General features: G+C 38.0%; 2 protein-coding genes across 4 annotated transcripts; both read right to left on the bottom strand.

The window, feature by feature from the left end:
- Positions 1-47860: 47860 nt before the first annotated feature.
- Positions 47861-51285, bottom strand: LOC148100884 (kinesin-like protein KIF1B). 3 transcript variants are annotated; one of them, XM_087846829.1, is made up of 5 exons: positions 51126-51285; positions 49545-49777; positions 49162-49318; positions 48832-48950; positions 47861-48722 (listed from the first exon to the last, which is right to left on the bottom strand). In XM_087846829.1, exons 2-5 carry the CDS (start codon positions 49634-49636, stop codon positions 48698-48700), a joined length of 393 nt encoding a protein of 130 aa, XP_087702955.1. In that variant the 5' UTR covers positions 49637-49777; positions 51126-51285; the 3' UTR covers positions 47861-48697. The 3 variants fall into 3 exon arrangements, with proteins under 3 accessions (XP_087702955.1, XP_087702954.1, XP_087702953.1); XM_087846828.1 differs by lacking the exon at positions 51126-51285 and adding an exon at positions 50415-51118; XM_087846827.1 differs by lacking the exon at positions 51126-51285 and having other exon boundaries at positions 49545-51118.
- Positions 51286-62576: 11291 nt separating this feature from the next.
- Positions 62577-67495, bottom strand: LOC148100883 (kinesin-like protein KIF1B). Its single transcript, XM_087847264.1, has 4 exons — positions 65367-67495; positions 64984-65140; positions 64654-64772; positions 62577-64544 (listed from the first exon to the last, which is right to left on the bottom strand). Exons 1-4 carry the CDS (start codon positions 65456-65458, stop codon positions 64520-64522), a joined length of 393 nt encoding a protein of 130 aa, XP_087703390.1. The 5' UTR covers positions 65459-67495; the 3' UTR covers positions 62577-64519.
- Between the last annotated feature and the right edge of the window lie 4594 nt (positions 67496-72089).

Here is a 72089-nt window from a genome sequence, read left to right as displayed (position 1 = left end):
CTTTGCTAAGCAAAATTCAATGAGGTTAGGCTGGAGCTTGAGACGTTAACATGACAGGTTCAGTTGGTGATGCCTGAAAGAAAATAATTTTCTTCTACAAATCTATTGGAGAATTCTGATTGTAAGAAATGAAAAATATTCAAAGAGTGAAACTGTTAAAAAAAGTGAAGGTTTTTTGCAGCTGGGTGTTGCAGCCCGTTTAGAGGAAAATGTCAACTTGGTTTCATGAGGTTAAAAACAAACACTGGGATGATCCAGACACATTTATTGTTTCTTTAATCACCACAATAGTTTCAGTTTGTGAAAAAAATCTTTAAAAAGCTGTTTTGAGTGATAAGTTAGGCTTTAATGTGTTAAGCTTGCATTAGATAAGACAATGTACCACTGAACACAGGAGGGATTATTGCTGAAAATGGGTCTCTGAACACCTCTTTAGATATTCTATTAAAAATCATTCATGATTTGTGATCAGTGTTAATATTAAGCATTTATATGATTATTTTTTAAAAATTGCTGTGATTCAATCTGAAACCAAATTTGAGTCTATTCTGAAAACAAGACATTTCTAATTCACCTCAGACTTTTGAGCTGTAGTCTACATTGTAATGATAGTGTACCGTTATTGATTAGAGCAGATGATATGAGACTATCAGGAGAGACTGTTAAAAATTTATGAGCTGTCTTGATGCAGAGAAAGTGGAGTTTGTCATCCTGGAGCTGCTGCCAAGATTGAATGATGCTCTGCCTCTGTGGTCAAGTTCAGACATAGGCTTTAAGCAACCATGAGCCACGGATAAGCGTGATAGATTAATAAGCATGTATAAAGTGGGCTTGTTAAACAGCTCTGATAGGAGAAAGTCAATGAGCACGCAATAAAGTGGACTTGTTAGGGACAGTTTACCATCAGCCTTGATAAAGTTTAACTTATTTTGTATTGAAAGACAGACTTTAAAGAAGATTCTTATTTGAAACTGGTGATAAAATCCAGGTCAGATACAGTTACATACAAGCATACAGTACACACTACTGCTCAAAGGTCAGAGGTCAGTTAGAAAAGTCCCTGATTTTAATAGAAAATTGTCTTTAATGTAACATCACATGAAGTTTATCAGTAATGTTTCACAGCTTTAATCAAATCCTTCATCATCCATAAGTTGTGATGGAAAAATGTCTGCAAGCGTGCAGGAGCCCATTTTTAGAGACAATCACTCCTGTGTCATAATGTTCATTGAAGTTTATCAGGTCAGACGACCAACAGATGATAAGAAATATAATCTTACTAATTATTAGAGTTGAAAAGTACTTTGCTAAGCAAAATTCAATGAGGTTAGGCTGGAGCTTGAGACGTTAACATAACAGGTTCAGTTGGTGATGCATGAAAGAAAATAATTTTCTTCTACAAATCTATTGGAGAATTCTGATTGTAAGAAATGAAAAATATTCAAAGAGTGAAACTGTTAAAAAAAAGTGAAGGTTTTGTGCAGCTGGGTGTTGCAGCCCCTTTAGAGGAAAATGTCAACTTGGTTTCATGAGGTTAAAAACAAACACTGGGATGATCCAGACACATTTATTGTTTCTTTAATCACCACAATAGTTTCAGTTTGTGCAAAAATCTCTTAAAAAGCTGTTTTGAGTGATAAGTTAGGCTTTAATGTGTTAAGCTTGCATTAGATAAGACAATGTACCACTGAAAACAGGAGGGATTATTGCTGAAAATGGGTCTCTGAACACCTCTGTAGATGTTCTATTAAAAATCATTCATGATTTGTGATCAGTGTTAATATTAAGCATTTATATGATTATTTTGATAAATTGCCGTGATTCAATCTGAAACCAAATTTGAGTCTATTCAGAAAACAAGACATTTCTAATTCACCTCAGACTTTTGAGCTGTAGTCTACATTGTAATGATAGTGTACCGTTATTGATTAGAGCAGATGATATGAGACTATCAGGAGAGACTGTTAAAAAGTTATGAGCTGTCTTGATGCAGAGAAAGTGGAGTTTGTCATCCTGGAGCTGCTGCCAAGATTGAATGATGCTCTGCCTCTGTGGTCAAGTTCAGACATAGGCTTTAAGCAACCATGAGCCACTGATAAGCGTGATAGATTAATAAGCATGTATAAAGTGGGCTTGTTAAACAGCTCTGATAGGAGAAAGTCAATGAGCACGCAATAAAGTGGACTTGTTAGGGACAGTTTACCATCAGCCTTGAGAAAGTTTAACTTCATTTGTATTGAAAGACAGACTTTAAAGAAGATTCTTATTTGAAACTGGTGATAAAATCCTGGTCAGATACAGTTACATACAAGCATACAGTAAATACTACTGCTCAAAGGTCAGAGGTCAGTTAGAAAAGTCCCTGATTTTAATAGAAAATTGGCTTTAATGTAACATCACATGAAGGTTATCAGTAATGTTTCACAGCTTTAATCAAATCCTTCATCATCCATAAGTTGTGATGGAAAAATGTCTGCAAGCGTGCAGGAGCCCATTTTTAGAGACAATCACTCCTGTGTCATAATGTTCATTGAAGTTTATCAGGTCAGACGACCAACAGATGATAAGAAATATAATCTTACTAATTATTACAGTTGAAAAGTACTTTGCTAAGCAAAATTCAATGAGGTTAGGCTGGAGCTTGAGACGTTAACATAACAGGTTCAGTTGGTGATGCCTGAAAGAAAATAATTTTCTTCTACAAATCTATTGGAGAATTCTGATTGTAAGAAATGAAAAATATTCAAAGAGTGAAACTGTTAAAAAAAAGTGAAGGTTTTGTGCAGCTGGGTGTTGCAGCCCCTTTAGAGGAAAATGGAAACTTGGTTTCATGAGGTTAAAAACAAACACTGGGATGATCCAGACACATTTATTGTTTCTTTAATCACCACAATAGTTTCAGTTTGTGCAAAAATCTCTTAAAAAGCTGTTTTGAGTGATAAGTTAGGCTTTAATGTGTTAAGCTTGCATTAGATAAGACAATGTACCACTGAACACAGGAGGGATTATTGCTGAAAATGGGTCTCTGAACACCTCTGTAGATATTCTATTAAAAATCATTCATGATTTGTGATCAGTGTTAATATTAAGCATTTATATGATTATTTTCATAAATTGCTGTGATTCAATCTGAAACCTAATTTGAGTCTATTCTGAAAACAAGACATTTCTAATTCACCTCAGACTTTTGAGCTGTAGTCTACATTGTAATGATAGTGTACCGTTATTTATTAGAGCAGATGATATGAGACTATCAGGAGAGACTGTTAAAAAGTTATGAGCTGTCTTGATGCAGAGAAAGTGGAGTTTGTCATCCTGGAGCTGCTGCCAAGATTGAATGATGCTCTGCCTCTGTGGTCAAGTTCAGACATAGGCTTTAAGCAACCATGAGCCACTGATAAGCGTGATAGATTAATAAGCATGTATAAAGTGGGCTTGTTAAACAGCTCTGATAGGAGAAAGTCAATGAGCACGCAATAAAGTGGACTTGTTAGGGACAGTTTACCATCAGCCTTGATAAAGTTTAACTTCATTTGTATTGAAAGACAGACTATAAAGAAGATTCTTATTTGAAACTGGTGATAAAATCCAGGTCAGATACAGTTACATACAAGCATACAGTACACACTACTGCTCAAAGGTCAGAGGTCATTTAGAAAAGTCCCTGATTTTAATAGAAACTTGGCTTTAATGTAACAACACATGAAGTTTATCAGTAATGTTTCACAGCTTTAATCAAATCATTCATCATAAATAAGTTGTGATGGAAAAATGTCTGCAAGCGTGCAGGAGCCCATTTTTAGAGACAATCACTCCTGTGTCATAATGTTCATTGAAGTTTATCAGGTCAGATGACCAACAGATGATAAGAAATATAATCTTACTAATTATTAGAGTTGAAAAGTACTTTGCTAAGCAAAATTCAATGAGGTTAGGCTGGAGTTTGAGACGTTAACATATCAGGTTCAGTTGGTGACGCATGAAAGAAAATAATTTTCTTCTACAAATCTATTGGAGAATTCTGATTGTAAGAAATGAAAAATATTCAAAGAGTGAAACTGTTAAAAAAAAGTGAAGGTTTTGTGCAGCTGGGTGTTGCAGCCCCTTTAGAGGAAAATGTCAACTTGGTTTCATGAGGTTAAAAACAAACACTGGGATGATCCAGACACATTTATTGTTTCTTTAATCACCACAATAGTTTCAGTTTGTGCAAAAATCTCTTAAAAAGCTGTTTTGAGTGATAAGTTAGGCTTTAATGTGTTAAGCTTGCATTAGATAAGACAATGTACCACTGAACACAGGAGGGATTATTGCTGAAAATGGGTCTCTGAACACCTCTGTAGATATTCTATTAAAAATCATTCATGATTTGTGATCAGTGTTAATATTAAGCATTTATATGATTATTTTGATAAATTGCTGTGATTCAAACTGAAACGAAATTTGAGTTTATTCTGAAAATAAGACATTTCTAATTCACCTCAGACTTTTGAGCTGTAGTCTACATTGTAATGATAGTGTACCGTTATTGATTATAGCAGATGATATGAGACTATCAGGAGAGACTGTTAAAAAGTTATGAGCTGTCTTGATGCAGAGAAAGTGGAGTTTGTCATCCTGGAGCTGCTGCCAAGATTGAATGATGCTCTGCCTCTGTGGTCAAGTTCAGACATAGGCTTTAAGCAACCATGAGCCACTGATAAGCGTGATAGATTAATAAGCATGTATAAAGTGGGCTTGTTAAACAGCTCTGATAGGAGAAAGTCAATGAGCACGCAATAAAGTGGACTTGTTAGGGACAGTTTACCATCAGCCTTGATAAAGTTTAACTTTATTTGTATTGAAAGACAGACTTTAAAGAAGATTCTTATTTGAAACTGTTGATAAAATCCAGGTCAGATACAGTTACATACAAGCATACAGTACACATTACTGCTCAAAGGTCAGAGGTCAGTTAGAAAAGTCCCCGATTTTAATAGAAAATTGGCTTTAATGTAACATCACATGCAGTTTATCAGTAATGTTTCACAGCTTTTTATCAAATCATTCATCATCAATAAGTTGTGATGGAAAAATGTCTGCAAGCGTGCAGGAGCCCATTTTTAGAGACAATCACTCCTGTGTCATAATGTTCATTGAAGTTTATCAGGTCAGACGACCAACAGATGATAAGAAATATAATCTTACTAATTATTAGAGTTGAAAAGTACTTTGCTAAGCAAAATTCAATGAGGTTAGGCTGGAGCTTGAGACGTTAACATAACAGGTTCAGTTGGTGATGCCTGAAAGAAAATAATTTTCTTCTACAAATCTATTGGAGAATTCTGATTATAAGAAATGAAAAATATTCAAAGAGTGAAACTGTTAAAAAAAAGTGAAGGTTTTGTGCAGCTGGGTGTTGCAGCCCCTTTAGAGGAAAATGGAAACTTGGTTTCATGAGGTTAAAAACAAACACTGGGATGATCCAGACACATTTATTGTTTCTTTAATCACCACAATAGTTTCAGTTTGTGCAAAAATCTTTAAAAAGCTGTTTTGAGTGATAAGTTAGGCTTTAATGTGTTAAGCTTGCATTAGATAAGACAATGTACCACTGAACACAGGAGGGATTATTGCTGAAAATGGGTCTCTGAACACCTCTGTACATATTCTATTAAAAATCATTCATGATTTGTGATCAGTGTTAATATTAAGCATTTATATGATTATTTTTTTGAAATTGCTGTGATTCAGTCTGAAAACTAATTTGAGTCTATTCTGAAAACAAGACATTTCTAATTCACCTCAGACTTTTGAGCTGTAGTCTACATTGTAATGATAGTGTACCGTTATTTATTAGAGCAGATGATATGAGACTATCAGGAGAGACTGTTAAAAAGTTATGAGCTGTCTTGATGCAGAGAAAGTGGAGTTTGTCATCCTGGAGCTGCTGCCAAGATTGAATGATGCTCTGCCTCTGTGGTCAAGTTCAGACATAGGCTTTAAGCAACCATGAGCCACTGATAAGCGTGATAGATTAATAAGCATGTATAAAGTGGGCTTGTTAAACAGCTCTGATAGGAGAAAGTCAATGAGCACGCAATAAAGTGGACTTGTTAGGGACAGTTTACCATCAGCCTTGATAAAGTTTAACTTCATTTGTATTGAAAGACAGACTTTAAAGAAGATTCTTATTTGAAACTGGTGATAAAATCCAGGTCAGATACAGTTACATACAAGCATACAGTACACACTACTGCTCAAAGGTCAGAGGTCAGTTAGAAAAGTCCCTGATTTTAATAGAAAATTGGCTTTAATGTAACATCACATGAAGTTTATCAGTAATGTTTCACAGGTTTTAATCAAATCATTCATCATCCATAAGTTGTGATGGAAAAATGTCTGCAAGCGTGCAGGAGCCCATTTTTAGAGACAATCACTCCTGTGTCATAATGTTCATTGAAGTTTATCAGGTCAGACGACCAACAGATGATAAGAAATATAATCTTACTAATTATTAGAGTTGAAAAGTACTTTGCTAAACAAAATTCAATGAGGTTAGGCTGGAGCTTGAGACGTTAACATAACAGATTCAGTTGGTGATGCATGAAAGAAAATAATTTTCTTCTACAAATCTATTGGAGAATTCTGATTGTAAGAAATGAAAAATATTCAAATACTGAAACTGTTTAAAAAAGTGAAGGTTTTGTGCAGCTGGGTGTTGCAGCCCCTTTAGAGGAAAATGGAAACTTGGTTTCATGAGGTTAAAAACAAACACTGGGATGATCCAGACACATTTATTGTTTCTTTAATCACCACAATAGTTTCAGTTTGTGCAAAAATCTTTAAAAAGCTGTTTTGAGTGATAAGTTAGGCTTTAATGTGTTAAGCTTGCATTAGATAAGACAATGTACCACTGAACACAGGAGGGATTATTGCTGAAAATGGGTCTCTGAACACCTCTGTAGATATTCTATTAAAAATCATTCATGATTTGTGATCAGTGTTAATATTAAGCATTTATATGATTATTTTCATAAATTGCTATGATTCAATCTGAAACCTAATTTGAGTCTATTCAGAAAACAAGACATTTCTAATTCACCTCAGACTTTTGAGCTGTAGTCTACATTGTAATGATAGTGTACCGTTATTGATTAGAGCAGATGATATGAGACTATCAGGAGAGACTGTTAAAAAGTTATGAGCTGTCTTGATGCAGAGAAAGTGGAGTTTGTCATCCTGGAGCTGCTGCCAAGATTGAATGATGCTCTGCCTCTGTGGTCAAGTTCAGACATAGGCTTTAAGCAACCATGAGGCACTGATAAGCGTGATAGATTAATAAGCATGTATAAAGTGGGCTTGTTAAACAGCTCTGATAGGAGAAAGTCAATGAGCACGCAATAAAGTGGACTTGTTAGGGACAGTTTACCATCAGCCTTGATAAAGTTTAACTTATTTTGTATTGAAAGACAGACTTTAAAGAAGATTCTTATTTGAAGCTGGTGATAAAATCCTGGTCAGATACAGTTACATACAAGCATACAGTACACACTACTGCTCAAAGGTCAGAGGTCAGTTAGAAAAGTCCCCGATTTTAATAGAAAATTGGCTTTAATGTAACATCACATGAAGGTTATCAGTAATGTTTCACAGCTTTTTATCAAATCCTTCATCATAAATAAGTTGTGATGGAAAAATGTCTGCAAGCGTGCAGGAGCCCATTTTTAGAGACAATCACTCCTGTGTCATAATGTTCATTGAAGTTTATCAGGTCAGACGACCAACAGATGATAAGAAATATAATCTTACTAATTATTAGAGTTGAAAAGTACTTTGCTAAGCAAAATTCAATGAGGGTAGGCTGGAGCTTGAGACGTTAACATAACAGGTTCAGTTGGTGATGCCTGAAAGAAAATAAATTTCTTCTACAAATCTATTGGAGAATTCTGATTGTAAGAAATGAAAAATATTCAAAGAGTGAAACTGTTAAAAAAAAGTGAAGGTTTTGTGCAGCTGGGTGTTGCAGCCCCTTTAGAGGAAAATGGAAACTTGGTTTCATGAGGTTAAAAACAAACACTGGGATGATCCAGACACATTTATTGTTTCTTTAATCACCACAATAGTTTCAGTTTGTGCTAAAATCTTTAAAAAGCTGTTTTGAGTGATAAGTTAGGCTTTAATGTGTTAAGCTTGCATTAGATAAGACAATGTACCACTGAACACAGGAGGGATTATTGCTGAAAATGGGTCTCTGAACACCTCTGTAGATATTCTATTAAAAATCCTTCATGATTTGTGATCAGTGTTAATATTAAGCATTTATATGATTATTTTGATAAATTGCTGTGATTCAATCTGAAACCTAATTTGAGTCGTTTCAGAAAACAAGACATTTCTAATTCACCTCAGACTTTTGAGCTGTAGTCTACATTGTAATGATAGTGTACCGTTATTGATTAGAGCAGATGATATGAGACTATCAGGAGAGACTGTTAAAAAGTTATGAGCTGTCTTGATGCAGAGAAAGTGGAGTTTGTCATCCTGGAGCTGCTGCCAAGATTGAATGATGCTCTGCCTCTGTGGTCAAGTTCAGACATAGGCTTCAAGCAACCATGAGCCACTGATAAGCGTGATAGATTAATAAGTATGTATAAAGTGGGCTTGTTAAACAGCTCTGATAGGAGAAAGTCAATGAGCACGCAATAAAGTGGACTTGTTAGGGACAGTTTACCATCAGCCTTGATAAAGTTTAACTTCATTTGTATTGAAAGACAGACTTTAAAGAAGATTCTTATTTGAAACTGGTGATAAAATCCAGGTCAGATACAGTTACATACAAGCATACAGTACACACTACTGCTCAAAGGTCAGAGGTCAGTTAGAAAAGTCCCAGATTTTAATAGAAAATTGGCTTTAATGTAACATCACATGAAGGTTATCAGTAATGTTTCACAGCTTTTTATCAAATCCTTCATCATAAATAAGTTGTGATGGAAAAATGTCTGCAAGCGTGCAGGAGCCCATTTTTAGAGACGATCACTCCTGTGTCATAATGTTCATTGACGTTTATCAGGTCAGACGACCAACAGATGATAAGAAATATAATCTTACTAATTATTAGAGTTGAAAAGTACTTTGCTAAGCAAAATTCAATGAGGTTAGGCTGGAGCTTGAGACGTTAACATGACAGGTTCAGTTGGTGATGCCTGAAAGAAAATAATTTTCTTCTACAAATCTATTGGAGAATTCTGATTGTAAGAAATGAAAAATATTCAAAGAGTGAAACTGTTAAAAAAAGTGAAGGTTTTGTGCAGCTGGGTGTTGCAGCCCCTTTAGAGGAAAATGGAAACTTGGTTTCCATCCATCCATCCATCTTCCTCCGCTTTATCCGAGGCCGGGTCGCGGGGGCAGCAGCCTAAGCAAAGAGGCCCATACCTCCCTCTCCCCAGCCACCTCCTCCAGCTTATCCGGGGGAATACCAAGGCATTCCCAGGCCAGCCGAGTGATATAATCTCTCCAGCGTGTCCTGGGTCTTCCCCGGGGCCTCCTCCCGGTGGGACATGCCTGGAACACCTCACCCAGGAGGCGCCCAGGGGGCATCCTTGTCAGATGCCCAAACCACCTCAGCTGGCTCCTTTCGATGTGGAGCAGCAGCGGCTCTACTCTGAGCCCCTCCTGGATGGCCGAACTTCTCACCCTATCTCTAAGGGAGAGGCCAGCCACCCTTCGGAGGAAGCTCATTCCCGCCGCTTTTATCCGCGATCTCGTTCTTTCGGTCACTACCCACAGCTCGTGGCCATAGGTGAGGGTAGGGACGTAGATCGACCGGTAAATTGAGAGCTTCGCTTTTACACTCAGCTCCCTCTTCACCACGACGGACCGGTGCAGCGTCCGCATTACTGCAGCTGCAGCCCCAATCTGTCTGTCGATCTCCGGCTCCCTTCTCCCATCACTCGCGAACAAGACCCCGAGATACTTGAACTCCTCCACTTGGGGCAGGAACTCATCCCCGACCCGGAGTGGGCACTCCACCCTTTTCCGGCTGAGAACCATGGCCTCAGATTTGGAGGTGCTGATCCTCATTCATGCTGCTTCACACTCGGCTGCGAACCGCTCCAGTGCGAGCTGAAGGCCCTCACCCGATGAAGCCAACAGAACCACATCATCCGCAAAAATCAGAGATGAGATTCTGAGGCCACCAAAGCGAAAGCCCTCCGCCACTTGGCTGCGCCTAGAAATCCTGTCCATAAAAATTATGAACAGAACCGGTGACAAAGGGCAGCCCTGGCGGAGCCCATCACCCACCAGGAACAAGTCCGACTTATTGCCGGCAATGCGAACCAAGCTCTTGCAACGGTTGTATAGGGATCGAATGGCCCGTAGCAATGGGCCAGACACCCCATACTCCCGCAACACCTCCCACAGGACACCCCGAGGGACACGGTCGAATGCCTTCTCCAAGTCCACAAAACACATGTAGACTGGTTGGGCAAACTCCCATGCACCCTCAAGTAACCTCGAGAGGATGAAGAGCTGGTCCAGTGTTCCGTGACCAGGACGAAAACCGCATTGTTCCTCCTGTATCCGAGGTTCGACTAGCGGACGAACTCTCCTTTCTAGCACCCTGGCATAGACTTTCCTGGGGAGGCTGAGGAGTGTGATCCCCCTGTAGTTGGAACACACCCTCCGGTCCCCCTTCTTAAAGATGGGGACCACCACCCCGGTCTGCCAGTCCAGTGGTACTGCCCCTGATCTCCACGCAACATTGCAGAGGCGTGTCAACCAAGACAGCCCTACAACGTCCAGAGCCTTCAGGAACTCGGGGCGGACCTCATCAACACCAGGGGCTCTGCCACCAAGGAGTTGTTTAACTGCCTCAGTGACCTCGCCCCCGGAAATTGGCGGGTCATTCCCCTCATCCCCAGACTCTGCTTCCTCCTCGGAAGACGCGTCAGTGGGATTAAGGAGGTCCTCGAAGTATTCCTTCCACCGCCTGACAATTTTCTCAGTCGACGTCAGCAACGCTCCGCCAGCACTATACACAGTGCAGGCAGAGCACCGCTTTCCCCTCCTGAGACGCCTGACGGTTTGCCAGAATCTCTTCGAGGCAGTCCGAAAGTCTTTTTCCATGGCCTCTCCGAACTCCTCCCACACCCGAGTTTTTGCTTCAGCCACTGCCCGAGCCGCATTCCGCTTGGCCTGTCGATACCTGTCGGCTGCCTCCGGAGTCCCACAGGCTAACCAAGCCCGATTGGACTCCTTCTTCAGCCTGGTGGCTCCCTTCACCTCTGGTGTCCACCATTTGGTTCGGGGATTACCACCACGGCAGGCACCAACCACCTTGCGGCCGCAGCTCAATGCAGCAGCTTCGGCAATGGCGACGCTGAACATGGTCCATTCGGACTCAATGTCCCCCGCCTCCCTCGGAATGCTGTTGAAGCTCTGCCGGAGGTGTGCGTTGAAGATCTCGCGGACTGGGGCCTCTGCTAGTCGTTCCCAGCACACCCTCACTACGCGTTTAGGTGCACCAGGTCTGTCCAGCGTCCTCCCCCGCCACCTGATCCAACTCACCACCAGGTGGTGATCAGTTGACAGCTCAGCCCCTCTCTTTACCCGAGTGTCCAGAACATATGGTCGCAGGTCTGGTGATACGATTACAAAATCGATCATCGACCTACGGCCTAGAGCGTCCTGGTGCCACGTGCACTTATGGACACTCTTATGTTCGAACAAGGTGTTCGTTATGGCCAAACTGTGATTAGCACAGAAGTCCAATAACAAAGCACCGCTCGGGTTCAGATCAGGGAGGCCGTTCCTCCCAATCACGCCCCTCCAGGTCTCGCTGTCGTTACCCACGTGAGCATTGAAGTCCCCCAGCAGGACAACAGAGTCTCCAGGTGGAGCACCTTCCAGCACCCCCCCCAGGGACTCTAAGAAGGCTGGGTACTCCGAACTGCCACTCGGCGCATAAGCGCAGATGACAGTCAGGACCCGTTCCCCGACCCTAAGGCGCAGGGAACAAACCCTCTCGTCCACCGGGAAAAACCCCAACGTACCGGCAGCAAGCCGAGGGGATATTAGAATACCCACCCCAGCTCTCTGCCTCTCACCAGGGGCAACTCCAGACTGAGACAGAGTCCAGCCCCTCTCCAGGAGACTGGTTCCAGAGCCCAAGCCATGCATAGAGGTGAGCCCGACTATATCTAGCCGGTACCTCTCAACCTCACGCACTAACTCAGGCTCCTTCCCCACCAGAGAGGTGACATTCCATGTCCCTATTGCCAGTCTTGGCAGCCGGGGGTCAGTCCGCCAGGGCCTCCGCTCCTGGCCGCCACCCGGCACACAATGCACCCGACCCCTATGGCGCCTCCTGCGGGTGGTGGTCCTGCGGGAGGATGGGCCCATGTCTCCTCTTCGGGCTGTGCCCGGCCAGGCCCAATGGACTAATGCACAGGATGCTCGCCCTCGGGCACCCTCCCCGGGCCTGGCTCCAGGGCGGGGCCCCGGTAACCCTATCCCGGGAAGGGTAAACTGTTCCCTCGGTGTTCTTTTCATAAGGGTCTTCTGAATCGCTCTTTGTCTGGTCCCTCACCCAGGACCAATTTGCCATGGGAGACCCTACCAGGGGGCAAAAGCCCCCAGACAACATAGCCCCTGGGATCCCTGGGACACACAAACCCCTCCACCACGATAAGGTTGCGATTCACGGAGGAGGAAACTTGGTTTCATGAGGTTAAAAACAAACACTGGGATGATCCAGACACATTTATTGTTTCTTTAATCACCACAATAGTTTCAGTTTGTGCAAAAATCTCTTAAAAAGCTGTTTTGAGTGATAAGTTAGGCTTTAATGTGTTAAGCTTGCATTAGATAAGACAATGTACCACTGAACACAAGAGGGATTATTGCTGAAAATGGGTCTCTGAACACCTCTGTAGATATTCTATTAAAAATCATTCATGATTTGTGATCAGTGTTAATATTAAGCATTTATATGATTATTTTTGATAAATTGCTGTGATTCAATCTGAAACCAAATTTGAGTCTATTCTGAAAACAAGACATTTCTAATTCACCTCAGACTTTTGAGCTGTAGTCTACATTGTAATGATAGTGTACCGTTATTTATTAGAGCAGATGATATGAGACTATCAGGAGAGACTGTTAAAAAGTTATGAGCTGTCTTGGTGCAGAGAAAGTGGAGTTTGTCATCCTGGAGCTGCTGCCAAGATTGAATGATGCTCTGCCTCTGTGGTCAAGTTCAGACATAGGCTTTAAGCAACCATGAGCCACTGATAAGCGTGATAGATTAATAAGCATGTATAAAGTGGACTTGTTAAACAGCTCTGATAGGAGAAAGTCAATGAGCACGCAATAAAGTGGACTTGTTAGGGACAGTTTACCATCAGCCTTGATAAAGTTTAACTTCATTTGTATTGAAAGACAGACTTTACAGAAGATTCTTATTTGAAACTGGTGATAAAATCCAGGTCAGATACAGTTACATACAAGCATACAGTACACACTACTGCTCAAAGGTCAGAGGTCAGTTCGAAAAGTCCCTGATTTTAATAGAAAATTGGCTTTAATGTAACATCACAGGCAATTTATCAGTAATGTTTCACAGCTTTTTATCAAATCATTCATCATCCATAAGTTGTGATGGAAAAATGTCTGCAAGCGTGCAGGAGCCCATTTTTAGAGACAATCACTCCTGTGTCATAATGTTCATTGAAGTTTATCAGGTCAGACGACCAACAGATGATAAGAAATATAATCTTACTAATTATTAGAGTTGAAAAGTACTTTGCTAAGCAAAATTCAATGAGGGTAGGCTGGAGCTTGAGACGTTAACATAACAGGTTCAGTTGGTGATGCATGAAAGAAAATAATTTTCTTCTACAAATCTATTGGAGAATTCTGATTGTAAGAAATGAAAAATATTCAAAGAGTGAAACTTTTTAAAAAAGTGAAGGTTTTGTGCAGCTGGGTGTTGCAGCCCCTTTAGAGGAAAATGGAAACTTGGTTTCATGAGGTTAAAAACAAACACTGGGATGATCCAGACACATTTATTGTTTCTTTAATCACCACAATAGTTTCAGTTTGTGCAAAAATCTCTTAAAAAGCTTTTTTGAGTGATAAGTTAGGCTTTAATGTGTTAAGCTTGCATTAGATAAGACAATGTACCACTGAACACAGGAGGGATTATTGCTGAAAATGGGTCTCTGAACACCTCTGTAGATATTCTATTAAAAATCATTCATGATTTGTGATCAGTGTTAATATTAAGCATTTATATGATTATTTTCATAAATTGCTGTGATTCAATCTGAAACCTAATTTGAGTCTATTCTGAAAACAAGGCATTTCTAATTCACCTCAGACTTTTGAGCTGTAGTCTACATTGTAATGATAGTGTATGGTTATTGATTAGGGCAGATGATATGAGACTATCCGGAGAGACTGTTAAAACGTTATGAGCTGTCTTGATGCAGAGAAAGTGGAGTTTGTCATCCTGGAGCTGCTGCCAAGATTGAATGATGCTCTGCCTCTGTGGTCAAGTTCAGACATAGGCTTTAAGCAACCATGAGCCACTGATAAGCGTGATAGATTAATAAGCATGTATAAAGTGGGCTTGTTAAACAGCTCTGATAGGAGAAAGTCAATGAGCACGCAATAAAGTGGACTTGTTAGGGACAGTTTACCATCAGCCTTGATAAAGTTTAACTTATTTTGTATTGAAAGACAGACTTTAAAGAAGATTCTTATTTGAAACTGGTGATAAAATCCAGGTCAGATACAGTTACATACAAGCATACAGTACACACTACTGCTCAAAGGTCAGAGGTCAGTTAGAAAAGTCCCTGATTTTAATAGAAAATTGGCTTTAATGTAAAATCACATGAAGTTTATCAGTAATGTTTCACAGCTTTAATCAAATCCTTCATCATCCATAAGTTGTGATGGAAAAATATCTGCAAGCGTGCAGGAGCCCATTTTTAGAGACAATCACTCCTGTGTCATAATGTTCATTGAAGTTTATCAGGTCAGACGACCAACAGATGATAAGAAATATAATCTTACTAATTATTAGAGTTGAAAAGTACTTTGCTAAGCAAAATTCAATGAGGTTAGGCTGGAGCTTGAGACATTAACATAAAAGGTTCAGTTGGTGATGCCTGAAAGAAAATAAATTTCTTCTACAAATCTATTGGAGAATTCTGATTGTAAGAAATGAAAAATATTCAAAGAGTGAAACTTTTTAAAAAAGTGAAGGTTTTGTGCAGCTGGGTGTTGCAGCCCCTTTAGAGGAAAATGGAAACTTGGTTTCATGAGGTTAAAAACAAACACTGGGATGATCCAGACACATTTATTGTTTCTTTAATCACCACAATAGTTTCAGTTTGTGCAAAAATCTCTTAAAAAGCTTTTTTGAGTGATAAGTTAGGCTTTAATGTGTTAAGCTTGCATTAGATAAGACAATGTACCACTGAACACAGGAGGGATTATTGCTGAAAATGGGTCTCTGAACACCTCTGTAGATATTCTATTAAAAATCATTCATGATTTGTGATCAGTGTTAATATTAAGCATTTATATGATTATTTTGATAAATTGCTGTGATTCAATCTGAAACCTAATTTGAGTCTATTCTGAAAACAAGGCATTTCTAATTCACCTCAGACTTTTGAGCTGTAGTCTACATTGTAATGATAGTGTACCGTTATTGATTAGAGCAGATGATATGAGACTATCAGGAGAGACTGTTAAAAAGTTTTGAGCTGTCTTGATGCAGAGAAAGTGGAGTTTGTCATCCTGGAGCTGCTGCCAAGATTGAATGATGCTCTGCCTCTGTGGTCAAGTTCAGACATAGGCTTTAAGCAACCATGAGCCACTGATAAGCGTGATAGATTAATAAGCATGTATAAAGTGGGCTTGTTAAACAGCTCTGATAGGAGAAAGTCAATGAGCACGCAATAAAGTGGACTTGTTAGGGACAGTTTACCATCAGCCTTGATAAAGTTTAACTTCATTTGTATTGAAAGACAGACTTTAAAGAAGATTCTTATTTGAAACTGGTGATAAAATCCAGGTCAGATACAGTTACATACAAGCATACAGTACACACTACTGCTCAAAGGTCAGAGGTCAGTTAGAAATGTCCTTGATTTTAATAGAAAATTGGCTTTAATGTAACATCACATGCAGTTTATCAGTAATGTTTCACAGCTTTAATCAAATCATTCATCATAAATAAGTTGTGATGGAAAAATGTTTGCAAGCGTGCAGGAGCCCATTTTTAGAGACAATCACTCCTGTGTCATAATGTTCATTGAAGTTTATCAGGTCAGACGACCAACAGATTAGTGTTTTCATTGATCTAAAAAAAGCTTTTCACACAATTAACCATGAAATATTACTTCATAAACTGGAGTACTATGGTATTAGAGGAGTGGTGCTAGAGTGGGTCAGAAGTTATTTGAGAGACAGACAACAATTTGTGAAGATTGGTGAATATCAATCAGAGTGTCTGGACATTGTTTGCGGAGTTCCACAGGGGTCAGTATTGGGACCAAAGCTGTTTATCCTCTATATCAATGATATATGTAAAACATCTGATATATTACAGTTTATTTTATTTGCAGATGATACAAAATTTTTGTGCTGGAGAGAATTCACAGCAGCTTTTGGAAATCTTCACACAAGAAATGATTAAACTAAAAACATGGTTTGACAGAAACAAGTTATCACTAAATTTGAAAAAAACTACATTTATGTTATTTGGAAATTGTAAAAAAGATGCCGGAGCAAAATTGTTAATAAACAATGTTGAAGTAGAGCAAGTTTCTGAAACAAAATTTCTGGGTGTGATAATAGATAACAAAATCTGCTGGAAACCTCACATAAAGCATATACAAGCTAAACTGTCAAGAAGCATCTCTGTACTGAGTAAAGTTAAACATTTTTTGCCTTCCAAATCACTCCGGGTACTTTACTGTTCACTTATATTGCCATATTTAGAATACTGTGTGGAAATCTGGGGAAATACATACAAAACTTCACTTCAACCACTATGTAAAACTCAGAAAAAGGCAATCAGGATTATTACTAAAGCAGGATTTAGAGACCACACTAAGATCATGTTCTTGAAATTAAAAATTCTGAAGTTTATGGATCTTATAAAATATAAAACTGCAAAAATTATGTACAAAGCCAGATACAATATGTTACCAGGAAATGTACAGAGGATGTTTTTTGACAGAGAAGGGGACTATGCATTGAGGGGAAAATTAAATCTGAAGACTCTTAAAGCACGGACACAGGTTAAAACCTTTTGGGTTACTATTTATGGGATAAAACTGTGGAACAGTTTTACTGTGGACCTACAGCAATGTTCAAGCATTATTCAGTTTATAAAGATGTTTCGAAAACTAATTTTGGAAGAATATGAAACTGATAAAGTTGATCACCCATTGTATATATAACTATGCTAAATTGTATCTAAATTATATCTATCACTGTAGCTATGTTTATACATGTTCTCCTTGTTTATTGTGTGGGGTAAGTGATGATGGGAATTAGGTGAATAGTGGGATTCAATAGAATGTTAAGCATGGGGTAGGGATTAATAAGTATGTTATACTTCTTCCTACTCCATTTCAGACCTAATAATTGTCATTTCATGTAATTGAGACTATGTTTTATTTATTTTTTTATTTTTTTTATTTTTATTTTTATTTTTATTTTTATTTTTATTTTTATTTTTATTTTTTTATTTTCTTTGTTTTATCTGAGCACATACGTGTGTATATGTACACAGAGTAAATGCAAGTATGTGGACTTGTGTATATATTGGGTTTTTTTTGTATATGTCTGAAATAAATAAAGATACAATACAGATGATAAGAAATATAATCTTACTAATTATTAGAGTTGAAAAGTACTTTGCTAAGCAAAATTCAATGAGGTTAGGCTGGAGCTTGAGACGTTAACATAACAGGTTCAGTTGGTGATGCCTGAAAGAAAATAATTTTCTTCTACAAATCTATTGGAGAATTCTGATTGTAAGAAATGAAAAATATTCAAAGAGTGAAACTGTTAAAAAAAAGTGAAGGTTTTGTGCAGCTGGGTGTTGCAGCCCCTTTAGAGGAAAATGGAAACTTGGTTTCATGAGGTTAAAAACAAACACTGGGATGATCCAGACACATTTATTGTTTCTTTAATCACCACAATAGTTTCAGTTTGTGCAAAAATCTCTTAAAAAGCTGTTTTGAGTGATAAGTTAGGCTTTAATGTGTTAAGCTTGCATTAGATAAGACAATGTACCACTGTTAATATTAAGCATTTATATGATTATTTTTTAAAAATTGCTGTGATTCAATCTGAAACCAAATTTGAGTCTATTCTGAAAACTAGACATTTCTAATTCACCTCAGACTTTTGAGCTGTAGTCTACATTGTAATGATAGTGTATGGTTATTGATTAGAGCAGATGATATGAGACTATCAGGAGAGACTGTTAAAAAGTTATGAGCTGTCTTGATGCAGAGAAAGTGGAGTTTGTCATCCTGGAGCTGCTGCCAAGATTGAATGATGCTCTGCCTCTGTGGTCAAGTTCAGACATAGGCTTTAAGCAACCATGAGCCACTGATAAGCGTGATAGATTAATAAGCATGTATAAAGTGGGCTTGTTAAACAGCTCTGATAGGAGAAAGTCAATGAGCATGCAATAAAGTGGACTTGTTAGGGACAGTTTACCATCAGCCTTGATAAAGTTTAACTTCATTTGTATTGAAAGACAGACTTTAAAGAAGATTCTTATTTGAAACTGGTGATAAAATCCAGGTCAGATACAGTTACATACAAGCATACAGTACACACTACTGCTCAAAGGTCAGAGGTCAGTTAGAAAAGTCCCTGATTTTAATAGAAAATTGGCTTTAATGTAACATCACATGAAGTTTATCAGTAATGTTTCACAGCTTTTAATCAAATCCTTCATCATCCATAAGTTGTGATGGAAAAATGTCTGCAAGCGTGCAGGAGCCCATTTTTAGAGACAATCACTCCTGTGTCATAATGTTCATTGAAGTTTATCAGGTCAGACGACCAACAGATGATAAGAAATATAATCTTACTAATTATTACAGTTGAAAAGTACTTTGCTAAGCAAAATTCAATGAGGTTAGGCTGGAGCTTGAGACGTTAACATAACAGGTTCAGTTGGTGATGCCTGAAAGAAAATAATTTTCTTCTACAAATCTATTGGAGAATTCTGATTGTAAGAAATGAAAAATATTCAAAGAGTGAAACTGTTAAAAAAAAGTGAAGGTTTTGTGCAGCTGGGTGTTGCAGCCCCTTTAGAGGAAAATGGAAACTTGGTTTCATGAGGTTAAAAACAAACACTGGGATGATCCAGACACATTTATTGTTTCTTTAATCACCACAATAGTTTCAGTTTGTGCAAAAATCTCTTAAAAAGCTGTTTTGAGTGATAAGTTAGGCTTTAATGTGTTAAGCTTGCATTAGATAAGACAATGTACCACTGAACACAGGAGGGATTATTGCTGAAAATGGGTCTCTGAACACCTCTGTAGATATTCTATTAAAAATCATTCATGATTTGTGATCAGTGTTAATATTAAGCATTTATATGATTATTTTGATAAATTGCTGTGATTCAATCTGAAACCAAATTTGAGTGTATTCAGAAAACAAGACATTTCTAATTCACCTCAGACTTTTGAGCTGTAGTCTACATTGTAATGATAGTGTACCGTTATTGATTAGAGCAGATGATATGAGACTATCAGGAGAGACTGTTAAAAAGTTATGAGCTGTCTTGATGCAGAGAAAGTGGAGTTTGTCATCCTGGAGCTGCTGCCAAGATTGAATGATGCTCTGCCTCTGTGGTCAAGTTCAGACATAGGCTTTAAGCAACCATGAGCCACTGATAAGCGTGATAGATTAATAAGCATGTATAAAGTGGGCTTGTTAAACAGCTCTGATAGGAGAAAGTCAATGAGCACGCAATAAAGTGGACTTGTTAGGGACAGTTTACCATCAGCCTTGAGAAAGTTTAACTTCATTTGTATTGAAAGACAGACTTTAAAGAAGATTCTTATTTGAAACTGGTGATAAAATCCAGGTCAGATACAGTTACATACAAGCATACAGTACACACTACTGCTCAAAGGTCAGAGGTCAGTTAGAAAAGTCCCTGATTTTAATAGAAAATTGGCTTTAATGTAACATCACATGAAGGTTATCTGTAATGTTTCACAGCTTTTTATCAAATCATTCATCATAAATAAGTTGTGATGGAAAAATATCTGCAAGCGTGCAGGAGCCCATTTTTAGAGACAATCACTCCTGTGTCATAATGTTCATTGAAGTTTATCAGGTCAGACGACCAACAGATGATAAGAAATATAATCTTACTAATTATTAGAGTTGAAAAGTACTTTGCTAAGCAAAATTCAATGAGGTTAGGCTGGAGCTTGAGACGTTAACATAACAGGTTCAGTTGGTGATGCCTGAAAGAAAATAATTTTCTTCTACAAATCTATTGGAGAATTCTGATTGTAAGAAATGAAAAATATTCAAAGAGTGAAACTGTTAAAAAAAGTGAAGGTTTTGTGCAGCTGGGTGTTGAAGCCCCTTTAGAGGAAAATGGAAACTTGGTTTCACGAGGTTAAAAACAAACACTGGGATGATCCAGACACATTTATTGTTTCTTTAATCACCACAATAGTTTCAGTTTGTGAAAAAAATCTTTAAAAAGCTGTTTTGAGTGATAAGTTAGGCTTTAATGTGTTAAGCTTGCATTAGATAAGACAATGTACCACTGAACACAGGAGGGATTATTGCTGAAAATGGGTCTCTGAACACCTCTGTAGATGTTCTATTAAAAATCATTCATGATTTGTGATCAGTGTTAATATTAAGCATTTATATGATTATTTTGATAAATTGCTGTGATTCAATCTGAAACCTAATTTGAGTCTATTCTGAAAACAAGACATTTCAAATTCACCTCAGACTTTTGAGCTGTAGTCTACATTGTAATGATAGTGTACCGTTATTGATTATAGCAGATGATATGAGACTATCAGGAGAGACTGTTAAAAAGTTATGAGCTGTCTTGATGCAGAGAAAGTGGAGTTTGTCATCCTGGAGCTGCTGCCAAGATTGAATGATGCTCTGCCTCTGTGGTCAAGTTCAGACATAGGCTTTAAGCAACCATGAGCCACTGATAAGCGTGATAGATTAATAAGCATGTATAAAGTGGGCTTGTTAAACAGCTCTGATAGGAGAAAGTCAATGAGCACGCAATAAAGTGGACTTGTTAGGGACAGTTTACCATCAGCCTTGATAAAGTTTAACTTCATTTGTATTGAAAGACAGACTTTAAAGAAGATTCTTATTTGAAACTGGTGATAAAATCCAGGTCAGATACAGTTACATACAAGCATACAGTACACACTACTGCTCAAAGGTCAGAGGTCAGTTAGAAAAGTCCCTGATTTTAATAGAAAATTGGCTTTAATGTAACATCACATGAAGTTTATCAGTGATGTTTCACAGCTTTAATCAAATCCTTCATCATCCATAAGTTGTGATGGAAAAATATCTGCAAGCGTGCAGGAGCCCATTTTTAGAGACAATCACTCCTGTGTCATAATGTTCATTGAAGTTTATCAGGTCAGACGACCAACAGATGATAAGAAATATAATCTTACTAATTATTAGAGTTGAAAAGTACTTTGCTAAGCAAAATTCAATGAGGTTAGGCTGGAGCTTGAGACGTTAACATAACAGGTTCAGTTGGTGATGCATGAAAGAAAATAAATTTCTTCTACAAATCTATTGGAGAATTCTGATTGTAAGAAATGAAAAATATTCAAAGAGTGAAACTGTTAAAAAAAAAGTGAAGGTTTTTTGCAGCTGGGTGTTGCAGCCCCTTTAGAGGAAAATGTCAACTTGGTTTCATGAGGTTAAAAACAAACACTGGGATGATCCAGACACATTTATTTTTTCTTTAATCACCACAATAGTTTCAGTTTGTGCAAAAATCTTTAAAAAGCTGTTTTGAGTGATAAGTTAGGCTTTAATGTGTTAAGCTTGCATTAGATAAGACAATGTACCACTGAACACAGGAGGGATTATTGCTGAAAATGGGTCTCTGAACACCTCTGTAGATATTCTATTAAAAATCATTCATGATTTGTGATCAGTGTTAATATTAAGCATTTATATGATTATTTTTGATAAATTGCTGTGATTTAATCTGAAACCAAATTTGAGTCTATTCAGAAAACAAGACATTTCTAATTCACCTCAGACTTTTGAGCTGTAGTCTACATTGTAATGATAGTGTATGGTTATTGATTAGGGCAGATGATATGAGACTATCCGGAGAGACTGTTAAAACGTTATGAGCTGTCTTGATGCAGAGAAAGTGGAGTTTGTCATCCTGGAGCTGCTGCCAAGATTGAATGATGCTCTGCCTCTGTGGTCAAGTTCAGACATAGGCTTTAAGCAACCATGAGCCACTGATAAGCGTGATAGATTAATAAGCATGTATAAAGTGGGCTTGTTAAACAGCTCTGATAGGAGAAAGTCAATGAGCACGCAATAAAGTGGACTTGTTAGGGACAGTTTACCATCAGCCTTGAGAAAGTTTAACTTCATTTGTATTGAAAGACAGACTTTAAAGAAGATTCTTATTTGAAACTGGTGATAAAATCCAGGTCAGATACAGTTACATACAAGCATACAGTACACACTACTGCTCAAAGGTCAGAGGTCAGTTAGAAAAGTCCCCGATTATAATAGAAAATTGGCTTTAATGTAACATCACATGAAGTTTATCAGTGATGTTTCACAGCTTTAATCAAATCCTTCATCATCCATAAGTTGTGATGGAAAAATGTCTGCAAGCGTGCAGGAGCCCATTTTTAGAGACAATCACTCCTGTGTCATAATGTTCATTGAAGTTTATCAGGTCAGACGACCAACAGATGATAAGAAATATAATCTTACTAATTATTAGAGTTGAAAAGTACTTTGCTAAGCAAAATTCAATGAGGTTAGGCTGGAGCTTGAGACGTTAACATAACAGGTTCAGTTGGTGATGCATGAAAGAAAATAATTTTCTTCTACAAATCTAATGGAGAATTCTGATTGTAAGAAATGAAAAATATTCAAAGAGTGAAACTTTTTAAAAAAGTGAAGGTTTTGTGCAGCTGGGTGTTGCAGCCCCTTTAGAGGAAAATGGAAACTTGGTTTCATGAGGTTAAAAACAAACACTGGGATGATCCAGACACATTTATTGTTTCTTTAATCACCACAATAGTTTCAGTTTGTGCAAAAATCTCTTAAAAAGCTGTTTTGAGTGATAAGTTAGGCTTTAATGTGTTAAGCTTGCATTAGATAAGACAATGTACCACTGAACACAGGAGGGATTATTGCTGAAAATGGGTCTCTGAACACCTCTGTAGATATTCTGTTAAAAATCATTCATGATTTGTGATCAGTGTTAATATTAAGCATTTATATGATTATTTTCATAAATTGCTGTGATTCAATCTGAAACCTAATTTGAGTCTATTCTGAAAACAAGGCATTTCTAATTCACCTCAGACTTTTGAGCTGTAGTCTACATTGTAATGATAGTGTACCGTTATTGATTATAGCAGATGATATGAGACTATCAGGAGAGACTGTTAAAAAGTTATGAGCTGTCTTGATGCAGAGAAAGTGGAGTTTGTCATCCTGGAGCTGCTGCCAAGATTGAATGATGCTCTGCCTCTGTGGTCAAGTTCAGACATAGGCTTTAAGCAACCATGAGCCACTGATAAGCGTGATAGATTAATAAGCATGTATAAAGTGGGTTTGTTAAACAGCTCTGATAGGAGAAAGTCAATGAGCACGCAATAAAGTGGACTTGTTAGGGACAGTTTACCATCAGCCTTGATAAAGTTTAACTTCATTTGTATTGAAAGACAAACTTTAAAGAAGATTCTTATTTGAAACTGGTGATAAAATCCAGGTCAGATACAGTTACATACAAGCATACAGTACACACTACTGCTCAAAGGTCAGAGGTCAGTTAGAAATGTCCTTGATTTTAATAGAAAATTGGCTTTAATGTAACATCACATGCAGTTTATCAGTAATGTTTCACAGCTTTAATCAAATCATTCATCATAAATAAGTTGTGATGGAAAAATGTCTGCAAGCGTGCAGGAGCCCATTTTTAGAGACAATCACTCCTGTGTCATAATGTTCATTGAAGTTTATCAGGTCAGACGACCAACAGATTAGTGTTTTCATTGATCTAAAAAAAGCTTTTGACACAATTAACCATGAAATATTACTTCATAAACTGGAGTACTATGGTATTAGAGGAGTGGTGCTAGAGTGGGTCAGAAGTTATTTGAGAGACAGACAACAATTTGTGAAGATTGGTGAATATCAATCAGAGTGTCTGGACATTGTTTGCGGAGTTCCACAGGGGTCAGTATTGGGACCAAAGCTGTTTATCCTCTATATCAATGATATATGTAAAACATCTGATATATTACAGTTTATTTTATTTGCAGATGATACAAAATTTTTGTGCTGGAGAGAATTCACAGCAGCTTTTGGAAATTTTCACACAAGAAATGATTAAACTAAAAACATGGTTTGACAGAAACAAGTTATCACTAAATTTGTAAAAAACTACATTTATGTTATTTGGAAATTGTAAAAAAGATGCCGGAGCAAAATTGTTAATAAACAATGTTGAAGTAGAGCAAGTTTCTGAAACAAAATTTCTGGGTGTGATAATAGATAACAAAATCTGCTGGAAACCTCACATAAAGCATATACAAGCTAAACTGTCAAGAAGCATCTCTGTACTGAGTAAAGTTAAACATTTTTTGCCTTCCAAATCACTCCGGGTACTTTACTGTTCACTTATATTGCCATATTTAGAATACTGTGTGGAAATCTGGGGAAATACATACAAAACTTCACTTCAACCACTATGTAAAACTCAGAAAAAGGCAATCAGGATTATTACTAAAGCAGGATTTAGAGACCACACTAACATCATGTTCTTGAAATTAAAAATTCTGAAGTTTATGGATCTTATAAAATATAAAACTGCAAAAATTATGTACAAAGCCAGATACAATATGTTACCAGGAAATGTACAGAGGATGTTTTTTGACAGAGAAGGGGACTATGCATTGAGGGGAAAATTAAATCTGAAGACTCTTAAAGCACGGACACAGGTTAAAACCTTTTGGGTTACTATTTATGGGGTAAAACTGTGGAACAGTTTTACTGTGGACCTACAGCAATGTTCAAGCATTAGTCAGTTTATAAAGATGTTTCGAAAACTAATTTTGGAAGAATATGAAACTGATAAAGTTGATCACCCATTGTATATATAACTATGCTAAATTGTATCTAAATTATATCTATCACTGTAGCTATGTTTATACATGTTCTCCTTGTTTATTGTGTGGGGTAAGTGATGATGGGAATTAGGTGAATAGTGGGATTCAATAGAATGTTAAGCATGGGGTAGGGATTAATAAGTATGTTATACTTCTTCCTACTCCATTTCAGACCTAATAATTGTCATTTCATGTAATTGAGACTATGTTTTATTTATTTTTTTATTTTTTTATTTTATTTTTATTTTTATTTTTATTTTTATTTTTATTTTTATTTTTATTTTTATTTTTATTTTTTTATTTTCTTTGTTTTATCTGAGCACATACGTGTGTATATGTACACAGAGTAAATGCAAGTATGTGGACTTGTGTATATATTGGGTTTTTTTTGTATATGTCTGAAATAAATAAAGATACAATACAGATGATAAGAAATATAATCTTACTAATTATTAGAGTTGAAAAGTACTTTGCTAAGCAAAATTCAATGAGGTTAGGCTGGAGCTTGAGACGTTAACATAACAGGTTCAGTTGGTGATGCCTGAAAGAAAATAATTTTCTTCTACAAATCTATTGGAGAATTCTGATTGTAAGAAATGAAAAATATTCAAAGAGTGAAACTGTTAAAAAAAAGTGAAGGTTTTGTGCAGCTGGGTGTTGCAGCCCCTTTAGAGGAAAATGGAAACTTGGTTTCATGAGGTTAAAAACAAACACTGGGATGATCCAGACACATTTATTGTTTCTTTAATCACCACAATAGTTTCAGTTTGTGCAAAAATCTTTAAAAAGCTGTTTTGAGTGATAAGTTAGGCTTTAATGTGTTTAGCTTGCATTAGATAAGACAATGTACCACTGAACACAGGAGGGATTATTGATGAAAATGGGTCTCTGAACACCTCCGCAGATATTCTATTAAAAATCATTCATGATTTGTGATCAGTGTTAATATTAAGCATTTATATGATTATTTTTTAAAAATTGCTGTGATTCAATCTGAAACCAAATTTGAGTCTATTCTGAAAACAAGACATTTCTAATTCACCTCAGACTTTTGAGCTGTAGTCTACATTGTAATGATAGTGTATGGTTATTGATTAGAGCAGATGATATGAGACTATCAGGAGAGACTGTTAAAAAGTTATGAGCTGTCTTGATGCAGAGAAAGTGGAGTTTGTCATCCTGGAGCTGCTGCCAAGATTGAATGATGCTCTGCCTCTGTGGTCAAGTTCAGACATAGGCTTTAAGCAACCATGAGCCACTGATAAGCGTGATAGATTAATAAGCATGTATAAAGTGGGCTTGTTAAACAGCTCTGATAGGAGAAAGTCAATGAGCATGCAATAAAGTGGACTTGTTAGGGACAGTTTACCATCAGCCTTGATAAAGTTTAACTTCATTTGTATTGAAAGACAGACTTTAAAGAAGATTCTTATTTGAAACTGGTGATAAAATCCAGGTCAGATACAGTTACATACAAGCATACAGTACACACTACTGCTCAAAGGTCAGAGGTCAGTTAGAAAAGTCCCTGATTTTAATAGAAACTTGGCTTTAATGTAACATCACATGAAGTTTATCAGTAATGTTTCACAGCTTTAATCAAATCATTCATCATAAATAAGTTGTGATGGAAAAATGTCTGCAAGCGTGCAGGAGCCCATTTTTAAAGACAATCACTCCTGTGTCATAATGTTCATTGAAGTTTATCAGGTCAGACGACCAACAGATGATAAGAAATATAATCTTACTAATTATTAGAGTTGAAAAGTACTTTGCTAAGCAAAATTCAATGAGGTTAGGCTGGAGCTTGAGACGTTAACATAACAGGTTCAGTTGGTGATGCATGAAAGAAAATAATTTTCTTCTACAAATCTATTGGAGAATTCTGATTGTAAGAAATGAAAAATATTCAAAGAGTGAAACTGTTAAAAAAAAGTGAAGGTTTTGTGCAGCTGGGTGTTGCAGCCCCTTTAGAGGAAAATGTCAACTTGGTTTCATGAGGTTAAAAACAAACACTGGGATGATCCAGACACATTTATTGTTTCTTTAATCACCACAATAGTTTCAGTTTGTGCAAAAATCTTTAAAAAGCTGTTTTGAGTGATAAGTTAGGCTTTAATGTGTTTAGCTTGCATTAGATAAGACAATGTACCACTGAACACAGGAGGGATTATTGATGAAAATGGGTCTCTGAACACCTCCGCAGATATTCTATTAAAAATCATTAATGATTTGTGATCAGTGTTAATATTAAGCATTTATATGATTATTTTTTAAAAATTGCTGTGATTCAATCTGAAACCAAATTTGAGTCTATTCTGAAAACAAGACATTTCTAATTCACCTCAGACTTTTGAGCTGTAGTCTACATTGTAATGATAGTGTATGGTTATTGATTAGAGCAGATGATATGAGACTATCAGGAGAGACTGTTAAAAAGTTATGAGCTGTCTTGATGCAGAGAAAGTGGAGTTTGTCATCCTGGAGCTGCTGCCAAGATTGAATGATGCTCTGCCTCTGTGGTCAAGTTCAGACATAGGCTTTAAGCAACCATGAGCCACTGATAAGCGTGATAGATTAATAAGCATGTATAAAGTGGGCTTGTTAAACAGCTCTGATAGGAGAAAGTCAATGAGCATGCAATAAAGTGGACTTGTTAGGGACAGTTTACCATCAGCCTTGATAAAGTTTAACTTCATTTGTATTGAAAGACAGACTTTAAAGAAGATTCTTATTTGAAACTGGTGATAAAATCCAGGTCAGATACAGTTACATACAAGCATACAGTACACACTACTGCTCAAAGGTCAGAGGTCAGTTAGAAAAGTCCCTGATTTTAATAGAAACTTGGCTTTAATGTAACATCACATGAAGTTTATCAGTAATGTTTCACAGCTTTAATCAAATCATTCATCATAAATAAGTTGTGATGGAAAAATGTCTGCAAGCGTGCAGGAGCCCATTTTTAAAGACAATCACTCCTGTGTCATAATGTTCATTGAAGTTTATCAGGTCAGACGACCAACAGATGATAAGAAATATAATCTTACTAATTATTAGAGTTGAAAAGTACTTTGCTAAGCAAAATTCAATGAGGTTAGGCTGGAGCTTGAGACGTTAACATAACAGGTTCAGTTGGTGATGCATGAAAGAAAATAATTTTCTTCTACAAATCTATTGGAGAATTCTGATTGTAAGAAATGAAAAATATTCAAAGAGTGAAACTGTTAAAAAAAAGTGAAGGTTTTGTGCAGCTGGGTGTTGCAGCCCCTTTAGAGGAAAATGTCAACTTGGTTTCATGAGGTTAAAAACAAACACTGGGATGATCCAGACACATTTATTGTTTCTTTAATCACCACAATAGTTTCAGTTTGTGCAAAAATCTCTTAAAAAGCTGTTTTGAGTGATAAGTTAGGCTTTAATGTGTTAAGCTTGCATTAGATAAGACAATGTACCACTGAACACAGGAGGGATTATTGATGAAAATGGGTCTCTGAACACCTCTGTAGATGTTCTATTAAAAATCATTCATGATTTGTGATCAGTGTTAATATTAAGCATTTATATGATTATTTTGATAAATTGCTGTGATTCAATCTGAAACCTAATTTGAGTCTATTCAGAAAACAAGACATTTCTAATTCACCTCAGACTTTTGAGCTGTAGTCTACATTGTAATGATAGTGTACCGTTATTGATTAGAGCAGATGATATGAGACTATCAGGAGAGACTGTTAAAAAGTTATGAGCTGTCTTGATGCAGAGAAAGTGGAGTTTGTCATCCTGGAGCTGCTGCCAAGATTGAATGATGCTCTGCCTCTGTGGTCAAGTTCAGACATAGGCTTTAAGCAACCATGAGCCACTGATAAGCGTGATAAATTAATAAGCATGTATAAAGTGGGCTTGTTAAACAGCTCTGATAGGAGAAAGTCAATGAGCACGCAATAAAGTGGACTTGTTAGGGACAGTTTACCATCAGCCTTGATAAAGTTTAACTTCATTTGTATTGAAAGACAGACTTTAAAGAAGATTCTTATTTGAAACTGGTGATAAAATCCAGGTCAGATACAGTTACATACAAGCATACAGTACACACTACTGCTCAAAGGTCAGAGGTCAGTTAGAAAAGTCCCTGATTTTAATAGAAAATTGGCTTTAATGTAACATCACATGAAGGTTATCAGTAATGTTTCACAGCTTTTTATCAAATCATTCATCATAAATAAGTTGTGATGGAAAAATGTCTGCAAGCGTGCAGGAGCCCATTTTTAAAGACAATCACTCCTGTGTCATAATGTTCATTGAAGTTTATCAGGTCAGACGACCAACAGATGATAAGAAATATAATCTTACTAATTATTAGAGTTGAAAAGTACTTTGCTAAGCAAAATTCAATGAGGTTAGGCTGGAGCTTGAGACGTTAACATAAAAGGTTCAGTTGGTGATGCCTGAAAGAAAATAATTTTCTTCTACAAATCTATTGGAGAATTCTGATTGTAAGAAATGAAAAATATTCAAAGAGTGAAACTTTTTAAAAAAGTGAAGGTTTTGTGCAGCTGGGTGTTGCAGCCCCTTTAGAGGAAAATGGAAACTTGGTTTCATGAGGTTAAAAACAAACACTGGGATGATCCAGACACATTTATTGTTTCTTTAATCACCACAATAGTTTCAGTTTTTGCAAAAATCTCTTAAAAAGCTGTTTTGAGTGATAAGTTAGGCTTGAATGTGTTAAGCTTGCATTAGATAAGACAATGTACCACTGAACACAGGAGGGATTATTGCTGAAAATGGGTCTCTGAACACCTCTGTAGATATTCTATTAAAAATCATTCATGATTTGTGATCAGTGTTAATATTAAGCATTTATATGATTATTTTTTAAAAATTGCTGTGATTCAATCTGAAACCTAATTTGAGTCTATTCTGAAAACAAGACATTTCTAATTCACCTCAGACTTTTGAGCTGTAGTCTACATTGTAATGATAGTGTACCGTTATTTATTAGAGCAGATGATATGAGACTATCAGGAGAGACTGTTAAAAAGTTATGAGCTGTCTTGATGCAGAGAAAGTGGAGTTTGTCATCCTGGAGCTGCTGCCAAGATTGAATGATGCTCTGCCTCTGTGGTCAAGTTCAGACATAGGCTTTAAGCAACCATGAGCCACTGATAAGCGTGATAGATTAATAAGCATGTATAAAGTGGGCTTGTTAAACAGCTCTGATAGGAGAAAGTCAATGAGCACGCAATAAAGTGGACTTGTTAGGGCCAGATTACCATCAGCCTTGATAAAGTTTAACTTCATTTGTATTGAAAGACAGACTTTAAAGAAGATTCTTATTTGAAACTGGTGATAATATCCTGGTCAGATACAGTTACATACAAGCATACAGTACACACTACTGCTCAAAGGTCAGAGGTCAGTTAGAAAAGTCCCTGATTTCAATAGAAAATTGGCTTTAATGTAACATCACATGAAGTTAAGCAGTAATGTTTCACAGCTTTAATCAAATCCTTCATCATCCATAAGTTGTGATGGAAAAATGTCTGCAAGCGTGCAGGAGCCCATTTTTAGAGACAATCACTCCTGTGACATAATGTTCATTGAAGTTTATCAGGTCAGACGACCAACAGATGATAAGAAATATAATCTTACTAATTATTAGAGTTGAAAAGTACTTTGCTAAGCAAAATTCAATGAGGTTAGGCTGGAGCTTGAGACGTTAACATAACAGGTTCAGTTGGTGATGCCTGAAAGAAAATAATTTTCTTCTACAAATCTATTGGAGAATTCTGATTGTAAGAAATGAAAAATATTCAAAGAGTGAAACTGTTAAAAAAAAGTGAAGGTTTTGTGCAGCTGGGTGTTGCAGCCCCTTTAGAGGAAAATGTCAACCTGGTTTCATGAGGTTAAAAACAAACACTGGGATGATCCAGACACATTTATTGTTTCTTTAATCACCACAATAGTTTCAGTTTGTGCAAAAATCTTTAAAAAGCTGTTTTGAGTGATAAGTTAGGCTTTAATGTGTTAAGCTTGCATTAGATAAGACAATGTACCACTGAACACAGGAGGGATTATTGCTGAAAATGGGTCTCTGAACACCTCTGTAGATATTCTATCAAAAATCATTCATGAATTGTGATCAGTGTTAATATTAAGCATTTATATGATTATTTTCATAAATTGCTGTGATTCAATCTGAAACCTAATTTGAGTCTATTCTGAAAACAAGACATTTCAAATTCACCTCAGACTTTTGAGCTGTAGTCTACATTGTAATGATAGTGTACCGTTATTGATTAGAGCAGATGATATGAGACTATCAGGAGAGACTGTTAAAAAGTTATGAGCTGTCTTGATGCAGAGAAAGTGGAGTTTGTCATCCTGGAGCTGCTGCCAAGATTGAATGATGCTCTGCCTCTGTGGTCAAGTTCAGACATAGGCTTTAAGCAACCATGAGCCACTGATAAGCGTGATAGATTAATAAGCATGTATAAAGTGGGCTTGTTAAACAGCTCTGATAGGAGAAAGTCAATGAGCACGCAATAAAGTGGACTTGTTAGGGACAGTTTACCATCAGCCTTGATAAAGTTTAACTTCATTTGTATTGAAAGACAGACTTTAAAGAAGATTCTTATTTGAAACTGGTGATAAAATCCAGGTCAGATACAATTACATACAAGCATACAGTACACACTACTGCTCAAAGGTCAGAGGTGAGTTAGAAAAGTCCCCGATTTTAATAGAAAATTGGCTTTAATGTAACATCACATGAAGGTTATCAGTAATGTTTCACAGCTTTAATCAAATCATTCATCATAAATAAGTTATGATGGAAAAATGTCTGCAAGCGTGCAGGAGCCCATTTTTAGAGACGATCACTCCTGTGTCATAATGTTCATTGAAGTTTATCAGGTCAGACGACCAACAGATGATAAGAAATATAATCTTACTAATTATTAGAGTTGAAAAGTACTTTGCTAAGCAAAATTCAATGAGGTTAGGCTGGAGCTTGAGACGTTAACATAACAGGTTCAGTTGGTGATGCCTGAAAGAAAATAATTTTCTTCTACAAATCTATTGGAGAATTCTGATTGTAAGAAATGAAAAATATTCAAAGACTGAAACTGTTAAAAAAAAAGTGAAGGTTTTGTGCAGCTGGGTGTTGCAGCCCCTTTAGAGGAAAATGTCAACTTGGTTTCACGAGGTTAAAAACAAACACTGGGATGATCCAGACACATTTATTGTTTCTTTAATCACCACAATAGTTTCAGTTTGTGCAAAAATCTCTTAAAAAGCTGTTTTGAGTGATAAGTTAGGCTTTAATGTGTTAAGCTTGCGTTAGATAAGACAATGTACCACTGAACACAGGAGGGATTATTGCTGAAAATGGGTCTCTGAACACCTCTGTAGATATTCTATTAAAAATCATTCATGATTTGTGATCAGTGTTAATATTAAGCATTTATATGATTATTTTGATAAATTGCTGTGATTCAATCTGAAACCAAATTTGAGTCTATTCTGAAAATAAGACATTTCTAATTCACCTCAGACTTTTGAGCTGTACTCTACATTGTAATGATAGTGTACCGTTATTTATTAGAGCAGATGATATGAGACTATCAGGAGAGACTGTTAAAAAGTTATGAGCTGTCTTGATGCAGAGAAAGTGGAGTTTGTCATCCTGGAGCTGCTGCCAAGATTGAATGATGCTCTGCCTCTGTGGTCAAGTTCAGACATAGGCTTTAAGCAACCATGAGCCACTGATAAGCGTGATAGATTAATAAGCATGTATAAAGTGGGCTTGTTAAACAGCTCTGATAGGAGAAAGTCAATGAGCACGCAATAAAGTGGACTTGTTAGGGACAGTTTACCATCAGCCTTGAGAAAGTTTAACTTCATTTGTATTGAAAGACAGACTTTAAAGAAGATTCTTATTTGAAACTGGTGATAAAATCCAGGTCAGATACAGTTACATACAAGCATACAGTACACACTACTGCTCAAAGGTCAGAGGTCAGTTCGAAAAGTCTCTGATTTTAATAGAAAATTGGCTTTAATGTAACATCACATGAAGTTTATCAGTAATGTTTCACAGCTTTAATCAAATCCTTCATCATCCATAAGTTGTGATGGAAAAATGTCTGCAAGCGTGCAGGAGCCCATTTTTAGAGACAATCACTCCTGTGTCATAATGTTCATTGAAGTTTATCAGGTCAGACGACCAACAGATGATAAGAAATATAATCTTACTAATTATTAGAGTTGAAAAGTACTTTGCTAAGCAAAATTCAATGAGGTTAGGCTGGAGCTTGAGACGTTAACATAACAGGTTCAGTTGGTGATGCATGAAAGAAAATAATTTTCTTCTACAAATCTATTGGAGAATTCTGATTGTAAGAAATGAAAAATATTCACAGAGTTAAACTGTTAAAAAAAAAGTGAAGGTTTTGTGCAGCTGGGTGTTGCAGCCCCTTTAGAGGAAAATGTCAACTTGGTTTCACGAGGTTAAAAACAAACACTGGGATGATCCAGACACATTTATTGTTTCTTTAATCACGACAATAGTTTCAGTTTGTGCAAAAATCTTTAAAAAGCTGTTTTGAGTGATAAGTTAGGCTTTAATGTGTTAAGCTTGCATTAGATAAGACAATGTACCACTGAACACAGGAGGGATTATTGCTGTAAATGGGTCTCTGAACACCTCTGTAGATATTCTATTAAAAATCATTCATGATTTGTGATCAGTGTTAATATTAAGCATTTATATGATTATTTTGATAAATTGCTGTGATTCAATCTGAAACCAAATTTGAGTCTATTCTGAAAACAAGACATTTCTAATTCACCTCAGACTTTTGAGCTGTAGTCTACATTGTAATGATAGTGTACCGTTATTGATTAGAGCAGATGATATGAGACTATCAGGAGAGACTGTTAAAAAGTTATGAGCTGTCTTGATGCAGAGAAAGTGGAGTTTGTCATCCTGGAGCTGCTGCCAAGATTGAATGATGCTCTGCCTCTGTGGTCAAGTTCAGACATAGGCTTTAAGCAACCATGAGCCACTGATAAGCGTGATAGATTAATAAGCATGTATAAAGTGGGCTTGTTAAACAGCTCTGATAGGAGAAAGTCAATGAGCACGCAATAAAGTGGACTTGTTAGGGACAGTTTACCATCAGCCTTGATAAAGTTTAACTTCATTTGTATTGAAAGACAGACTTTAAAGAAGATTCTTATTTGAAACTGGTGATAAAATCCAGGTCAGATACAGTTACATACAAGCATACAGTACACACTACTGCTCAAAGGTCAGAGGTCAGTTAGAAAAGTCCCTGATTTTAATAGAAAATTGGCTTTAATGTAACATCACATCAAGTTTATCAGTAATGTTTCACAGCTTTTTATCAAATCCTTCATCATCCATAAGTTGTGATTGAAAAATGTCTGCAAGCATGCAGGAGCCCATTTTTAGAGACAATCACTCCTGTGTCATAATGTTCATTGAAGTTTATCAGGTCAGACGACCAACAGATGATAAGAAATATAATCTTACTAATTATTAGAGTTGAAAAGTACTTTGCTAAGCAAAATTCAATGAGGTTAGGCTGGAGCTTGAGACGTTAACATAAAAGGTTCAGTTGGTGATGCCTGAAAGAAAATAATTTTCTTCTACAAATCTATTGGAGAATTCTGATTGTAAGAAATGAAAAATATTCAAAGAGTGAAACTGTTAAAAAAAAGTGAAGGTTTTGTGCAGCTGGGTGTTGCAGCCCCTTTAGAGGAAAATGTCAACTTGGTTTCATGAGGTTAAAAACAAACACTGGGATGATCCAGACACATTCATTGTTTCTTTAATCACCACAATAGTTTCAGTTTGTGCAAAAATCTCTTAAAAAGCTGTTTTGAGTGATAAGTTAGGCTTTAATGTGTTAAGCTTGCATTAGATAAGACAATGTACCACTGAACACAGGAGGGATTATTGCTGAAAATGGGTCTCTGAACACCTCTGTAGATATTCTATTAAAAATCATTCATGATTTGTGATCAGTGTTAATATTAAGCATTTATATGATTATTTTAATAAATTGCTGTGATTCAATCTGAAACCAAATTTGAGTCTATTCAGAAAACAAGACATTTCTAATTCACCTCAGACTTTTGAGCTGTAGTTTACATTGTAATGATAGTGTATGGTTACTGACTAGAGCAGATGATATGAGACTATCAGGAGAGACTGTTAAAAAGTTATGAGCTGTCTTGATGCAGAGAAAGTGGAGTTTGTCATCCTGGAGCTGCTGCCAAGATTGAATGATGCTCTGCCTCTGTGGTCAAGTTCAGACATAGGCTTTAAGCAACCATGAGCCACGGATAAGCGTGATAGATTAATAAGTATGTATAAAGTGGGCTTGTTAAACAGCTCTGATAGGAGAAAGTCAATGAGCACGCAATAAAGTGGACTTGTTAGGGACAGTTTACCATCAGCCTTGATAAAGTTTAACTTCATTTGTATTGAAAGACAGACTTTAAAGAAGATTCTTATTTGAAACTGGTGATAAAATCCAGGTCAGATACAGTTACATACAAGCATACAGTACACACTACTGCTCAAAGGTCAGAGGTCAGTTAGAAAAGTCCCAGATTTTAATAGAAAATTGGCTTTAATGTAACATCACATGAAGGTTATCAGTAATGTTTCACAGCTTTTTATCAAATCCTTCATCATAAATAAGTTGTGATGGAAAAATGTCTGCAAGCGTGCAGGAGCCCATTTTTAGAGACGATCACTCCTGTGTCATAATGTTCATTGACGTTTATCAGGTCAGACGACCAACAGATGATAAGAAATATAATCTTACCAATTATTAGAGTTGAAAAGTACTTTGCTAAGCAAAATTCAATGAGGTTAGGCTGGAGCTTGAGACGTTAACATGACAGGTTCAGTTGGTGATGCCTGAAAGAAAATAATTTTCTTCTACAAATCTATTGGAGAATTCTGATTGTAAGAAATGAAAAATATTCAAAGAGTGAAACTGTTAAAAAAAATGAAGGTTTTGTGCAGCTGGGTGTTGCAGCCCCTTTAGAGGAAAATGGAAACTTGGTTTCCATCCATCCATCCATCTTCCTCCGCTTTATCCGAGGCCGGGTCGCGGGGGCAGCAGCCTAAGCAAAGAGGCCCATACCTCCCTCTCCCCAGCCACCTCCTCCAGCTTATCCGGGGGAATACCAAGGCATTCCCAGGCCAGCCGAGTGATATAATCTCTCCAGCGTGTCCTGGGTCTTCCCCGGGGCCTCCTCCCGGTGGGACATGCCTGGAACACCTCACCCAGGAGGCGCCCAGGGGGCATCCTTGTCAGATGCCCAAACCACCTCAGCTGGCTCCTTTCGATGTGGAGCAGCAGCGGCTCTACTCTGAGCCCCTCCTGGATGGCCGAACTTCTCACCCTATCTCTAAGGGAGAGGCCAGCCACCCTTCGGAGGAAGCTCATTCCCGCCGCTTTTATCCGCGATCTCGTTCTTTCGGTCACTACCCACAGCTCGTGGCCATAGGTGAGGGTAGGGACGTAGATCGACCGGTAAATTGAGAGCTTCGCTTTTACACTCAGCTCCCTCTTCACCACGACGGACCGGTGCAGCGTCCGCATTACTGCAGCTGCAGCCCCAATCCGTCTGTCGATCTCCGGCTCCCTTCTCCCATCACTCGCGAACAAGACCCCGAGATACTTGAACTCCTCCACTTGGGGCAGGAACTCATCCCCGACCCGGAGTGGGCACTCCACCCTTTTCCGGCTGAGAACCATGGCCTCAGATTTGGAGGTGCTGATCCTCATTCCTGCTGCTTCACACTCGGCTGCGAACCGCTCCAGTGCGAGCTGAAGGCCCTCACCCGATGAAGCCAACAGAACCACATCATCCGCAAAAATCAGAGATGAGATTCTGAGGCCACCAAAGCGAAAGCCCTCCGCCACTTGGCTGCGCCTAGAAATCCTGTCCATAAAAATTATGAACAGAACCGGTGACAAAGGGCAGCCCTGGCGGAGCCCATCACCCACCAGGAACAAGTCCGACTTATTGCCGGCAATGCGAACCAAGCTCTTGCAACGGTTGTATAGGGATCGAATGGCCCGTAGCAATGGGCCAGACACCCCATACTCCCGCAACACCTCCCACAGGACACCCCGAGGGACACGGTCGAATGCCTTCTCCAAGTCCACAAAACACATGTAGACTGGTTGGGCAAACTCCCATGCACCCTCAAGTAACCTCGAGAGGATGAAGAGCTGGTCCAGTGTTCCGTGACCAGGACGAAAACCGCATTGTTCCTCCTGTATCCGAGGTTCGACTAGCGGACGAACTCTCCTTTCTAGCACCCTGGCATAGACTTTCCTGGGGAGGCTGAGGAGTGTGATCCCCCTGTAGTTGGAACACACCCTCCGGTCCCCCTTCTTAAAGATGGGGACCACCACCCCGGTCTGCCAGTCCAGTGGTACTGCCCCTGATCTCCACGCAACATTGCAGAGGCGTGTCAACCAAGACAGCCCTACAACGTCCAGAGCCTTCAGGAACTCGGGGCGGACCTCATCAACACCAGGGGCTCTGCCACCAAGGAGTTGTTTAACTGCCTCAGTGACCTCGCCCCCGGAAATTGGCGGGTAATTCCCCTCATCCCCAGACTCTGCTTCCTCCTCGGAAGACGCGTCAGTGGGATTAAGGAGGTCCTCGAAGTATTCCTTCCACCGCCTGACAATTTTCTCAGTCGACGTCAGCAGCGCTCCGCCAGCACTATACACAGTGCAGGCAGAGCACCGCTTTCCCCTCCTGAGACGCCTGACGGTTTGCCAGAATCTCTTCGAGGCAGTCCGAAAGTCTTTTTCCATGGCCTCTCCGAACTCCTCCCACACCCGAGTTTTTGCTTCAGCCACTGCCCGAGCCGCATTCCGCTTGGCCTGTCGATACCTGTCGGCTGCCTCCGGAGTCCCACAGGCTAACCAAGCCCGATAGGACTCCTTCTTCAGCCTGGTGGCTCCCTTCACCTCTGGTGTCCACCATTTGGTTCGGGGATTACCACCACGGCAGGCACCAACCACCTTGCGGCCGCAGCTCAATGCAGCAGCTTCGGCAATGGCGACACTGAACATGGTCCATTCGGACTCAATGTCCCCCGCCTCCCTCGGAATGCTGTTGAAGCTCTGCCGGAGGTGTGCGTTGAAGATCTCGCGGACTGGGGCCTCTGCTAGTCGTTCCCAGCACACCCTCACTACGCGTTTAGGTGCACCAGGTCTGTCCAGCGTCCTCCCCCGCCACCTGATCCAACTCACCACCAGGTGGTGATCAGTTGACAGCTCAGCCCCTCTCTTTACCCGAGTGTCCAGAACATATGGTCGCAGGTCTGGTGATACGATTACAAAATCGATCATCGACCTACGGCCTAGAGCGTCCTGGTGACACGTGCACTTATGGACACTATTATGTTCGAACAAGGTGTTCGTTATGGCCAAACTGTGATTAGCACAGAAGTCCAATAACAAAGCACCGCTCGGGTTCAGATCAGGGAGGCCGTTCCTCCCAATCACGCCCCTCCAGGTCTCGCTGTCGTTACCCACGTGAGCATTGAAGTCCCCCAGCAGGACAACAGAGTCTCCAGGTGGAGCACCTTCCAGCACCCCCCCCAGGGACTCTAAGAAGGCTGGGTACTCCGAACTGCTACTCGGCGCATAAGCGCAGATGACAGTCAGGACCCGTTCCCCGACCCTAAGGCGCAGGGAACAAACCCTCTCGTCCACCGGGAAAAACCCCAACGTACCGGCAGCAAGCCGAGGGGATATTAGAATACCCACCCCAGCTCTCCGCCTCTCACCAGGGGCAACTCCAGACTGAGACAGAGTCCAGCCCCTCTCCAGGAGACTGGTTCCAGAGCCCAAGCCATGCATAGAGGTGAGCCCGACTATATCTAGCCGGTACCTCTCAACCTCACGCACTAACTCAGGCTCCTTCCCCACCAGAGAGGTGACATTCCATGTCCCTATTGCCAGTCTTGGCAGCCGGGGGTCAGTCCGCCAGGGCCTCCACTCCTGGCCGCCACCCGGCACACAATGCACCCGACCCCTATGGCGCCTCCTGCGGGTGGTGGTCCTGCGGGAGGATGGGCCCATGTCTCCTCTTCGGGCTGTGCCCGGCCAGGCCCCATGGACTAATGCACAGGATGCTCGCCCTCGGGCACCCTCCCCGGGCCTGGCTCCAGGGCGGGGCCCCGGTAACCCTATCCCGGGAAGGGTAAACTGTTCCCTCGGTGTTCTTTTCATAAGGGTCTTCTGAATCGCTATTTGTCTGGTCCCTCACCCAGGACCAATTTGCCATGGGAGACCCTACCAGGGGGCAAAAGCCCCCAGACAACATAGCCCCTGGGATCCCTGGGAAACACAAACCCCTCCACCACGATAAGGTTGCGATTCACGGAGGAGGAAACTTGGTTTCATGAGGTTAAAAACAAACACTGGGATGATCCAGACACATTTATTGTTTCTTTAATCACCACAATAGTTTCAGTTTGTGCAAAAATCTTTAAAAAGCTGTTTTGAGTGATAAGTTAGGCTTTAATGTGTTAAGCTTCCATTAGATAAGACAATGTACCACTGAACACAGGAGGGATTATTGCTGAAAATGGGTCTCTGAACACCTCTGTAGATGTTCTATTAAAAGTCATTCATGATTTGTGATCAGTGTTAATATTAAGCATTTATATGATTATTTTTTTAAAATTGCTGTGATTCAGTCTGAAAACTAATTTGAGTCTATTCTGAAAACAAGACATTTCTAATTCACCTCAGACTTTTGAGCTGTAGTCTACATTGTAATGATAGTGTATGGTTATTGATTAGAGCAGATGATATGAGACTATCCGGAGAGACTGTTAAAAAGTTATGAGCTGTCTTGATGCAGAGAAAGTGGAGTTTGTCATCCTGGAGCTGCTGCCAAGATTGAATGATGCTCTGCCTCTGTGGTCAAGTTCAGACATAGGCTTTAAGCAACCATGAGCCACTGATAAGCGTGATAGATTAATAAGCATGTATAAAGTGGGCTTGTTAAACAGCTCTGAAAGGAGAAAGTCAATGAGCACGCAATAAAGTGGACTTGTTAGGGACAGTTTACCATCAGCCTTGATAAAGTTTAACTTATTTTGTATTGAAAGACAGACTTTAAAGAAGATTCTTATTTGAAACTGGTGATAAAATCCAGGTCAGATACAGTTACATACAAGCATACAGTACACACTACTGCTCAAAGGTCAGAGGTCAGTTAGAAAAGTCCCTGATTTTAATAGAAAATTGGCTTTAATGTAACATCACATGAAGTATATCAGTAATGTTTCACAGCTTTTTATCAAATCATTCATCATAAATAAGTTGTGATGGAAAAATGTCTGCAAGCGTGCAGGAGCCCATTTTTAGAGACAATCACTCCTGTGTCATAATGTTCATTGAAGTTTATCAGGTCAGACGACCAACAGATGATAAGAAATATAATCTTACTAATTATTAGAGTTGAAAAGTACTTTGCTAAGCAAAATTCAATGAGGTTAGGCTGGAGCTTGAGACGTTAACATGACAGGTTCAGTTGGTGATGCCTGAAAGAAAATAATTTTCTTCTACAAATCTATTGGAGAATTCTGATTGTAAGAAATGAAAAATATTCAAAGAGTGAAACTGTTAAAAAAAGTGAAGGTTTTGTGCAGCTGGGTGTTGCAGCCCCTTTAGAGGAAAATGGAAACTTGGTTTCATGAGGTTAAAAACAAACACTGGGATGATCCAGACACATTTATTGTTTCTTTAATCACCACAATAGTTTCAGTTTGTGCAAAAATCTCTTAAAAAGCTGTTTTGAGTGATAAGTTAGGCTTTAATGTGTTAAGCTTGCATTAGATAAGACAATGTACCACTGAACACAGGAGGGATTATTGCTGTAAATGGGTCTCTGAACACCTCTGTAGATATTCTATTAAAAATCATTCATGATTTGTGATCAGTGTTAATATTAAACATTTATATGATTATTTTTGATAAATTGCTGTGATTCAATCTGAAACCTAATTTGAGTCTATTCTGAAAACAAGACATTTCTAATTCACCTCAGACTTTTGAGCTGTAGTCTACATTGTAATGATAGTGTACCGTTATTTATTAGAGCAGATGATATGAGACTATCAGGAGAGACTGTTAAAAAGTTATGAGCTGTCTTGATGCAGAGAAAGTGGAGTTTGTCATCCTGGAGCTGCTGCCAAGATTGAATGATGCTCTGCCTCTGTGGTCAAGTTCAGACATAGGCTTTAAGCAACCATGAGCCACTGATAAGCGTGATAGATTAATAAGCATGTATAAAGTGGGCTTGTTAAACAGCTCTGATAGGAGAAAGTCAATGAGCGCGCAATAAAGTGGACTTGTTAGGGACAGTTTACCATCAGCCTTGATAAAGTTTAACTTCATTTGTATTGAAAGACAGACTTTAAAGAAGATTCTTATTTGAAACTGGTGATAAAATCCAGGTCAGATACAGTTACATACAAGCATACAGTACACACTACTGCTCAAAGCTCAGAGGTCAGTTAGAAAAGTCCCGGATTTTAATAGAAAATTGGCTTTAATGTAACATCACATCAAGTTTATCAGTAATGTTTCACAGCTTTTTATCAAATCCTTCATCATCCATAAGTTGTGATTGAAAAATGTCTGCAAGCATGCAGGAGCCCATTTTTAGAGACAATCACTCCTGTGTCATAATGTTCATTGAAGTTTATCAGGTCAGACGACCAACAGATGATAAGAAATATAATCTTACTAATTATTAGAGTTGAAAAGTACTTTGCTAAGCAAAATTCAATGAGGTTAGGCTGGAGATTGAGACGTTAACATAAAAGGTTCAGTTGGTGATGCCTGAAAGAAAATAATTTTCTTCTACAAATCTATTGGAGAATTCTGATTGTAAGAAATGAAAAATATTCAAAGAGTGAAACTGTTAAAAAAAAGTGAAGGTTTTGTGCAGCTGGGTGTTGCAGCCCCTTTAGAGGAAAATGGAAACTTGGTTTCATGAGGTTAAAAACAAACACTGGGATGATCCAGACACATTTATTGTTTCTTTAATCACCACAATAGTTTCAGTTTTTGCAAAAATCTCTTAAAAAGCTGTTTTGAGTGATAAGTTAGGCTTGAATGTGTTAAGCTTGCATTAGATAAGACAATGTACCACTGAACACAGGAGGGATTATTGCTGAAAATGGGTCTCTGAACACCTCTGTAGATATTCTATTAAAAATCATTCATGATTTGTGATCAGTGTTAATATTAAGCATTTATATGATTATTTTTTAAAAATTGCTGTGATTCAATCTGAAACCTAATTTGAGTCTATTCTGAAAACAAGACATTTCTAATTCACCTCAGACTTTTGAGCTGTAGTCTACATTGTAATGATAGTGTACCGTTATTTATTAGAGCAGATGATATGAGACTATCAGGAGAGACTGTTAAAAAGTTATGAGCTGTCTTGATGCAGAGAAAGTGGAGTTTGTCATCCTGGAGCTGCTGCCAAGATTGAATGATGCTCTGCCTCTGTGGTCAAGTTCAGACATAGGCTTTAAGCAACCATGAGCCACTGATAAGCGTGATAGATTAATAAGCATGTATAAAGTGGGCTTGTTAAACAGCTCTGATAGGAGAAAGTCAATGAGCACGCAATAAAGTGGACTTGTTAGGGACAGTTTACCATCAGCCTTGAGAAAGTTTAACTTCATTTGTATTGAAAGACAGACTTTAAAGAAGATTCTTATTTGAAACTGGTGATAAAATCCAGGTCAGATACAGTTACATACAAGCATACAGTACACACTACTGCTCAAAGGTCAGAGGTCAGTTAGAAAAGTCCCCGATTATAATAGAAAATTGGCTTTAATGTAACATCACATGAAGTTTATCAGTGATGTTTCACAGCTTTAATCAAATCCTTCATCATCCATAAGTTGTGATGGAAAAATGTCTGCAAGCGTGCAGGAGCCCATTTTTAGAGACAATCACTCCTGTGTCATAATGTTCATTGAAGTTTATCAGGTCAGACGACCAACAGATGATAAGAAATATAATCTTACTAATTATTAGAGTTGAAAAGTACTTTGCTAAGCAAAATTCAATGAGGTTAGGCTGGAGCTTGAGACGTTAACATAACAGGTTCAGTTGGTGATGCATGAAAGAAAATAATTTTCTTCTACAAATCTAATGGAGAATTCTGATTGTAAGAAATGAAAAATATTCAAAGAGTGAAACTTTTTAAAAAAGTGAAGGTTTTGTGCAGCTGGGTGTTGCAGCCCCTTTAGAGGAAAATGGAAACTTGGTTTCATGAGGTTAAAAACAAACACTGGGATGATCCAGACACATTTATTGTTTCTTTAATCACCACAATAGTTTCAGTTTGTGCAAAAATCTCTTAAAAAGCTGTTTTGAGTGATAAGTTAGGCTTTAATGTGTTAAGCTTGCATTAGATAAGACAATGTACCACTGAACACAGGAGGGATTATTGCTGAAAATGGGTCTCTGAACACCTCTGTAGATATTCTATTAAAAATCATTCATGATTTGTGATCAGTGTTAATATTAAGCATTTATATGATTATTTTCATAAATTGCTGTGATTCAATCTGAAACCAAATTTGAGTCTATTCTGAAAACAAGACATTTCTAATTCACCTCAGACTTTTGAGCTGTAGTCTACATTGTAATGATAGTGTACCGTTATTTATTAGAGCAGATGATATGAGACTATCTGGAGAGACTGTTAAAAAGTTATGAGCTTTCTTGATGCAGAGAAAGTGGAGTTTGTCATCCTGGAGCTGCTGCCAAGATTGAATGATGCTCTGCCTCTGTGGTCAAGTTCAGACATAGGCTTTAAGCAACCATGAGCCACTGATAAGCGTGATAGATTAATAAGCATGTATAAAGTGGGCTTGTTAAACAGCTCTGATAGGAGAAAGTCAATGAGCACGCAATAAAGTGGACTTGTTAGGGACAGTTTACCATCAGCCTTGATAAAGTTTAACTTCATTTGTATTGAAAGACAGACTTTACAGAAGATTCTTTTTTGAAACTAGTGATAAAATCCAGGTCAGATACAGTTACATACAAGCATACAGTACACACTACTGCTCAAAGGTCAGAGGTCAGTTAGAAAAGTTAGAATTCTGGAGAATTCTGATTGTAAGAAATGAAAAATATTGAAAAATATTCAAAGACTGAAAGAGTTGCACACAGTAGAAATTTTGTATTCATCGTTTATCTTGGTTTTCTTCTGATTTTAGTATCTATTTGTGAGTGTAGTTTTTATTTGCATGATTTTATTCTGTTTGTATCGCATGTTTTTAGTGTGTCATTTTATGTTGTTTTAATCCACTGTGGATTAGCTGGGCATGGGAAAAATTAGCTGATAGTGATCACATGTTGAGGCATAGGTGTGTCCAGAGGTGTCCTTTCAGCTGTTTTAAGGTCGTATTAAAAGGAAGCAAGCTGAGCACTGGAAGGAGAGAGGCCCTTGATTGGAAGAGGAACGCATGAAGGCCAGGTGGAAAAGAGGGAGCCGCTGCATGATCGTGGGGGGTGCGACGCCTTGTCTGGAGACCGGTCAGCGTGATGTGGTGACCCAGTCCCGACAGCAGGAACGGCGACAGTAGGAGACAACGTGTGTGATTGACATCAGGGCAGATGTATACCACTGCCTGCATTTATCAGTAGCGTCTCACTGTTGTTCACTGGGTGCAGCCGTGTTGGGAGAGGGTCGCCATGGCTATAAGCCAGGGCAGCTTCCGGGATGATGGTTCTGGCTCCTATTTGTTTTTACTTACAGGTGATGACGTGAGGGGAGCCGCGGTGGTATCGAGCGACGGACTCCAATGCAGAATGCGAACTGGGCTGGGATGTGATGGGCCCAGTGGACGGATGAGACTGGGACAGGAGGCTCCTCATCTGCCTGACACGAGGCTGGCGTGGACCCTGCTCAGCAAGAGGAATTTCTGTCCAGCTCAAGAACACACAAGGAATATTCGTCCTGGGTTGTGGGACTGGGTGAGATTTCTGTGCATGAAGAGAATTGTATTTTGACCAGTTTTAGAATAATCTTATCCAGTCTCAATGGGAATTTTAGCATATCGAGAAAATTTCATTGTATACTTTATTTCTTAGTATCTGGTTTGTTTTATTCCTGCTGTCCACCTCGTGGAATAAACATGAATGAATGAAACAATACTTTCCTGTCAAAAACAATATTTTAGTCAAGGCTAGCGGAAAGTTTCATATATATCATGAACATCTTTCCTCTTTGTCTCCCTATAGTTTAGTTTCATTTTCTTACCCCAACCGGTGGAGGCAGATGGCCCCTCCCTGATTCTGGTTCTGCCGAAAATGGAGTTTTTCCTTCCCACTGTTGCCAAGTTCTTGCTCATAGGGGGTCATTTGATTGTTGGGGCTTTCTCTGTATTATTGCACAACCTTTATCTTATCATATATTTCAAGTTTATATGTTGTGAATTGGCTTGATTTAAATCAAATTGAACTCATTCAATTAAAACCAAATATAACTTGTAATCGAATCTATTCAAATGTAAAGTCATCTCACTCAATTTGGACTAGCACTGAAAAATACACTGACATCCTCTGTTTCCCAATTAGCAGATCAGAGGTTGATGTTTTATTCATGACTCAATACTTGAATGGTTTTATCCTGTTTATAAATAAATATTTAAAAAGGACATTGCTTCATTGTCTGATTCATTCTTTGTCTGTTTCAGTCCTTAATACACACACGTATACAATAATTCTAGTTGCCACAGTCTCCGGAGATCCTATGCTCCGTTTTCTCATACTTTTCTTCACTGTTTACCTCATTTTGTCCAATAAAATGTACATTTTTGTAAACAATGACTTGTTTTGGCCTATTAAAAAAACTGTCTCCATATGAGGACGTTTATCATATAACTAACTTTTAGGTCTGTGGGATGGAAGGATGGGAACTTTAAATGTTGTGCCTCCATAATTATTCTAGAGTCTTTACAGTGTTCAGCCCCTGCTGTGATTTGGTGCTACATACATAAACTTGAAATGAATGAATCCACCTGTTCACAGGAGATCACAGGAAGATGACACCAAACATCAGAAGATCTTATTGTGCGCCACAGTAAAAGGGTGGTTTCTTGGGACTAAAGCACATAATAAACTACAGCAGAAGCTCACATAAAGCAGGAAATAAGCAGGCAGCACTTGATCTGCTAATGCACGTTTCCCACTTTTATTGTTGCCTCATTCACTAACAGTTCAATGGTGCAAGATTACCATACACAGAATTAGGATATCTGCATGACACATCTATGCTGTACAGCGAATGGATTATAATTATTACAAATACAGTAAACACATTTACATTTTAGTTCAAGCTCCATACAACATAGATATTTACAAAGTATGAAAATAAAACCGGTCTGACAAATAATAAACAGCGTTAATGACGGGGTTTTTTTTCTTTTCTTTTGGTGAACAAATCTGAAAGGGGGCTTGGTTAACTGATATTAATTGTCAGAGGGGGAAGGTGGAAAATATCATGGCTAGTTTTGTTTGAAAGGCATCAACAGAAAAACACACACAGAAAAAAGTGATGAGGTAAAGAAAGACACAATAAGTCTGCTGTCGTTTTAGATCTCACCAGCTACTTTGTATAGTCCTAGACCTCTGATATTAGAAAAAATAAAAATGAGTTAAAATACACCTTTATTTTGATAGAGTTCAGATGGATGTCTAGCATGACTAATGAGTAGATCTCCTCCAAAAAAACAACAGACTTCTAATTCACTTAAACCGCTTTCTAATAAAGAGGAAGCACTAATGTAACTCACCTCCTCAGTCGAGGTGCAGGGGGTTACATTTTAGGTCTCCTCTGTCTTACATTCAAACCCTCTCTTAGTTCACACTAAAATAGCAAATATTTTCATGGGGTAGTATCAGAAATAAGACCTTTGAATATGTAGTCCCTTTAACTTCTTTCCTTCTATTAAACCATTCATTCATTCTTTTTCCTTACGTCCTTCTAACCTTTTCACTGTGTTTTCTTTGCGTCTTTACAACAAGAGTGTAAAGTTAATAGCAGTAAATGTCAAGGCTTTCTGATTCTCAGTGAGATAGAGCGAGCTAGAGGAGCAGAGAGGGATGTGTTAAACGAGGGTTAACTACCACACTCATCCCAGAACAGACTGCATGTACAAATCAAGTTCTCTCCTTAGTTCGTTTTCATCCTCCTAGTCCTCCTCCTCATCTCCTTGTAACCCTGTTAGTGAGTCAGTATTTTACTGACTCACTAACTGACACTGGCACTATCGGGGGTTTAGAGGCGGCGTATGTACACAGATTGAGGAGGATCTAAGTATGACGTGGATGACAGAGGAAATTGGGCGTGGCCCTCCTGTCAAATTTCATTCCCACTTTGAGTTTTTGTTTCAGAGACGGTTCAGCCTGATGCAAATTCACTGCGAGAAGAAAAATACCCTATAAATCTATTAGCAGCTATAGTTTAGGTAGCAGAGCGTAAACTAACACGTCACTTGGAGATATCTGTAGATTTTTCCTTCATGGTTTCTAATGTAAGCTGGTTGATTTGGTTCATTTTTGTTTTTCGTTTGAAACTGAGCAAACCTGGTCTTCTCCTGAGGACTGCTGCAGGTATCATTCAAGCATGTTAATTTAATAAAAAACCAACAGCAAAAACCCCCAAAATAAAATGAAACTCATTTCAGGAGACAAATAAAACTGATAGAGACATTTTTTTGTACAGATAATTGGCAAACCGAAAGTTTCTAAAGAGTCATGCACACACAAGTAGACTACTACAACATGCTACTTAGTTAGGGGAGTTTGGGAATGACAACCAAGCGGAACAAAATTAGACCCAAACATTGTCATCGAAACAAAAACACAAAAAGCTGAAGGGAGGGAATAGAGAGGAGGAAAGCTAAGTTGGCAGCGGGGTTGCTGGAGGGAAGCGGGGAGGCAAAAGTTCTGTGGAACTTAAACGTTTGAGTCGCATGAAAAGAGACTTAAGCCACAAGTCTACTTACAAGAGAAAACCATCAAGAATCACAATGATTAATACGTTTTAACACTTGGTATTTTCGGTATTTTCAAAGGCTTTTCATAAAGGATGGAAGCGGTGGTTTTCCCGCGTACCGCTCCGCCCGCTCAGTTCTTCCTCGCCAACTTAGATCTGTGGGGAGAGTTTTACGTTGTGAGGAGAAGGGAATGTTTTTGAAGGGTGCAGAAGCTGTACGTTTGACTGTGGTGTGAGAGGTGCGTGTGTGTCTGTGTGTGTGTACCTTATTGTTCCTGCTAGCAGAGGATTAAAGGCGTACAGCCAGTCGTTCATGTCATTCTCGTTGTTGGCCTGCAGGAGGATGCCTCCATGTTTTGCGCAGACTGCAAATGTGTTGGGCGTCTGAAAAGAAAACATCACATTATATTTATGTTCATTCAAATGATAAATCCCAGTCCATTTGCCATTTCATCAATCAATGTGTCCAAAACTGGCCAACGTGCACCAAAACATTTTGAATGAATTCTCATTAAAGACAAGCGTGTTACATCCAGCCTTTCTCTATCCTGCCTCAAACCATAAGCATGGCCTGCTGGTCTTCGCTGTATTCCACCTGTGCTGTGGAGAGGTTGAGGACGCCTCGCTCCACGGGGTCCTGGTTGCTGTTGTAGATGAAGACGTAGGGCCGGCGAACAACCACAAAATGCTTCACCCATGAGTTAGAGCGAGGCTCCATAAAGCTTAGAAAACCCTTCTTGGACACAACAGATCTGAAAAGAAGTGATTTTATTCATTTATTTATTTTTTAAGAGAGCGCTTGTTTTTCTGAGGAAGAAGCAGAGTTGGTTTGTTTCCAGCTGAAATCATCCAGGCTCAGGAATTTGAATCAATCCACATCATTTCTGCTTGAACTAGAGAACATGAGTGTCGACTTACATTTGGTCTGTGAGACACATGTCTTAGTGACAGTATTTAGGTTAATATGGCATTACTCACCCTGGTCGCATTTCTTCAATATCAGGCACCAAGTTGAGGAACTCGTTCTTTGCAGCCCACGCAAGGTAGGAGGTCTCCAGAGTGGGAACCATCTGGAAGTTTTCATAGTCTGAGCAGGAGGGACTGGAGGCTGGAGGCTCCCTATTCTGGTATTCTAAACAGTACTTAGCCGAAACCCAAAGACTGCTTGGTTGAGTTAACTTCCTGAACTATCTACAACATATGGTGGAAACCTGAAATTAAGACAGAGCAGACTAGAGGTAAGACATGACCATTACTGAATAGTAAAAATAATAAGATTTAGTGATAATTTTCATACACTATTTATTTACCACATCAATAAACAGCATGGCAGGGCAAAATATGTTTTCTAACATGGCAACCTTTTAAAAGTGAAAGGAGACAGAAAGACAGGTGAGAACGAATAAAACTTAACTGACTTTTTGATGGCATTTTACACAAAGTACTAGTACAGTATCTAGAAAATGTGGGAAAATACTGGCATCATGTACAGTACTTTCTTCTGAAGAAATTATGTTGGGACCCTGAAAAAAACTAATATGTACAATAATGGATTTCTATAAATTTGACATCAGATGAAAACTTTGGTTGTAAGATTTGGATAATTATTTGTTAAAAGCTAGAAAATTTAAATGAGAATAAGAAAGAAAAGTATTTCTTTGTGCCCCCCTTTCCCTTTAATGCTCTACCTGGCCCCATGGCAAAACTTTGCTAGACCCGCCCCTGCACAGTTACCAGCTGTCAGCTACATAGAAAAGGATCCTGGTGTAAGTTGTCTCTGAGAAACAGTTCATAGCTTTCCTTCAACCCATTCATGTCACCTAAAAGGTAAACCTGTTTCTCCATCACCTGTTCAGCTCTGATGATTCAGTAAGGACATCTCCTGGTTTCTTCTTCATGTTTCCCTCTCACCAGATAACCAAACCGATATCATGACCAGCAGCTTTTACGGCTCCAACAAACATCAGCTGATACTAGAAAGTAATATTAAATAAATTCTAACAACAGCTTATCAAGTTTAAAGGCGCTGCTGCTGTTTAACCCCACCTCCACTAGTTTCCTCTTTCTGGCGCAAAGCGGGAGATAAACAAGCAAGAGAGACAGGAGAGAGGCGGCAGAAACGCCGATCAGCTGATCGTTGATCAGTTTCACGATTGAAGTAGCAGCAGGAGAGGGAGGGGGGAGAATGAGAGAAGAAGCTGACAGCGTAAAGACACAGAATAACTCCAGCTTTTTGTCTTTTTTTTATTGTAGCTGAAGTACGGGACAAATCCCATTTATTTTCAGCTCAATGCAAAATGCTTAATATTAACTCTGAATACCAGAGGATTACGTTTTTTACAGGATGGTAGGCAACTCTACTAACTCACCATATGAATAAAATAAAGTTCACCAGTAACATCATAGCACCCACCCAACTGTATAGAAACTCTGTCATGCTAGCTAGTACACAGTACAAGTTATTGTAACTGACTGTAAAAAGTTAGCACAACGAAAATAAACTACACCAAAACTTGGTTTATATCTGACCCAGATAGACTGCAGGTCATAACTTCTTACCTGAAGCTCATTTCACCTGACAGTCGGACTGGCAGCCGCCTTGGGTCTCTCCACCTCCGCCTCCCCTTTCCCCCATCCACCTGCTGACCTCCACCACTTGCTAATTTTACTGAATCTGTGAAAGCTCCACCATAGCCACTACCAAACAATTGAGTTATTTTTACACGTCTGCCAGCATCTGTCCAATCCCCACCTTTCACTGTCTACACGGTTACGAAAAAAAGACAACAACAACAAAACATCGGCCTATTTAAAACAAAAAATTACCATCGGGCCACCGGCCAAATGCCCGATGGCCAGTCCAGCTATGCTGATGGGGACTGTGACGGTTTGCAGTTAAATTCCTGCTCTTACAGGATCAGTGAGTGTCTGTTTAAAGATTATTAACATACTTTTACATCACTATGGAACACCAGCATTTCTGCACAGGAGAGAACCACCTGCCTTAATCTACCATGATGCTCTGTGCTATGTTGTCATGGCAATATGAAGTCAAATAAATACAAATGTAGAAAAATGCACATTTAAAGGAGGACAAGAAGACAGGCAACTGGAAGAGCTTTTGAAGCAGGAAAACTTTTCTGGATTTCTCTTAATTTAACTGGAAATTTTGCTAATACAAGTCAAGGAGGAAACAAGGAGGCAGGTTGGATTATATTTGAGGACAGGACGCATGAAGGAGAAGCATGAGGAGAAAACAGCAGAGCGATGGTGGATCAAGTCGAAGAAGCAAGCATCAAAACTGTGAGTAAACATAACACACAAAGAGTTAAAAATTACTGTGCTGATTAAGGAAACATTAAATTTGGTTAGTTTGGGGTCTCAAGCTTCAGGTTTGTGGCTTCAGTTACTCTCAAAATTGAGGAAAGACAAAAAATGTTTATTTTGAAAGGCTGTTGGAGGATTCTTACTGTAAGAAATATATGGATGTGCATCTGCTTTTATTTAAAAAAAAAACAGTTGAATTTTATTTAGTCACATTGGAAAGTGAAAACTGGAGGATCAGGACAATAATGTGGCCAAATTTACTGTTTCCTTAATCAGATCAATAATTTTGCTCTGAATTAGAAATGTTGAAATGGGTTATTTTCTTTCTTCTCTACTGATTACTGTGTTACATGGTTAGTTACTTGTCAGTCTACATGGTTAATGATACTTTTAAAAAATGCAGTTTATTCGGAATTTTGTAGAAAAAGGCTCTGCACCTGTGAAAAACAAATCCAAACCCCCAAAATCACTGTAGATCAGAGTAGCTAAGCTCTGGTTAACTGCAATTATATTACAGGAGATTAAAAATATTAGGATGATTGAAAGAAACAAAGATTGCTTTAAGGTCTGAAGATTTGACTTTCCTATTGAAAGAGATGAAAACTAATCCATGTGTGACACTGAGAAAAAACTGAAAGCTAAAAAGATCTGGAGGTCCAAATGTTGTTATAAAAATGTGCAAACTTGATTTAATGACATTAGAAAGAAAAAATGGAATGTTTATAAAGGTAATATATAAAAATGATTTTTATATTACTTGAAAAAATGATGTTGGTTAGTACAGCTGTATTTGGAAAAACTGCTGGGTCACTAGTAAGATGAGATTTAATGTGATAAACTGAGGGAAGGTAATATAATCTGCACACTCGCTATTATTGTTGTAATCCACACACCAGCAAATATTTTATCAAACATTAATCATAATTGGTGATCAATGCAAGTTTTAAACAATTATATTTATCTGCAAAACCAAATAAATCAAAACCACTTTACAAAATATAAAAAAGAAATCTTGTTTTTTTTTTTAAGATAAAAAGACGTTTCTAACTGACTTCAGTTAGCTGAGATGTAGAGGAGATTGATGAGCACGCAATAAAGTGAACTTGTTAGGGAGAGATTGCAATCAACTCAAATTTTGATGATAGACACAGATAAAAATGAGCGTTTTTTAGACACTGATTTGTGGACCAATCACATGATTATAAACCAGGTAAAAATTGACTTCAAACTTTTGAGCTGTAGTGTAGATTGATTACAATGATAGCATATAATTATCTATTACAGAAGAATGTATAGAAGTATGAGGACAGAGAGACACTGTTAAAAAGCTGTTTTGAGTGATAAGTTAGGCTTTAATGTGTTAAGCTTGCATTAGATAAGACAATGTACCACTGAACACAGGAGGGATTATTGCTGAAAATGGGTCTCTGAACACCTCTGTAGATATTTTATTAAAAATCATTCATGATTTGTGATCAGTGTTAATATTAAGCATTTATATGATTATTTTTTAAAAATTGCTGTGATTCAATCTGAAACCAAATTTGAGTCTATTCAGAAAACAAGACATTTCTAATTCACCTCAGACTTTTGAGCTGTAGTCTACATTGTAATGATAGTGTACCGTTATTTATTAGAGCAGATGATATGAGACTATCAGGAGAGACTGTTAAAAAGTTATGAGCTGTCTTGATGCAGAGAAAGTGGAGTTTGTCATCCTGGAGCTGCTGCCAAGATTGAATGATGCTCTGCCTCTGTGGTCAAGTTCAGACATAGGCTTTAAGCAACCATGAGCCACTGATAAGCGTGATCGATTAATAAGCATGTATAAAGTGGGCTTGTTAAACAGCTCTGATAGGAGAAAGTCAATGAGCACGCAATAAAGTGGACTTGTTAGGGACAGTTTACCATCAGCCTTGATAAAGTTTAACTTCATTTGTATTGAAAGACAGACTTTAAAGAAGATTCTTATTTGAAACTCGTGATAAAATCCAGGTCAGATACAGTTACATACAAGCATACAGTACACACTACTGCTCAAAGGTCAGAGGTCATTTAGAAAAGTCCCTGATTTTAATAGAAACTTGGCTTTAATGTAACATCACATGAAGTTTATCAGTAATGTTTCACAGCTTTAATCAAATCATTCATCATAAATAAGTTGTGATGGAAAAATGTCTGCAAGCATGCAGGAGCCCATTTTTAGAGACAATCACTCCTGTGTCATAATGTTCATTGAAGTTTATCAGGTCAGACGACCAACAGATGATAAGAAATATAATCTTACTAATTATTAGAGTTGAAAAGTACTTTGCTAAGCAAAATTCAATGAGGTTAGGCTGGAGCTTGAGACGTTAACATGACAGGTTCAGTTGGTGACGCATGAAAGAAAATAATTTTCTTCTACAAATCTATTGGAGAATTCTGATTGTAAGAAATGAAAAATATTCAAAGAGTGAAACTGTTAAAAAAAAGTAAAAAAAAAGTGAAGGTTTTGTGCAGCTGGGTGTTGCAGCCCCTTTAGAGGAAAATGGAAACTTGGTTTCACGAGGTTAAAAACAAACACTGGGATGATCCAGACACATTTATTGTTTCTTTAATCACCACAATAGTTTCAGTTTGTGCAAAAATCTTTAAAAAGCTTTTTTGAGTGATAAGTTAGGCTTTAATGTGTTAAGCTTGCATTAGATAAGACAATGTACCACTGAACACAGGAGGGATTATTGCTGAAAATGGGTCTCTGAACACCTCTGTAGATATTCTATTAAAAATCATTCATGATTTGTCATCAGTGTTAATATTAAGCATTTATATGATTATTTTTTAAAAATTGCTGTGATTCAAACTGAAACCTTATTTGAGTCTATTCAGAAAACAAGACATTTCTAATTCACGTAAGACTTTTGAGCTGTAGTCTACATTGTAATGATAGTGTACCGTTATTTATTAGAGCAGATGATATGAGACTATCAGGAGAGACTGTTAAAAAGTTATGAGCTGTCTTGATGCAGAGAAAGTGGAGTTTGTCATCCTGGAGCTGCTGCCAAGATTGAATGATGCTCTGCCTCTGTGGTCAAGTTCAGACATAGGCTTTAAGCAACCATGAGCCACTGATAAGCGTGATAGATTAATAAGCATGTATAAAGTGGGCTTGTTAAACAGCTCTGATAGGAGAAAGTCAATGAGCACGCAATAAAGTGGACTTGTTAGGGACAGTTTACCATCAGCCTTGATAAAGTTTAACTTATTTTGTATTGAAAGACAGACTTTAAAGAAGATTCTTATTTGAAACTGGTGATAAAATCCAAGTCAGATACAGTTACATACAAGCATACAGTACACACTACTGCTCAAAGGTCAGAGGTGAGTTAGAAAAGTCCCTGATTTTAATAGAAAATTGGCTTTAATGTAACATCACATGAAGTTTATCAGTAATGTTTCACAGCTTTTTATCAAATCATTCATCATAAATAAGTTGTGATGGAAAAATGTCTGCAAGCGTGCAGGAGCCCATTTTTAGAGACAATCACTCCTGTGACATAATGTTCATTGAAGTTTATCAGGTCAGACGACCAACAGATGATAAGAAATATAATCTTACTAATTATTAGAGTTGAAAAGTACTTTGCTAAGCAAAATTCAATGAGGGTAGGCTGGAGCTTGAGACGTTAACATAACAGGTTCAGTTGGTGATGCATGAAAGAAAATAATTTTCTTCTACAAATCTATTGGAGAATTCTGATTGTAAGAAATGAAAAATATTCAAAGAGTGAAACTGTTAAAAAAAGTGAAGGTTTTGTGCAGCTGGGTGTTGCAGCCCCTTTAGAGGAAAATGTCAACTTGGTTTCACGAGGTTAAAAACAAACACTGGGATGATCCAGACACATTTATCGTTTCTTTAATCACCACAATAGTTTCAGTTTGTGCAAAAATCTGTTAAAAAGCTGTTTTGAGTGATAAGTTAGGCTTTAATGTGTTAAGCTTGCATTAGATAAGACAATGTACCACTGAACACAGGAGCGATTATTGCTGAAAATGGGTCTCTGAACACCTCTGTAGATATTCTATTAAAAATCATTCATGATTTGTGATCAGTGTTAATATTAATCATTTATATGAATTTTTTTTAAAAAATTGCTGTGATTCAATCTGAAACCTAATTTGAGTCTATTCTGAAAACAAGACATTTCTAATTCACCTCAGACTTTTGAGCTGTAGTCTACATTGTAATGATAGTGTACCGTTATTTATAAGAGCAGATGATATGAGACTATCAGGAGAGACTGTTAAAAAGTTATGAGCTGTCTTGATGCAGAGAAAGTGGAGTTTGTCATCCTGGAGCTGCTGCCAAGATTGAATGATGCTCTGCCTCTGTGGTCAAGTTCAGACATAGGCTTTAAGCAACCATGAGCCACTGATAAGCGTGATAGATTAATAAGCATGTATAAAGTGGGCTTGTTAAACAGCTCTGATAGGAGAAAGTCAATGAGCACGCAATAAAGTGGACTTGTTAGGGACAGTTTACCATCAGCCTTGATAAAGTTTAACTTCATTTGTATTGAAAGACAGACTTTAAAGAAGATTCTTATTTGAAGCTGGTGATAAAATCCAGGTCAGATACAGTTACATACAAGCATACAGTACACACTACTGCTCAAAGGTCAGAGGTCAGTTAGAAAAGTCCCTGATTTTAATAGAAAATTGGCTTTAATGTAACATCACATGAAGTTTATCAGTAATGTTTCACAGCTTTAATCAAATCCTTCATCATCCATAAGTTGTGATGGAAAAATGTCTGCAAGCGTGCAGGAGCCCATTTTTAGAGACAATCACTCCTGTGTCATAATGTTCATTGAAGTTTATCAGGTCAGACGACCAACAGATGATAAGAAATATAATCTTACTAATTATTAGAGTTGAAAAGTACTTTGCTAAGCAAAATTCAATGAGGTTAGGCTGGAGCTTGAGACGTTAACATAACAGGTTCAGTTGGTGATGCCTGAAAGAAAATAATTTTCTTCTACAAATCTATTGGAGAATTCTGATTGTAAGAAGTGAAAAATATTCAAAGAGTGAAACTGTTTAAAAAAAGTGAAGGTTTTGTGCAGCTGGGTGTTGCAGCCCCTTTAGAGGAAAATGGAAACTTGGTTTCATGAGGTTAAAAACAAACACTGGGATGATCCAGACACATTTATTGTTTCTTTAATCACCACAATAGTTTCAGTTTGTGCAAAACTCTTTAAAAAGCTGTTTTGAGTGATAAGTTAGGCTTTAATGTGTTAAGCTTGCATTAGATAAGACAATGTACCACTGAACACAGGAGGGATTATTGCTGAAAATGGGTCTCTGAACACCTCTGTAGATATTCTATTAAAAATCATTCATGATTTGTGATCAGTGTTAATATTAAGCATTTATATGAATATTTTCATAAATTGCTGTGATTCAATCTGAAACCAAATTTGAGTCTATTCAGAAAACTAGACATTTCTAATTCACCTCAGACTTTTGAGCTGTAGTCTACATTGTAATGATAGTGTACCGTTATTTATTAGAGCAGATGATATGAGACTATCAGGAGAGACTGTTAAAAAGTTATGAGCTGTCTTGATGCAGAGAAAGTGGAGTTTGTCATCCTGGAGCTGCTGCCAAGATTGAATGATGCTCTGCCTCTGTGGTCAAGTTCAGACATAGGCTTTAAGCAACCATGAGCCACTGATAAGCGTGATAGATTAATAAGCATGTATAAAGTGGGCTTGTTAAACAGCTCTGATAGGAGAAAGTCAATGAGCACGCAATAAAGTGGACTTGTTAGGGACAGTTTACCATCAGCCTTGATAAAGTTTAACTTCATTTTGTATTGAAAGACAGACTTTAAAGAAGATTCTTATTTGAAACTCGTGATGAAATCCAGGTCAGATACAGTTACATACAAGCATACAGTACACACTACTGCTCAAAGGTCAGAGGTCAGTTAGAAAAGTCCCCGATTTTAATAGAAAATTGGCTTTAATGTAACATCACATGCAGTTTATCAGTAATGTTTCACAGCTTTTTATCAAATCATTCATCATCCATAAGTTGTGATGGAAAAATGTCTGCAAGCGTGCAGGAGCCCATTTTTAGAGACAATCACTCCTGTGTCATAATGTTCATTGAAGTTTATCAGGTCAGACGACCAACAGATGATAAGAAATATAATCTTACTAATTATTAGAGTTGAAAAGTACTTTGCTAAGCAAAATTCAATGAGGGTAGGCTGGAGCTTGAGACGTTAACATAACAGGTTCAGTTGGTGATGCCTGAAAGAAAATAAATTTCTTCTACAAATCTATTGGAGAATTCTGATTGTAAGAAATGAAAAATATTCAAAGAGTGAAACTGTTAAAAAAAAGTGAAAGTTTTGTGCAGCTGGGTGTTGCAGCCCCTTTAGAGGAAAATGGAAACTTGGTTTCATGAGGTTAAAAACAAACACTGGGATGATCCAGACACATTTATTGTTTCTTTAATCACCACAATAGTTTCAGTTTGTGCTAAAATCTTTAAAAAGCTGTTTTGAGTGATAAGTTAGGCTTTAATGTGTTAAGCTTGCATTAGATAAGACAATGTACCACTGAACACAGGAGGGATTATTGCTGAAAATGGGTCTCTGAACACCTCTGTAGATATTCTATTAAAAATCCTTCATGATTTGTGATCAGTGTTAATATTAAGCATTTATATGATTATTTTCATAAATTGCTGTGATTCAATCTGAAACCTAATTTGAGTCGTTTCAGAAAACAAGACATTTCTAATTCACCTCAGACTTTTGAGCTGTAGTCTACATTGTAATGATAGTGTACCGTTATTGATTAGAGCAGATGATATGAGACTATCAGGAGAGACTGTTAAAAAGTTATGAGCTGTCTTGATGCAGAGAAAGTGGAGTTTGTCATCCTGGAGCTGCTGCCAATATTGAATGATGCTCTGCCTCTGTGGTCAAGTTCAGACATAGGCTTTAAGCAACCATGAGCCACTGATAAGCGTGATAGATAAATAAACATGTATAAAGTGGGCTTGTTAAACAGCTCTGATAGGAGAAAGTCAATGAGCACGCAATAAAGTCGACTTGTTAGGGACAGTTTACCATCAGCCTTGATAAAGTTTAACTTATTTTGTATTGAAAGACAGACTTTAAAGAAGATTCTTATTTGAAACTGGTGATAAAATCCAGGTCAGATACAGTTACATACAAGCATACAGTACACACTACTGCTCAAAGGTCAGAGGTCAGTTAGAAAAGTCCCTGATTTTAATAGAAAATTGGCTTTAATGTAACATCACATGAAGGTTATCAGTAATGTTTCACAGCTTTAATCAAATCCTTCATCATCCATAAGTTGTGATGGAAAAATGTCTGCAAGCGTGCAGGAGCCCATTTTTAGAGACAATCACTCCTGTGTCATAATGTTCATTGAAGTTTATCAGGTCAGACGACCAACAGATGATAAGAAATATAATCTTACTAATTATTAGAGTTGAAAAGTACTTTGCTAAGCAAAATTCAATGAGGTTAGGCTGGAGCTTGAGACGTTAACATGACAGGTTCAGTTGGTGACGCATGAAAGAAAATAATTTTCTTCTACAAATCTATTGGAGAATTCTGATTGTAAGAAATGAAAAATATTCAAAGAGTGAAACTGTTAAAAAAAAGTGAAGGTTTTGTGCAGCTGGGTGTTGCAGCCCCTTTAGAGGAAAATGTCAACTTGGTTTCATGAGGTTAAAAACAAACACTGGGATGATCCAGACACATTTATTGTTTCTTTAATCACCACAATAGTTTCAGTTTGTGCAAAAATCTCTTAAAAAGCTGTTTTGAGTGATAAGTTAGGCTTTAATGTGTTAAGCTTGCATTAGATAAGACAATGTACCACTGAACACAGGAGGGATTATTGCTGAAAATGGGTCTCTGAACACCTCTGTAGATATTCTATTAAAAATCATTCATGATTTGTGATCAGTGTTAATATTAAGCATTTATATGATTATTTTCATAAATTGCTGTGATTCAATCTGAAACCTAATTTGAGTCTATTCTGAAAACAAGACATTTCTAATTCACCTCAGACTTTTGAGCTGTAGTCTACATTGTAATGATAGTGTACCGCTATTTATTAGAGCAGATGATATGAGACTATCAGGAGAGACTGTTAAAAAGTTATGAGCTGTCTTGATGCAGAGAAAGTGGAGTTTGTCATCCTGGAGCTGCTGCCGAGATTGAATGATGCTCTGCCTCTGTGGTCAAGTTCAGACATAGGCTTTAAGCAACCATGAGCCACTGATAAGCGTGATAGATTAATAAGCATGTATAAAGTGGGCTTGTTAAACAGCTCTGATAGGAGAAAGTCAATGAGCACGCAAAAAAGTGGACTTGTTAGGGACAGTTTACCATCAGCCTTGATAAAGTTTAACTTATTTTGTATTGAAAGACAGACTTTAAAGAAGATTCTTATTTGAAACTGGTGATAAAATCCAGGTCAGATACAGTTACATACAAGCATACAGTACACACTACTGCTCAAAGGTCAGAGGTCAGTTAGAAAAGTTAGAATTCTGGAGAATTCTGATTGTAAGAAATGAAAAATATTGAAAAATATTCAAAGACTGAAAGAGTTGCACACAGTAGAAATTTTGTATTCATCGTTTATCTTGGTTTTCTTCTGATTTTAGTATCTATTTGTGAGTGTAGTTTTTATTTGCATGATTTTATTCTGTTTGTATCGCATGTTTTTATTGTGTCATTTTATGTTGTTTTAATCCACTGTGGATTAGCTGGGCATGGGAAAAATTAGCTGATAGTGATCACATGTTGAGGCATGGGTGTGTCCAGAGGTGTCCTTTCAGCTGTTTTAAAGTCGTATTAAAAGGAAGCAAGCTGAGCACTGGAAGGAGAGAGGCCCTTGATTGGAAGAGGAACGCATGAAGGCCAGGTGGAAAAGAGGGAGCCGCTGCATGATCGTGGGGGGTGCGACGCCGTGTCTGGAGACCGGTCAGCGTGATGTGGTGACCCAGTCCCGACAGCAGGAACGGCGACAGTAGGAGACAACGTGTGTGATTGACATCAGGGCAGATGTATACCACTGCCTGCATTTGTCAGTAGCGTCTCACTGTTGTTCACTGGGTGCAGCCGTGTTGGGAGAGGGTCGCCATGGCTATAAGCCAGGGCAGCTTCCGGGATGATGGTTCTGGCTCCTATTTGTTTTTACTTACAGGTGATGACGTGAGGGGAGCCGCGGTGGTATCGAGCGACGGACTCCAATGCAGAATGCGAACTGGGCTGGGATGTGATGGGCCCAGTGGACGGATGAGACTGGGACAGGAGGCTCCTCATCTGCCTGACACGAGGCTGGCGTGGACCCCGCTCAGCAAGAGGAATTTCTGTCCAGCTCAAGAACACATAAGGAATATTCGTCCTGGGTTGTGGGACTGGGTGAGATTTCTGTGCATGAAGAGAATTGTATTTTGACCAGTTTTAGAATAATCTTATCCAGTCTCAGTGGGAATTTTAGCATATCGAGAAAATTTCATTGTATACTTTATTTCTTAGTATCTGGTTTGTTTTATTCCTGCTGTCCACCTCGTGGAATAAACATGAATGAATGAAACAATACTTTCCTGTCAAAAACAATATTTTAGTCAAGGCTAGCGGAAAGTTTCATATATATCATGAACATCTTTCCTCTTTGTCTCCCTATAGTTTAGTTTCATTTTCTTACCCCAACCGGTGGAGGCAGATGGCCCCTCCCTGATTCTGGTTCTGCCGAAAATGGAGTTTTTCCTTCCCACTGTTGCCAAGTTCTTGCTCATAGGGGGTCATTTGATTGTTGGGGCTTTCTCTGTATTATTGCACAACCTTTATCTTATCATATATTTCAAGTATATATGTTGTGAATTGGCTTGATTTAAATCAAATTGAACTCATTCAATTAAAACCAAATATAACTTGTAATCGAATCTCTTCAAATGTAAAGTCATCTCACTCAATTTGGACTAGCACTGAAAAATACACTGACATCCTCTGTTTCCCAATTAGCAGATCAGAGGTTGATGTTTTATTCATGACTCAATACTTGAATGGTTTTATCCTGTTTATAAATAAACATTTAAAAAGGACATTGCTTCATTGTCTGATTCATTCTTTGTCTGTTTCAGTCCTTAATACACACACGTATACAATAATTCTAGTTGCCACAGTCTCCGGAGATCCTATGCTCCGTTTTCTCATACTTTTCTTCACTGTTTACCTCATTTTGTCCAATAAAATGTACATTTTTGTAAACAATGACTTGTTTTGGCCTATTAAAAAAACTGTCTCCATATGAGGATGTTTATCATATAACTAACTTTTAGGTCTGTGGGATGGAAGGATGGGAACTTTAAATGTTGTGCCTCCATAATTATTCTAGAGTCTTTACAGTGTTCAGCCCCTGCTGTGATTTGGTGCTACATACATAAACTTGAAATGAATGAATCCACCTGTTCACAGGAGATCACAGGAAGATGACACCAAACATCAGAAGATCTTATTGTGCGCCACAGTAAAAGGGTGGTTTCTTGGGACTAAAGCACATAATAAACTACAGCAGAAGCTCACATAAAGCAGGAAATAAGCAGGCAGCACTTGATCTGCTAATGCACGTTTCCCACTTTTATTGTTGCCTCATTCACTAACAGTTCAATGGTGCAAGATTACCATACACAGAATTAGGATATCTGCATGACACATCTATGCTGTACAGCGAATGGATTATAATTATTACAAATACAGTAAACATATTTACATTTTAGTTCAAGCTCCATACAACATAGATATTTACAAAGTATGAAAATAAAACCGGTCTGACAAATAATAAACAGCGTTAATGACGGGGTTTTTTTTCTTTTCTTTTGGTGAACAAATCTGAAAGGGGGCTTGGTTAACTGATATTAATTGTCAGAGGGGGAAGGTGGAAAATATCATGGCTAGTTTTGTTTGAAAGGCATCAACAGAAAAACACACACAGAAAAAAGTGATGAGGTAAAGAAAGACACAATAAGTCTGCTGTCGTTTTAGATCTCACCAGCTACTTTGTATAGTCCTAGACCTCTGATATTAGAAAAAATAAAAATGAGTTAAAATACACCTTTATTTTGATAGAGTTCAGATGGATGTCTAGCATGACTAATGAGTAGATCTCCTCCAAAAAAACAACAGACTTCTAATTCACTTAAACCGCTTTCTAATAAAGAGGAAGCACTAATGTAACTCACCTCCTCAGTCGAGGTGCAGGGGGTTACATTTTAGGTCTCCTCTGTCTTACATTCAAACCCTCTCTTAGTTCACACTAAAATAGCAAATATTTTCATGGGGTAGTATCAGAAATAAGACCTTTGAATATGTAGTCCCTTTAACTTCTTTCCTTCTATTAAACCATTCATTCATTCTTTTTCCTTACGTCCTTCTAACCTTTTCACTGTGTTTTCTTTGCGTCTTTACAACAAGAGTGTAAAGTTAATAGCAGTAAATGTCAAGGCTTTCTGATTCTCAGTGAGATAGAGCGAGCTAGAGGAGCAGAGAGGGATGTGTTAAACGAGGGTTAACTACCACACTCATCCCAGAACAGACTGCATGTACAAATCAAGTTCTCTCCTTAGTTCGTTTTCATCCTCCTAGTCCTCCTCCTCATCTCCTTGTAACCCTGTTAGTGAGTCAGTATTTTACTGACTCACTAACTGACACTGGCACTATCGGGGGTTTGGAGGCGGCGTATGTACACAGATTGAGGAGGATCTAAGTATGACGTGGATGACAGAGGAAATTGGGCGTGGCCCTCCTGTCAAAGTTCATTCCCACTTTGAGTTTTTGTTTCAGAGACGGTTCAGCCTGATGCAAATTCACTGCGAGAAGAAAAATACCCTATAAATCTATTAGCAGCTATAGTTTAGGTAGCAGAGCGTAAACTAACACGTCACTTTGAGATATCTGTAGATTTTTCCTTCATGGTTTCAAATGTAAGCTGGTTGATTTGGTTCATTTTTGTTTTTCGTTTGAAACTGAGCAAACCTGGTCTTCTCCTGAGGACTGCTGCAGGTATCATTCAAGCATGTTAATTTAATAAAAAACCAACAGCAAAAACCCCCAAAATAAAATGAAACTCATTTCAGGAGACAAATAAAACTGATAGAGACATTTTTTTGTACAGATAATTGGCAAACCGAAAGTTTCTAAAGAGTCGTGCACACACAAGTAGACTACTACAACATGCTACTTAGTTAGGGGAGTTTGGGAATGACAACCAAGCGGAACAAAATTGTTGTCGAATTGTCATCGAAACAAAAACACAAAAAGCTGAAGGGAGGGAATAGAGAGGAGGAAAGCTAAGTTGGCAGCGGGGTTGCTGGAGGGAAGCGGGGAGGCAAAAGTTCTGTGGAACTTAAACGTTTGAGTTGCATGAAAAGAGACTTAAGCCACAAGTCTACTTACAAGAGAAAACCATCAAGAATCACAATGATTAATACGTTTTAACACTTGGTATTTTCGGTATTTTCAAAGGCTTTTCATAAAGGATGGAAGCGGTGGTTTTCCCGCGTACCGCTCCGCCCGCTCAGTTCTTCCTCGCCAACTTAGATCTGTGGGGAGAGTTTTACGTTGTGAGGAGAAGGGAATGTTTTTGAAGGGTGCAGAAGCTGTACGTTTGACTGTGGTGTGAGAGGTGCGTGTGTGTCTGTGTGTGTGTACCTTATTGTTCCTGCTAGCAGAGGATTAAAGGCGTACAGCCAGTCGTTCATGTCATTCTCGTTGTTGGCCTGCAGGAGGATGCCTCCATGTTTTGCGCAGACTGCAAATGTGTTGGGCGTCTGAAAAGAAAACATCACATTATATTTATGTTCATTCAAATGATAAATCCCAGTCCATTTGCCATTTCATCAATCAATGTGTCCAAAACTGGCCAACGTGCACCAAAACATTTTGAATGAATTCTCATTAAAGACAAGCGTGTTACATCCAGCCTTTCTCTATCCTGCCTCAAACCATAAGCATGGCCTGCTGGTCTTCGCTGTATTCCACCTGTGCTGTGGAGAGGTTGAGGACGCCTCGCTCCACGGGGTCCTGGTTGCTGTTGTAGATGAAGACGTAGGGCCGGCGAACAACCACAAAATGCTTCACCCATGAGTTAGAGCGAGGCTCCATAAAGCTTAGAAAACCCTTCTTGGACACAACAGATCTGAAAAGAAGTGATTTTATTCATTTATTTATTTTTTAAGAGAGCGCTTGTTTTTCTGAGGAAGAAGCAGAGTTGGTTTGTTTCCAGCTGAAATCATCCAGGCTCAGGAATTTGAATCAATCCACATCATTTCTGCTTGAACTAGAGAACATGAGTGTCGACTTACATTTGGTCTGTGAGACACATGTCTTAGTGACAGTATTTAGGTTAATATGGCATTACTCACCCTGGTCGCATTTCTTCATTATCAGGCACCAAGTTGAGGAACTCGTTCTTTGCAGCCCACGCAAGGTAGGAGGTCTCCAGAGTGGGAACCATCTGGAAGTTTTCATAGTCTGAGCAGGAGGGACTGGAGGCTGGAGGCTCCCTATTCTGGTATTCTAAACAGTACTTAGCCGAAACCCAAAGACTGCTTGGTTGAGTTAACTTCCTGAACTATCTACAACATATGGTGGAAACCTGAAATTAAGACAGAGCAGACTAGAGGTAAGACATGACCATTACTGAATATTAAAAATAATAAGATTTAGTGATAATTTTCATACACTATTTATTTACCACATCAATAAACAGCATGGCAGGGCAAAATATGTTTTCTAACATGGCAACCTTTTAAAAGTGAAAGGAGACAGAAAGACAGGTGAGAACGAATAAAACTTAACTGACTTTTTGATGGCATTTTACACAAAGTACTAGTACAGTATCTAGAAAATGTGGGAAAATACTGGCATCATGTACAGTACTTTCTTCTGAAGAAATTATGTTGGGACCCTGAAAAAAACTAATATGTACAATAATGGATTTCTATACATTTGACATCAGATGAAAACTTTGGTTGTAAGATTTGGATAATTATTTGTTAAAAGCTAGAAATTTTAAATGAGAATAAGAAAGAAAAGTATTTCTTTGTGCCCCCCTTTCCCTTTAATGCTCTACCTGGCCCCATGGCAAAACTTTGCTAGACCCGCCCCTGCACAGTTACCAGCTGTCAGCTACATAGAAAAGGATCCTGGTGTAAGTTGTCTCTCAGAAACAGTTCATAGCTTTCCTTCAACCCATTCATGTCACCTAAAAGGTAAACCTGTTTCTCCATCACCTGTTCAGCTCTGATGATTCAGTAAGGACATCTCCTGGTTTCTTCTTCATGTTTCCCTCTCACCAGATAACCAAACCGATATCATGACCAGCAGCTTTTACGGCTCCAACAAACATCAGCTGATACTAGAAAGTAATATTAAATAAATTCTAACAACAGCTTATCAAGTTTAAAGGCGCTGCTGCTGTTTAACCCGACCTCCACTAGTTTCCTCTTTCTGGCGCAAAGCGGGAGATAAACAAGCAAGAGAGACAGGAGAGAGGCGGCAGAAACGCCGATCAGCTGATCGTTGATCAGTTTCACGATTGAAGTAGCAGCAGGAGAGGGAGGGGGGAGAATGAGAGAAGAAGCTGACAGCGTAAAGACACAGAATAACTCCAGCTTTTTGTCTTTTTTTTATTGTAGCTGAAGTACGGGACAAATCCCATTTATTTTCAGCTCAATGCGAAATGCTTAATATTAACTCTGAATACCAGAGGATTACGTTTTTTACAGGATGGTAGGCAACTCTACTAACTCACCATATGAATAAAATAAAGTTCACCAGTAACATCATAGCACCCACCCAACTGTATAGAAACTCTGTCATGCTAGCTAGTACACAGTACAAGTTATTGTAACTGACTGTAAAAAGTTAGCACAACGAAAATAAACTACACCAAAACTTGGTTTATATCTGACCCAGATAGACTGCAGGTCATAACTTCTTACCTGAAGCTCATTTCACCTGACAGTCGGACTGGCAGCCGCCTTGGGTCTCTCCACCTCCGCCTCCCCTTTCCCCCATCCACCTGCTGACCTCCACCACTTGCTAATTTTACTGAATCTGTGAAAGCTCCACCATAGCCACTACCAAACAATTGAGTTATTTTTACACGTCTGCCAGCATCTGTCCAATCCCCACCTTTCACTGTCTACACGGTTACGAAAAAAAGACAACAACAACAAAACATCGGCCTATTTAAAACAAAAAATTACCATCGGGCCACCGGCCAAATGCCCGGTATGCCCGATGGCCAGTCCAGCTATGCTGATGGGGACTGTGACGGTTTGCAGTTAAATTCCTGCTCTTACAGGATCAGTGAGTGTCTGTTTAAAGATTATTAACATACTTTTACATCACTATGGAACACCAGCATTTCTGCACAGGAGAGAACCACCTGCCTTAATCTACCATGATGCTCTGTGCTATGTTGTCATGGCAATATGAAGTCAAATAAATACAAATGTAGAAAAATGCACATTTAAAGGAGGACAAGAAGACAGGCAACTGGAAGAGCTTTTGAAGCAGGAAAACTTTTCTGGATTTCTCTTAATTTAACTGGAAATTTTGCTAATACAAGTCAAGGAGGAAACAAGGAGGCAGGTTGGATTATATTTGAGGACAGGACGCATGAAGGAGAAGCATGAGGAGAAAACAGCAGAGCGATGGTGGATCAAGTCGAAGAAGCAAGCATCAAAACTGTGAGTAAACATAACACACAAAGAGTTAAAAATTACTGTGCTGATTAAGGAAACATTAAATTTGGTTAGTTTGGGGTCTCAAGCTTCAGGTTTGTGGCTTCAGTTACTCTCAGAATTGAGGAAAGACAAAAAATGTTTCTTTTGAAAGGCTGTTGGAGGATTCTTACTGTAAGAAATATATGGATGTGCATCTGCTTTTATTAAAAAAAAAACAGTTGAATTTTATTTAGTCACATTGGAAAGTGAAAACTGGAGGATCAGGACAATAATGTGGCCAAATTTACTGTTTCCTTAATCAGATCAATAATTTTGCTCTGAATTAGAAATGTTGAAATGGGTTATTTTCTTTCTTCTCTACTGATTACTGTGTTACATGGTTAGTTACTTGTCAGTCTACATGGTTAATGATACTTTTAAAAAATGCAGTTTATTCGGAATTTTGTAGAAAAAGGCTCTGCACCTGTGAAAAACAAATCCAAACCCCCAAAATCACTGTAGATCAGAGTAGCTAAGCTCTGGTTAACTGCAATTATATTACAGGAGATTAAAAATATTAGGATGATTGAAAGAAACAAAGATTGCTTTAAGGTCTGAAGATTTGACTTTCCTATTGAAAGAGATGAAAACTAATCCATGTGTGACACTGAGAAAAAACTGAAAGCTAAAAAGATCTGGAGGTCCAAATGTTGTTATAAAAATGTGCAAACTTGATTTAATGACATTAGAAAGAAAAAATGGAATGTTTATAAAGGTAATATATAAAAATGATTTTTATATTACTTGAAAAAATGATGTTGGTTAGTACAGCTGTATTTGGAAAAACTGCTGGGTCACTAGTAAGATGAGATTTAATGTGATAAACTGAGGGAAGGTAATATAATCTGCACACTCGCTATTATTGTTGTAATCCACACACCAGCAAATATTTTATCAAACATTAATCATAATTGGTGATCAATGCAAGTTTTAAACAATTATATTTATCTGCAAAACCAAATAAATCAAAACCAATTTACAAAATATAAAAAAGAAATCTTGTTTTTTTTTTTAAGATAAAAAGACGTTTCTAACTGACTTCAGTTAGCTGAGATGTAGAGGAGATTGATGAGCACGCAATAAAGTGAACTTGTTAGGGAGAGATTGCAATCAACTCAAATTTTGATGATAGACACAGATAAAAATGAGCGTTTTTTAGACACTGATTTGTGGACCAATCACATGATTATAAACCAGGTAAAAATTGACTTCAAACTTTTGAGCTGTAGTGTAGATTGATTACAATGATAGCGTATAATTATCTATTACTGACACTGTTAAAAAGCTGTTTTGAGTGATAAGTTAGGCTTTAATGTGTTAAGCTTGCATTAGATAAGACAATGTACCACTGAACACAGGAGGGATTATTGCTGAAAATGGGTCTCTGAACACCTCTGTAGATATTCTATTAAAAATCATTCATGATTTGTGATCAGTGTTAATATTAAGCATTTATATGATTATTTTTGATGAATTGCTGTGATTCAATCTGAAACCTAATTTGAGTCTATTCAGAAAACAAGACATTTCTAATTCACCTCAGACTTTTGAGCTGTAGTCTACATTGTAATGATAGTGTACCGTTATTTATTAGAGCAGATGATATGAGACTATCAGGAGAGACTGTTAAAAAGTTATGAGCTGTCTTGATGCAGAGAAAGTGGAGTTTGTCATCCTGGAGCTGCTGCCAAGATTGAATGATGCTCTGCCTCTGTGGTCAAGTTCAGACATAGGCTTTAAGCAACCATAAGCCACTGATAAGCGTGATAGATTAATAAGCATGTATAAAGTGGGCTTGTTAAACAGCCCTGATAGGAGAAAGTCAATGAGCACGCAATAAAGTGGACTTGTTAGGGACAGTTTACCATCAGCCTTGATAAAGTTTAACTTCATTTGTATTGAAAGACAGACTTTAAAGAAGATTCTTATTTGAAACTGGTGATAAAATCCAGGTCAGATACAATTACATACAAGCATACAGTACACACTACTGTTCAAAGGTCAGAGGTGAGTTAGAAAAGTCCCCGATTTTAATAGAAAATTGTCTTTATTTTAACATCACATGAAGGTTATCTGTAATGTTTCACAGCTTTAATCAAATCCTTCATCATAAATAAGTTGTGATGGAAAAATGTCTGCAAGCGTGCAGGAGCCCATTTTTAGAGACAATCACTCCTGTGACATAATGTTCATTGAAGTTTATCAGGTCAGACGACCAACAGATGATAAGAAATATAATCTTACTAATTATTAGAGTTGAAAAGTACTTTGCTAAGCAAAATTCAATGAGGTTAGGCTGGAGCTTGAGACGTTAACATAACAGGTTCAGTTGGTGATGCCTGAAAGAAAATAATTTTCTTCTACAAATCTATTGGAGAATTCTGATTGTAAGAAGTGAAAAATATTCACAGAGTGAAACTGTTAAAAAAAGTGAAGGTTTTGTGCAGCTGGGTGTTGCAGCCCCTTTAGAGGAAAATGGAAACTTGGTTTCATGAGGTTGAAAATAAACACTGGGATGATCCAGACACATTTATTGTTTCTTTAATCACCACAATAGTTTCAGTTTGTGCAAAAATCTCTTAAAAAGCTGTTTTGAGTGATAAGTTAGGCTTTAATGTGTTAAGCTTGCATTAGATAAGACAATGTACCACTGAACACAGGAGGGATTATTGCTGAAAATGGGTCTCTGAACACCTCTGTAGATATTCTATCAAAAATCATTCATGATTTGTGATCAGTGTTAATATTAAGCATTTATATGATTATTTTTTAAAAATTGCTGTGATTCAATCTGAAACCCAATTTGAGTCTATTCAGAAAACAAGACATTTCTAATTCACCTCAGACTTTTGAGCTGTAGTCTACATTGTAATGATAGTGTACCGTTATTTATTAGAGCAGATGATATGAGACTATCAGGAGAGACTGTTAAAAAGTTATGAGCTGTCTTGATGCAGAGAAAGTGGAGTTTGTCATCCTGGAGCTGCTGCCAAGATTGAATGATGCTCTGCCTCTGTGGTCAAGTTCAGACATAGGCTTTAAGCAACCATGAGCCACTGATAAGCGTGATAGATTAATAAGCATGTATAAAGTGGGCTTGTTAAACAGCTCTGATAGGAGAAAGTCAATGAGCACGCAATAAAGTGGACTTGTTAGGGACAGTTTACCATCAGCCTTGAGAAAGTTTAACTTCATTTGTATTGAAAGACAGACTTTAAAGAAGATTCTTATTTGAAACTGGTGATAAAATCCAGGTCAGATACAGTTACATACAAGCATACAGTACACACTACTGCTCAAAGGTCAGAGGTCATTTAGAAAAGTCCCTGATTTTAATAGAAAATTGGCTTTAATGTAACATCACATGAAGGTTATCAGTAATGTTTCACAGCTTTAATCAAATCCTTCATCATCCATAAGTTGTCATGGAAAAATGTCTGCAAGCGTGCAGGAGCCCATTTTTAGAGACGATCACTCCTGTGTCATAATGTTCATTGAAGTTTATCAGGTCAGACGACCAACAGATGATAAGAAATATAATCTTACTAATTATTAGAGTTGAAAAGTACTTTGCTAAGCAAAATTCAATGAGGTTAGGCTGGAGCTTGAGACGTTAACATAACAGGTTCAGTTGGTGACGCATGAAAGAAAATAATTTTCTTCTACAAATCTATTGGAGAATTCTGATTGTAAGAAATGAAAAATATTCAAAGAGTGAAACTTTTTAAAAAAGTGAAGGTTTTGTGCAGCTGGGTGTTGCAGCCCCTTTAGAGGAAAATGGAAACTTGGTTTCATGAGGTTAAAAACAAACACTGGGATGATCCAGACACATTTATTGTTTCTTTAATCACCACAATAGTTTCAGTTTTTGCAAAAATCTCTTAAAAAGCTGTTTTGAGTGATAAGTTAGGCTTGAATGTGTTAAGCTTGCATTAGATAAGACAATGTACCACTGAACACAGGAGGGATTATTGCTGAAAATGGGTCTCTGAACACCTCTGTAGATATTCTATTAAAAATCATTCATGATTTGTGATCAGTGTTAATATTAAGCATTTATATGAATATTTTCATAAATTGCTGTGATTCAATCTGAAACCAAATTTGAGTCTATTCAGAAAACTAGACATTTCTAATTCACCTCAGACTTTTGAGCTGTAGTCTACATTGTAATGATAGTGTACCGTTATTTATTAGAGCAGATGATATGAGACTGTCAGGAGAGACTGTTAAAAAGTTATGAGCTGTCTTGATGCAGAGAAAGTGGAGTTTGTCATCCTGGAGCTGTTGCCAAGATTGAATGATGCTCTGCCTCTGTGGTCAAGTTCAGACATAGGCTTTAAGCAACCATGA

The sequence above is a fragment of the Neolamprologus brichardi genome, chromosome 10 (assembly GCF_056152115.1).
Source record: "Neolamprologus brichardi isolate AB-2024 chromosome 10, ASM5615211v1, whole genome shotgun sequence".
Taxonomy (NCBI): domain Eukaryota; kingdom Metazoa; phylum Chordata; class Actinopteri; order Cichliformes; family Cichlidae; genus Neolamprologus; species Neolamprologus brichardi.
This window is presented reverse-complemented; position numbering and strand designations above follow the sequence as displayed.

Excerpts from the sequence above, each read along its gene's own strand:
- LOC148100884 (XM_087846829.1), bottom strand. The coding sequence starts at position 49,636 with ATGGTTCCCACTCTGGAGACCTCCTACCTTGCGTGGGCTGCAAAGAAC. Across the intron at positions 49,319-49,544 it reads ATTGAAGAAATGCGACCAGG|ATCTGTTGTGTCCAAGAAGG; the intron begins GTGAGTAATGCC and ends ACTTCTTTTCAG. Across the intron at positions 48,723-48,831 it reads CTGCTAGCAGGAACAATAAG|ATCTAAGTTGGCGAGGAAGA; the intron begins GTACACACACAC and ends CTCTCCCCACAG.
- LOC148100883 (XM_087847264.1), bottom strand. The coding sequence starts at position 65,458 with ATGGTTCCCACTCTGGAGACCTCCTACCTTGCGTGGGCTGCAAAGAAC. Across the intron at positions 64,773-64,983 it reads TCAACCTCTCCACAGCACAG|ACGCCCAACACATTTGCAGT; the intron begins GTGGAATACAGC and ends TTTTCTTTTCAG. Across the intron at positions 64,545-64,653 it reads CTGCTAGCAGGAACAATAAG|ATCTAAGTTGGCGAGGAAGA; the intron begins GTACACACACAC and ends CTCTCCCCACAG.